The sequence below is a fragment of the Sceloporus occidentalis genome, unplaced genomic scaffold (assembly GCF_023333645.1).
Source record: "Sceloporus occidentalis isolate IW3139 unplaced genomic scaffold, rSceOcc1.0.p SCAF_28, whole genome shotgun sequence".
NCBI lineage: Eukaryota > Metazoa > Chordata > Lepidosauria > Squamata > Phrynosomatidae > Sceloporus > Sceloporus occidentalis.
Window position 1 is genome coordinate 5406946 of NW_028317008.1, and position 72089 is coordinate 5479034.

The 72089-nt window shown below is 38.5% G+C and overlaps 1 protein-coding gene across 1 annotated transcript; it reads right to left on the minus strand.

Moving 5' to 3' along the window:
• Positions 1-5727: 5727 nt before the first annotated feature.
• LOC149299728 (insulin-like growth factor 1) lies at positions 5728-52469 on the minus strand. The gene is made up of 4 exons (XM_089486075.1): positions 52407-52469; positions 50095-50251; positions 11527-11708; positions 5728-5787 (listed from the first exon to the last, which is right to left on the minus strand). Exons 1-4 carry the CDS (start codon positions 52467-52469, stop codon positions 5728-5730), a joined length of 462 nt encoding a protein of 153 aa, XP_089342201.1.
• Between the last annotated feature and the right edge of the window lie 19620 nt (positions 52470-72089).

The following is a 72089-nucleotide window of genomic DNA, read 5'->3' on the forward strand; positions in this document are numbered from 1 at the left end:
GGGTGTGTGTGTGCTTCACTGACCATGAGAACATGTGGCACCAGGATTCATCCATGGAGGCTCCACCTCGCAACTTTCAGGATTTTAAGGATCTGCTGCTAACGTCTTTTTCACTGGTTATGTATTTTCTGCAGGGGAATTTATTTGAACAATATGTAATATATACTAAATGTGCATTGAGTTCTTGACCAACATGAGCCAGAACAACTGTCTAACAAGTGATTATATGGATTTTTTAAATATCATTACTTTGTATCAATCACACATTGTAGCAATGGTTTTAGATGTCACATCTGTATAGTGACATCACATTGCTTTGGGTACACAGGCAAACGCGCTTAAATGGATTTAACATTAACAGAGCTCAAAGACTGACGTTTTTGTTAATAGGAAACTTTAACATCTGGATGTGTCCTAAAATTCAGGATGACTTAACCAAAAAAAGAAAGCTAGAAAAACAGGTCTAGAAAGGAAAAAAGGGATTATGTTCTTTCTAAATCATTCTAAATACAGTTCAAAATGTAGTTCAGGGTTATGCTTATTTTTTTTTAAAGCAAATGCTTTTGAAGGATGCAAATCTATATATTTTCATTCAATAACCTAATAACAAAATATTGCATGCTTAATCACGAAAAAGGAACAGCCTGATGTAATAGATAAAGTAGTCAAGCAGACTATTTTTGGTTGAACTTGGACCTTTCTGGAATTTTTCAGTTTGCTCTACATTTTCTTGGGGCTTTGCTTAACAAGATTTTTTTTTATGTATTTGATGTATTTTAAGATGCAGACTATTGTCTTTGTACCTCAATACGCCATTTATGTGCAGGTATATAATACCACTTTTTGAAGTATCCTTAATTATTTTGTCAATTACTTGTGATCTGTAATATCTAAGATGGTCATAATACCTCCTTAACATGCTTTTAGGCTCTCCTAACGAGCACAGGTTGATACAGAGGTAAACAATCTGTGTCTCTGTCTTGTTACTACTTGACCTGCAGAATAGTTGAGTAGGGTCTGTTGATCTCCAATACTTTTACAGAGAACATGTGAGGGATACTCATACCCGGTGACAGTTAGCTCTCATTTATATTGTCAGGCACCTCGTTTTACAGTGAGCATTAATTTACTACATTATTCTAGATTTATACCACCAAACACATTTCTGATTTTCCTAAATTGTTCGCACCATCACATGTAACTTAACACACATAAGTGGTTCATTTTTTTAGATGTGGTCTTTGCTGCAAAAGCATGGGATATTCTGCCCCCATGCTATTTTCCTTGCAAGTGATATGTTTGACTGAAGACATCCCCTGATGTGATATACTTACTGCCATTCAACTCCAGGCCTTGATGGGTAAACATTTGGGGGATTATAACAAGACCCATGTGCTTTAAATGTTTGCTTTACCCTTTAACTTAAAGAGCTGTATTTCACAAAAGGATTGTTTAGTTTAGAGGTGCATATGCACGCCTCCCAGGGAAGTGCGTTAGCACATTCCCAGTATGCTCTGACCTGGTGGAAGGGTTCACGATAAAACCAGATGAAAAGACTAACTTGCCAACAAGCAAAAACGCACTCTACAGAGTGTTTCAAAAAGAAACAGCTGTTTCTTTGTAGGCTTTGAAGGAAGGTCATATTGTTCTAAAAGACCATTTAAACAGTGCCAAGTCATGTCATAGTGTTCTGACAGTCAATAATGTCCGTGTAGTTGTATCATATTGTACTAACAAAATATATACTGGTACCTTATTGGATTTCACAAAGAAAGCCCTGGAGTGCAAGGGGAGGCTGGAAGAATATACCGATTTAGTGCTAAGGGGAAAAAACTGACATGACTGTTCCTTTAATTCAACTCTATTACATGACACTCATTACATTTGAGTCAAAACCCATAATGGTAAAAGCATAGCACATATGTTCTAAATTAAACGAATAGTGACATTTAACAACTGTGGGAGAGTTTAAGCCATTTTAAAATAGCAGTTAATGAGACCAACAGGTAAACCCTTAATTTCTATTATAAAAGTGAGCTTCAGAATACCCTTTAAGGCATGGTCTTCATGCTACTGTAATTTAATTCATATATTAATACAAGACTTGGCCCAACAAGTGTAAATTGTTGGTATAGTAGTACTATTACTACTACTACTACTACTACTACTACTAATTATTATTACAACAAACATGGTTATGACACAGTATATGAAGTTTCCAATAGAAGAATTACCTTACTAATAGAGTGAGAAAAGTACACAATAAATAAACTCAGAATCACATATGTATGTTTTTTTCCTTTATTTAACATTAGGGAGATTGAATGAACCGTACCGATCAACACTTCGAAATATAGGGCTGTGTCATTACACTCTAACAAGCATATATCTGTGTAAAAAACACACTTTACTGTACACCTGAGAGTTGAATGTTGCCATTAAGTGTCATCATAATGGTTACATGTAATAAGCAAAAAGTCATCACAACCTGCAGATTATACAGCAGGTGAGGTTGTCTGTATTACACTGGAGTTAATTATGACCCTGGTGATGGAGGTTAGCATCATTGTTTGGGAAAGATTAGAGTGACACCTTGACAGTCAAGTATTACAATTACAATAATCTCCAGTCTCTATAGCATTCCAATTTAATTGGCTTACTGAAATTTATAGATGAGTCTACATACTAAGTCAAACTCCAATGTTCACTCAGTAACCAAGTTAGCCATTAAAGAATGGGGAGTTCATCAGCTGTTTCTTTGTGAGCTTCAAGGATGTTAAAGTATAGTATGACACAGCATGAACTGCGTAAAAAACAACTTTCTTCAATTCTATCCTCAAGTAGCCCTAACAGTTTAAGTGTTATGTTTTCAGCGGAGGAGCTTTGAAAAACATGCTTTGGTTGAGGACTGATTTGGGAAAGATAAAGGAAGGTCATGTTGTTTAAAAGACAAGGTGAACAGTGCTTAGTCATGTCAAAGTGTTCTGACGGTTACTAACAATTATGTAGTTGTATCATAGCGTACAAAATATATTTGTTATCATTATGTGACAATGTAGAGACAGCATAGATTGTGTAAAGTCATATTGCAGTACAACTAATGACTTTTTTTGTCATTGTCAGTGTTATTTTGATGAAATTAAGAATGACATTGTCTTCTAGTGTCCAATGGGGAAACCTAAATTATCTGATGTGATGTCACAGTGTTTTAATAACCAACATAGATTGACACACATCCTAGTATAATTGGGGAATTATAGACATACACGTGCAATGTTCAGGCACTGAAAGGGTATTACAAAGAAGTCTCCTAGCATATATTTTTTCTATCAATTTGCTAACAAATTACACAATATTCCAAGTAAATCTTATAAAGTGCAGGAAGCTTGGTCAGCACTAAACAAAAAACATAATAAAATACCATTAACAAAGGCAATAGTGTCTGTTGTACAGCATTTGGCTTGGCAATAAGACATTATAGTCCAAAATTTCTTTTTAAAAAAAACCCCGCAGAACCTTACAGAGACTTGGTTCCATGCAGTGACAAATGATGACAATATTTTATTTTAAGATGGCCAAGCAATAAAGACATTAAAAAAAAACATTTATTAAGCAATCTATTTACACAAGAATTTTCAGTTCCTTTGCTTAAAAATATATTTTATATGTTTATTTTATCTTTTTAGTCAAGTAGTTCATTAAAACATTAGCACCACTTTACCACACCTGGTCAAAAAAACTGGTAAAAGCAAATCTGCTACATAATATGATACCCATTAGCTTTATATTACACTGATTATTTCTCATTCTACATCCAGATTTTGTCTGCATCCTGGTACAAAATTCTTAACTTGGAGCAATTGTTAGGAAAATTGATTTCCATGGACATTGCTCCATGTTTAGAGCTTTGCCTTTAGAAATATCACTTGATGTTTTCTTTATATATATACACACACACACACACATTACACACATACATACAGACTTTCAGATATCGATTTCCAAACATGTTCCCGAATGTACCTCCTGCCAAAGCATCCAAACCAGCAATCCAGATATACTATCTGCTACACCTTGAAGAACATTTCCTTAATTTATATAATTTCATTACTGTGGTATGTAGTCTTCAAATTACCGGTTTTCTTTTTCACAAAATGAAAGTCTAAGATGTTTAAGCATTGAGACTTTCTTTTTACTATTGTTGAGCTTTCTGCAAGTAGGATAAAAATGTGGATTTTCACTTACTTATTCCTTAATTAGAGTTCGTGACTTCTATCTTAAATAACATTGCAAGTTCTTGTTTTTTTCTAATTGTATTTTAAATTTTGAGTTATATCAAGAATTAAACCTTCGATGAACTATGCAAAATCTAAGCCTCAATCAAAAAGAGGATTATCAGTGAGATTAGTGAAGTTATGGAATGCGCTAAATTGTGATCAATAATCGTGATGGGATACGCAAGTGATATTTTTAACACGGAACTGGATGCATTTTGGCACAAAAAGCAACATAATTTATATTTTAGAATCAGGAAGGATCAGGAAAAACTAGGTGTGGCTTCATGGGAATTTTCCTTTAAATTATTCTAAGCAGGGGACTAGTGTTGGTTTAAATTTCTCATTTCTTTTTACCCAGACTCACTATATAATCACATTAATATTTGCCTTAGCAGATCTGTCATGTTTTTCATTCTTTGCACCTTCTTTTTTGTCACAGAAGACAAAAATGACATGAATAAAATATTTCTGGAAAGGTATGGACATTCAGCAATAGTAGGAATAAATTTGCAAATGCTACATTTAGTTATGAACGTTAAATTCAGCAGAGTATATGGAACAGTACCTTATCTTTATGCAATTTGGTTTTACCTCTATACGTTTGCTTTTACCTGTTTACTTTGACCAGATCAATACGCAAAGCTTACTACAAGATACCGTAGCACCATTGTACTAGTTAACAGCTGTAGAATATTATATGTGCATGTGTGATATGATCATTTTACATATAATTTTTATTTAAAAAAAAATGTATACTGATGGAAAATTAACTAGCTTTTTGTGCAGCCTAGAGGAATTAGTGACATTTTAGGAGCATACGTGTCACATATGTTTACACTTTCTTGAGTGCATTCTTCTGGGTAGAATGACATCATCATAATATTTTGTTAAAAAATAAATTGAACAACATGAAAAATAATTAAAATATTCTAAATGGATTTTATGGTTGTCTAAAAATGGAAAGCTATTTTTTCCCTTGTTTTGCTACTGAGAGACAAAACTGTGCAACATAAGAGGGGCAGGCAAAAAATGTTAATAGACACTGAAAAATAAACAGCCTGTTGCATTTATAGAAGTGCAATTCAGAGAAAATATCTTGGACAATTCTGGATCATACTTCCAGTATCCATAAAACATTGATTCATTTTAGTGCAATTGAAGCCATCAAAGGCCTTTAATTTCTGGACCTTCAGGGGACATAACTTCTAAAAACTGTTTGTGCACGATATGTAAAACATGTGAAAGATTAAGCAGGATTACATCAGACAAAGATTCTGTCTGGAAAAATCTAACATTGGAATGTGTATTTGCGTTGTTCACAGGAAGAATGCCCATGAGTTGAGATAAGTGTGAAGTCTTCCACTTTTTTTCTTTCATAGTTTATTCTTCACTTACAGTAACATATCCTGCAGATGGCACATTCATTTTTCAAGATTTTCAGTGGCAGGAATTACATCCTGAAGCTACGGTTTCCTGTATTTCCTCTACTTGCATTCTTCAAATGTATTTCCTGTTGAAAGGTAGAAAAAAAATGTTTTTTTGAACAACATTCCTTCATGATATGATCTTGCAACTACACTATATGAACAGAAGTATATGGACAACCCTCCTAATTATTGATTCACACCAATTTCTAAGAGGTCTAGAAGCACATGGGCATGCCATCTCAGCAGACAAGCATTGGCCACAAAGATTGGGTCCATGCTGAAGAGTGTGGCACACCTTTTTCGCTTTATTATTTAAATATATTATTTGCATTTTTGTGTGCCACTTGGTCTATATTGGTTTACCAGTTTGGAGAAGGATCTTTCCTGTTTCAGCATGACTATGCATAAAGCAAGGTCCATAGTTCAGTGTAGAGGAACTCTGGAGGCCTGTACAGAGCCCTGAGCTTAAACACGATTGCAAGACAGGCCTTCCTGTCCAACATCAGCGTCTGACCTCACAAATACTCCTTTGGCTTAAAAAATGGTACAAATCCCACCAGACATGCTCCAGAATCTTATGAAATCCTCCCCAGAAGAGTGGAGGAAGTTACAACCCATGGTTTTGATGTCCAACAAGCTCATATATATGTGATGATTAGGTGTCCACATACTCTTGTTTATAAAGTATATATATATTTTTTTCAAAGCACCTTACATGCATCTGTATTTTTACCCGCAAACAGTAGTAGGCAGCTTCATTCTTTGTGAAGAATTTGATAAAAGCAAAAATTACCAAAAGCCTTCTCAGACACTGTTTACCCCTGTTCACAATATAGCTTTATTAAGTATGCATCGTTTTCCACAAATGGTAATATTTTATTTTTAATTACAAGGTGCCAACGTAAAAATATCTAATTTAGCAGCTTTTATTGTTTATATACCACAAAGGGAAATATTTTACATGTGAATGACCTGTATTGTTTGTCAGAAGTAAATCTGCTTTGGCAAATTTTATTTTTTATTTGTAAAATTCATAACTTCTAAGTTGAAGAACAGTTAGCGTTCTCTGATAATCTTCAGAAAGCCTTTTGCCGTTACATTTTTTTTTAACACAAAAGGGTTTGTGGGTGAAGGGTTGGTCAGTTGTGCTTGGTGATCAATTGAAATATTAATCTAATGTAGGTCAGATTTCTTTCACTACTCAAACATTTATTCAGTCGGAGCTCAATATTTCTTAGATGGGTCACTGATCTTTGACTTACATGGCAAAATACATGCAATATATGAAATGCACACCAAGATGCTATACACAATACTTGCTTAACTGTTGATTTTTAAAACTATATTTCCATAATAAATTTTAACCTACCTGCCATGGAAAACTGCATTCTGTTGGCATCTATGGTACACATCTAATGACCCCCCCTCCTTTGTGGGAAGACTTCCTGTCTCCTGATTTCTGCACCAATTAGGAAATAAGTGGTAAAAGTTTTTTTTTAGTATACACACAGCCTATCAGGAAGAGGATGAGTAGAGTCAAAACCACATGAAACAGATCAGTGGAATCCTGTCAAATATCTTGACCATAAAAACTATTAGCACAATGAGTAGTGGATTTAGGGGATAGCTGCCAAAGGCCATAGCCAGGGTAGTGCCCCCAATCACCTCTAAAAGAAACATACACAGGGGTACTCTGTCTCCTCTGTTAGCCTTCTTTGTGAAGATAAAGACATCATATCCCTGTGGTACTCATTAGGTTATGCGTAAAAGATGCTACAGAGATCAGTGTCATAGATGTAAGTGGATTAATTTTAAGGGAGATCTTCTCTCCTTATCTGAGAATGAGAGAGAGAATGAATGAATTCATATGTGGATAAATTGTGTGAGTGAGTAAGAGAATGAATGAATTAATGTGTGGATGAATTGTGTGAATGAGTGAGAGAATGGTTGCTTCCTGACGGCGGCCAATAGAGTCGCTCGCATGGAGCTTTAACTCCTGGAACCTACCCAGTACAAGTTTCGCAGTGAGGAGTTAAAGGTCCGTATGAGCGACTCTATTGGTCGCTTGTAGGGACCATTAACTCCTGGAGCAGGGGAGACCAGTGGTCTGTCCAGGCCGAGTTTTCGCACCAGGAATTTAAAAGACCGTACAAGCGACTCTATTGGTCGCCAGCAGGGGGCTCGTCTGACATCAATCAATGAAGGAGCTCCCTGTGTGGATGTGTGGATGAATTGTGTGAATGAGTGAGAGAATGGTCGCTCCTTGACGGCGACCAATAGAGTCACTCGTACGGACCTTTAAAATCCTGGTGCCAAAGCTGCTGCTGTCCTATGCCCATGACTCTAACCATGAGAGGCACCACAAAAAGGGCACTTTAATATGAACAAAATAAGCACACCCAGAGACCAGTAGCTAAAGATGGCTGCTCTTATTGTATCTGTTGGTTTTTAATGCTCTGAAATATTCATATATATTTACTTGTGTTTGTAGGTTTATTATTAGCTTATAACAGCTGGCTTTAAATATCATTATTTGCAAAATTTACAGTTAGAGAAATGTACAGCTCTACTTCAGTTGTAGTATTTATGTTGCCATGTGCCATTACTACCCATCAGAATTACTGAAATCATGTTCTAGGCTCACCCTTGTTCTCATAAGCGAGGACATACATAGGGCGGGAGGGGCATGGGGGCCCTGGTGTTAAGCATGTACTGGACCCCAAGATTTCTGATGGCGGCCTTGCATATAGTCTATAATAGCATTATTAAATAAAAGGGGTTGGCAGAATCAAGGCGAGGCAATCATTCTTGAATGGTGTGAATTTTTGGTCTCCCATGACTCTAAACGTTTAGTAGGATTTTTCCACTGTATTTGCTAAAATACAACATAAAATAAATTACAATATTGTGCTAATATTTTTTTCTAAATGGCGAACATATTTTAAGAAATGATTTAAAATTTAGATCTCTACTTTTTAACTTGCTACTCAATATTTGTAATTTCTTGCAGTTGTGTAGAAATCAGGTTTTCCCAGAGAGGAGACGGTTAATTACAAGTGTATACTAGGTGACATGAAAATTAATTACAAAACTAATAGTGTTTATTTTTAGCTTTGAGCTGTATAAAAGGCTAGATGGCAAGTTTATGGGCAGGGTTCTCAACTCCTGATGTATCTGTATGTATTAATGTATATTTGTTATGTACTTATGTACACATGTATGTGTTAAGTGCCTCATTTAAATTGTACAGCAATGCATAATATGTTGGTGCTTAATAAATAAAATATAATAATAATAAATGATAATAATAACCCAAATTATATATTTACCTATACAAAAAATAAGAAAAGGGAATTCATACTGTATATCAAACTGTTTGTTCCAAAAAGGAATCTCAATTTACTTTAGCAAATGAATGGGACATCTCTGGATCAGCTGTGGTCATAAACAGATGCTCAATTTGCTGATATAGTAGCACCACTTATGACTGGGAAACGTATGTGTGTGCCTTTACAATATAGGTACACTTTACAATATTAGTGCTTTTGCTGTGGATTATTATTAATCAGCACAGTATAGACAGAATAATTGAGGATCATATTTACCAAGTTAAAAATAGACATAAATGAATCTCAGTCACCTTCACTATTGCTCACAGTTGTATCAGCAAAGTCTAAGGGGCCACTGGGCTAAAGGATGCTGATAACTCTGGTCTGTAGGAAGAGTTAAACGTTAACTAATCTCAGAGATACTATGTAAAATTATTGACGCAGGTAGAGTCTTAGTGAGGAATGGCGCTTTTTTTCTGTTTAGTTTGTATTCATACATATTATATAAATGTTTCTATATATTTTAATTTTCCTTTAAAAATTGGTTGCTTTCCCTATGAATTGGCTTTTCCTGCAAAAGGCTGATCTTGTCCAATAAATATAGCTTGCAGTATTCATGCCCCTGAAAAACTGTAAATATAAGTGATAATAGTCACAGATTTTATTAAAAAAAATATTTTATTCAATTATTTGCAATATCTTTGTTTTAATAATCCAACACTCCACATGGGTCCATAAAAAATGTCCTCCAATTAAGGTAACATAAATGTCCTAAATACTATACAGTTGCAATCAAAATTATTAAATCCCCATTGCAAATCAGGTTTATTGTAAAAATTGCTGCAAATACCTTCTTAAAATCCCACCGAGATTCTCTATGGAGATCAGGTCAGGTGACTGTGATGGCCACAGTAGAATCTTCCAGGACTTGTTCTAAAACCAAGCCTTGATGGAATTTGGGGTATGCTTGGGATCATTGTCCTTTTGGACAGCTTTCTCACAGATGGCATGAGGTTTTCTCCTAGGATTTCTTGATACTTCAATGAATCCATCTTGCCTTTCATATATATGTTCATTGCCAAATGCTGAAAGTGTGTAAATTTTGACAATAAACCTGATTTGCAATGTGGGTTTAATAATTTTAATTGCAACTGTATATATATCACTGCTTTCTCATTGTGTTCGGGCACGACACCTTCACTGTCAGTAACCCAATGCAAATGATCAATGCTTAGTTATTTACTAGATCCACTCTACTTTATCGAAGTCAAAACAAGCGAGCAACAAAATAGCTCTGTAAGAATCAAGTTGAATTTCTACAGATATCTAGGTCTATCTCATTAAAAAGGATTTAGTTTCTGAAAGTTTGGACAAAAATGAGGGTTAACTTTGTCTCCTATCAGATAAGCCAGAAGTTTAAAAGTTTACTGTTTTTGAGGGTTTCTTCTCTGCTTTGATGGATACTAATTTTGTATGAATTAAATACAGGAAATTAATTGTTATGCCAAGTCTGAAACTGATTATAAGACGACCCCCCAAATCTGAATATTAATTTAGGAAAAAAAAGAAAGCCTGAATATAAGACGACCCTATAGGAAAAAAGTTTTACCAGTAAATGTTAATTCATCTAAACTATTTTTTTTAATAAAAACTATGATTGAGAAAAATATTTTGGTTTTATTTCCTTCTATTTTCCAACCTGCCCCCCAGTTATGCACATCTGCCCCAGAAATGCCTTATGCCCCCCATTTAACACTCCCCCACCCCACCCCAAACTTACTGGTGCTTCTGACTTCCCTGTCATGTAGCCGGGGCAGCGTGTAGATCCCACGCACTTACGCTGCAGCCGGAAGGAGGCATTGCTAGCAGTGGGGGTTGTCGCGCAGACCTTCCCCGACTGTCAGAGATCAGAGTTCCACGCACCGGTGCGGCACCGGCACCGGTACGGGGAACTCTGATCTCTGACAGCCGGGGAAGGTCTGCGCGATGGACACAGACAACCCCCGCTGCTAGCCACACCTCCTTCCTGCTGCAGCGGAAGTTGTCTACGCGAATCGCGTAGACATCTACACGCTGCCCCAGCTACACACAGGGGACTCAGAAGTACCGGTAAGTGGGGCGGGGGGGAGACAGGAGGATCTGGGTCCCCTGCAGCTGCGGGGTATCTGGATCTTAGTCGTCTCATAGTCAGACCTATTTGAGGTCTGATTGTAAGACGACCCCGATTATAAGACGAGGGGTATTTTTCAGAGCATTTGCTCTGAAAAAAACCTCGTCTTATAATCGAGCAAATACGGTATTAATGTGATCATACTGAAATTTGTTGAAAGTTCATCTTTAAGGATGGCTAAAAAAAATTCTAATCCCTATATGTTGCATATTTTTATCTAAAAAACTCCACCTATGAATATAACAAATTGTAAAATGTAAGGCTCAGGAATGTGATGTTCAAGATTAACACCTCAAATATCGATATTCTGTGAGGTACATTACCTTCTGGGCTTTGGGCATATCAGTGTGACGTTGTGCACGCACAGAGCGGGCTGATTTAGCGGGCTTGGCAGGAGCACAGTACATTTCCAGCCTCCGCAAATCACAGCTTTGGAAACAGCATTCATCCACAATTCCTTTGTGATGTGAGCGACGACTGCTGGATCCATACCCTGTTGGCTTGCCTGTGGGAGAAAAAGGAGAAAAGAGGATATCGTAAAAATAAAAAAAAAAGTACACGGAAATTAATTACAGAACACGATCCCACTACCTTAGCAATATCTTTAATAGGAATTTAACGTGTTCTCATAATATTTAATTGAAAGGGATATTATGCTACATAGGAAAGAAGCAGAATGGTTGCTAATGTATCTAATTTTTTATTTATGTCTTATCCATTGATTAGCCCGGACCAAGTCTGTACTCACTTTATGGCTCTTTCATTTTTTGCTTATACTATTTACACATCCTATAGGTAAACTATGCCTTTATAGTTTACAGTTTTGTGCTTCCCTTTTTGGCTACTTTGATTTATAACCTCTTTTTCCTTAGATACCCTACATATATCATGTCCTATTTTTGCCTTATCCAAATCTGTATATATTTTGAATCATGCACCCATCTTTGGAAATAGATAAATCCTATAATTCTATTGTTGAGATTTAGAATAGTAAATTATATTGCTAAGAATTGTTTGGGTACTTACAATATTATTTGATCTTACTATATATTAAGGTGATGTGAACATTCACTACAGCACAGCACCCTTTGGAGATACCCTTTGGGTGCGCAATACAATGAACATATTCATTTAATGCTATCATACACATTGATTTGAGTTTATCATCATATATAGTCTGATTGCACATTTGATCTTGAAACTTCATTGATGAGAAATATTTTATGTACATACTGTGACAACCCCATGCTAAATACAATGGTGGTGTAAAATACCTTATTGTACTTGGTAATGATATTCATCTTTTAATATAAGGGCAATGTGCCTACATATATAATATTAACCTTTTGTGTGTCTTGATTGCTTATAATTGGTATGTCTTGTGTAAATATAATATGAGAATCTTCACTGCTTAAGATTATTATTGTGGATAACACAATAATATAATATTAATATAATAATATTCTATTTATAACACCTTTATTATTTTGCTTGGTTTTCTTCCCCATAAGGATGCATTGTATTTAAACCCTTGCTTTTTTGGCTTATTTGGGCCATCATTCTTTCTTTGAGGCTTTGAAACTTTATGAACACATGACCCTCACACATGTAAGCATCATCATGTGCAGATGTGTTTTGGCACCTTCACAAGAGGTCAAACTCTCTCCTTTTCTTACAGTTGCCTGCTTGACAAATTGCCCGAGGTCTGACTAGGCCCAAGTTCCGCTTGTGGCATACCACAGCATTTCATCCACCTCAAAATGGCATACCGGAGACGTCAATTTAGCCAAAGGATGCCCATACTACACATTTTCTATTATCTGATATAAAACTTGATTGTAAACATGCCTCACCGTTTTCCAATTTACATTATGCTTAGAGATACAGTATATATTTATTTAATCCGTTTGCCTTCAATCCAAAACAGTTTCCATGCTGCATTCATATGATTTTCGCAACCTTCAGTGTATTGCCTTTGGATCAAAGGGCTCAGTAATCCCAGGAATTTGTCATTGATGATACATGCCAAGTATTTTTTTTTTTTTTTAATTCTGTCTCTCGAAAGAGTTAAAAAAAATTTCTCAGCATAATGCATTATATTAGAGATTGCGTCACCAAGAAAGAAATAAATCCGTTTTATGTACATTGCAACACGGATTAGCAAAATGGATTAAGCATAATTTCAGTGCTCGCAGACCTTTCCATGTCTGTAACCACCAACCTTAATATATATCATTCATAGAATTAATGACATAATCAGGAAAAAACTAATACTAATTTCCACATTGTATCTTATTGCATTCATGATTATAGTAATGCAAACAGCAAATGGTATAATAAAAATACTGGTCTGTTTTATTCACCTACACCCTAGTAAGAATTGGTATCATCATCATCATCAATAGTCTCAACAGTTCCAGGATCAATGAATCTGTGCACAAATTGATCATTCTGATTGGCTGTCCCAGAATTGTTCATCTTTAATGGTGTTTTATTACCTTCCTCTTTACCTAACACTGTTGACACATTTTTCTAATGAAGTATTACAATTTCAATTTGTTGTCGCACAAGCAGCCAAAATAGCATTTGCCTAATAACAAATACAGACACTTTTTGTTTTTCAAATTTTAAAGATTCTAGCTTTAGCATGTTATTGGACACTGGACATTTATCTATTTTTTCCAGTGGCATAAAATGATGTAATATTACACTGAAACAGTTGGTTCAACTTGAGGTATTATCACCCAAGTAAGCTACTGTGTAAATTTCACAATATATTCTGGTCACAGTCCTGTGCAATTCACAATAGAGCTCTGTAACATTGACCCTGGGAGTTAATATATTATAACCCAATTTAAAAGGGTCTTCTTGCTTGGTGTATGTATAAAGCATGTCTCTCTAATCTATGCATGCATTTGGCCCCCCTTGTTCTGCCTGGTTGCTCACTTTGCATCTTATTTAAGGCTTGTCCCAAAAAATAATTAAAATATTATAAGAATAACATTTACTTACCATTGAAATTTTTACTTCCTATTAAATTACCAAACATAGGAACACATAAACTTACATGAGAGTTTCAGGGTGTGTGCATGTACCTAAAAAATACACATTAATGTACTTACAAAGTACTTTAATATACATTCTTCATTGCTGAAGCTGCATGGGGCACTGGGGTGTCCCTTTAATAGTTGTTTCCCTTGGTTATTTATACCTAGAGGCTATGGAGACCACACAACCAAATGTGTGGTTTATGTGAATTGTTCATTGCTCTGAGTAATATAAGATCCAAAATATAAATACAGGTCCTACAGAACTATATTACTTGCCAAATCCCAGTAGCTAAAATCAGTATAAACCTCACAAGTGCAGCATTCCATTGTAGCTCAGGTCAGATTCCACAGCTAGAAAGTGAGATCAACAGCCAAGAAAATTTTTACTGGCTACAAAAGTGCTTTGCATGTCAAAATTCAATTTCTAGGAAAACGGATAATGCATTTCAAGGTCTGAGATAACACGATCAGATAGCACGCTGCCATTGCCTCTTCTACATATTATATTAAGACTACATTTCAGTGTTTTAGTCTAACAGGGACCAGGCTCTAATACACTAAATGGTAATTTTAAAACTGGTATTGAGCATATCGAATTCAACAAATATAATGCAACAATATGGTGTACAGTGTACAGTGTAAAGCTACATTTGGTTTCGACCTTCCAATTGTTTAGCTAAGAATAAATATGCCACAAAACGCTTAATTATGTGTTTTCCCTCTTACTATTGAAATAGTTTAAAGTCTATTGAAATACTGCATATTTGATGAAGGGATGTTCCATTAATTATTTTTTAAATTTAAATATAATAATAAGTGGAACACCCCATCATCAAATATGCAGTATTTCAATATAATTTAACTTTGTATGCAGAGGAGTGGTACAAAAAAATCCTTAAAATATAGGCATCAATTAGTTTTAATTTCTCATTCTACAATTATCCTTACTCGCAGTGCTATAAATTTCCAGTAAGTCCTTTTGATCTTCTGTATCAACCCATACACACATCTCCCATCTTACAGGAAATATAAGCATGCATTTTACCTTGAATGCTTTTCTGTTTATAACTTTTGTTCTCATTTTACCAGTTCTCTGGCAATACATACATATACTATTGATTTGAAGGAGATTGATTTCACAGAAAATACCTGAAACAAGTGAACTAAGACGTTATGGATAGCTAACAATTTTATCAATAAATAATGATTAAAAACATTTTCTTCATGATCTTAAATAAATACATTTATGTTTTACTGCATACATTTCTAACAATCGCTAACAAATGTGTTAGTCGAACTTTCTTTTCAAGTTCAGTTGGGTTTTCTTGCCTCTGCTTAAGATAGTGGAAAGTATCTGATTATTTGCTTTCTATAAAATCTATCTTAACTGCTCCTTATCTACATGGTACCAGTCTGGAACTGTTTGCTTGGTAAGCTTGATTAACAAAAGGTCAAGAGGCAGTTAGACACCTTCATAGCCTGAGACAGCTGCTATTTAAAAAAGAGCAGACAGAAAGGCTTACAAACTAAACTGTATACATTCAGTTTACCTGCATGAATATATAGAACAAATAAACCATGTACACATCAAAATGACTTCTACGTCAACAGAAAAAAAATACTTAATGTAAGCTCCCAAGAGCAGGGCTGTCTTCTACTTTTGTATCAGCTTGTTGATTGTGATTTTAAATGTATCCTACCGACTCTGATTGTAAAGTGCTACTGAATCTCCTGGCACTATATAAATAAACGTAATGTATGTATTTTGGTAAGAGGAAGACAAAGGGAAGTACATAACTCTATGTTCCTTTAAAACATTATAACTTATACCATTAATAGTGTACGGTCAGAGACATAGCTTGGCTAGATAATGTCCTAGGCCTAACCCAGTGCAGTGACCAAGCCACCCCTTACTTCTATGGCTGCTGCCCTCTATACTGAATGCTATATTATCTTGGCCCGCTGCATGTACCACATGGTGTAAGTTCACTATGGAGCCTATGCTGACTAGACACAGTGCTCTATTGTGTAAATGGGCCGGATACGAGAGATTCCATAGTGCAGTGGTAGGCTGTGCAGTCCGTGCATTCACTTTGTTCTGTGGTGCGATGCAACAGTCTACCGTTTTGTACCACTGACTTAATATTTTAGCACTGGTTTTTATGACATAAACGACATATACATTAACTATATTACAGTTATTGGAAATCATTTTTACCTACAGTTGTGTGAAAAAGAAAGTACACCCTCTCTGAATTCTATGGTTTTACATATCAGTACATAATACCAACCATCTGTTGCTTAGCATGTTAAGTACAAATTAAGTAAAATCAACCTCAGATGAACAACAACACATGACATATTACACAGTGTCATGATTATTCAAGAAGAATAAAGCCAAAATGGAGAAGCCATGTGTGAATAACTATGTACACCCCTACTGCTTCCATAAGAATGTATATGCTAAGTAGCAGACAGGTGCTACTAATCAAATGCTCTTGATTAATTAATCATCAGCAACTGTGGCCACCACTATAAAAGCCAAACTTTTAGCAGTTTGCTGGTCTGGAGCACTCAGCTGGGAAGTGTTTTTAAGCAATTTCCAAACATTCTAAGGTAAGAAAGATAATTCAAAAGTGGAAACCATTCAAGACAGTTGCCAATCTTCCCAGGAGTGGATGTCCCAGCAAATTCACCACAAGTTCAGACCGTGCAATGCACAGAGAAATTGCAAGAAAAACAAGAGTTACATCTCAGGCTCTCAGTTAGCGTGTTAAATGTTAAGGTTCATGACAGTACAATTAGAAAAAGACTGAACAAGTATGGTTTGTTTGGAAGGGTTGCCAGGAGAAAGCCTATTCTTTCTAAAAAAAAAAAAAAGAGGATGACATCACGGCTTAGGTTTGCAAAGCTACATCTGAACAAACCACAAGACTTCTGAAACAATGTCCATTGGACAAACAAAATTAAAGTGGAGATGTTTGGCCATAATGCACAGCGCCACATTTGGCAAAAACAGAAGCATATCAGCACAAACACCTCAACTGTCAACATGGTGGTGAAGGGGTGATGATATGGCCTTGTTTTGCAGCCACAGGACCTGGTAACCTCGCAGTCACTGAGTCCACCATTAATTCCTCTGTATAACAAAGTTTTCTAGAGTCAAATGTGACACCATCTGTCCAACAGCTAAAGCCTGGGTCGTGTAACAGGACAATGAACACCAGCAAATCTACAACAGAATGGCTTATAAAGAAAAGAATCAAGGTGTTGCAATGGCCCATTCAAAGTCGAGACCTCAACCTGATTGAAATGTTGTGGCAGACCTTAGGAGAGCTATGTATTATCAAATGCCCGCAAACCTTAAAGAACTGAAACAATGTTGTAAAGAAGAGTGAGCAAAAATTCTTCCACAATGATGTGAGAGACTGATGAAGTCATAGAGAAAACTATTAATTCAAGTTATTTCTGCTAAAGGTGGTTCTATAAGCTATTGAATCACACATGGCTTCTCCATTTTGACTTTTGTTTTATAAATTATCACACAGTGTAATATGTCATGTGTTGTTGTTCATGTGATGGTTGTATTTACCTAATATTTATACCTGCTAAGGAATAGATGATCGTTATTATGTCCAGGTATGTAAAACCATGGAATTCAAAAAGGTGTAGTTTTTTCACACAACTGTCCACAACAATTAAAATCATGAAAGAGATGCTTTGGAAGAATGCAGACAATAAATTGTATTTATGCCCTAGCAGTACAAGAAAAACCCTAGATCTCTAGCCGATACAGCAAGACTCTCTGCATTCCTTCTCCAGTAGCAGGTTTTGCCATTTTCTTGTATAATACAGTCAGGATTATAGTTAAAACAGCAGGGTTTAGTTAATGAGAATACAATGTATCTTGGTTTTAGAGTCATAATGTTTCCTCTTTCCTCTAGAAAGCAGATTTAATTTGAATTTTACAACCATTGTCATTATTATGCCTTGTCAATTGTTAAATACATTAAGAGAAAAACTGAGCTGATGAGAAATACAGAATGCTGTTTATATGCATAACAGATTTGACACTGCATTTATTCTGATAGTTACAGCAGATATTTTATGCATGTCTGTCTGTCTTAGTCACTGGTAACATCAAACAAGACTTAAGTAATGCCATTGTCAAGTAAGAATAAGGCTATGTCTTCTGATAGTTTGAGGGGTTAATCAAATTCCATAATAAATTCCTATCAATAGGATTTATTGCCAGATACAGAGTATCCCTTAAGAGTGATGAGGTGATGGATCACTCCCACTACAGGAAGGAATTCATACTTTGTTGGGCAACCTGGATGACATCTGATTCTAAATGTCAGCATTCAAAAGAAAGCCTCCTTTAACAGAGAGTTTTTTTTATAGCATTTGAAGTCTAGGATTCTTTTGAACAGAGTAATACATGGGGTAGGATTATCCAAGTTAATCTGTTAGATAGCAATACAAATGTAATAAATGTTAAATGGTTGGTTATCCGCATGTGATAAGTCAATATTACATGCATTGATGTTAGTACAGGAACACGTACACCGCTACCGGCCCCTCTCCTCGTGTCCATCCCTCTCATACTCAAGGAGTTAGCTCAGGAATAAAAAGAGGAGACATGATTAGATGTGTGTATCTTTTCATACATGACTTATTATAAGACAGATGTTATGCATAATCTTTGATAATTAACCCTAAACATGGAAAACTACTAAAGAGCAAAGTGTCATACTTTGGTCAGGCCACTAGGGCACCATCATGAGATCCCTGCAACTTTTTTCTTTAGGAATATCCAATTTTCTACAAGCTATATATAACTGTAAGGTTGTACATATAAATATTTTCAGTTTACTGTCAAATTTAAAGTTGATATTAAAACAGTAATAGCAACTAAATCTGTGGAAATTACAGTTTAGTAGGGTATCACTTTAGCCAAATGGGAAAATATACCAATACAGAAATGCCAAATTTCATGTTTGTCATGGAGACAGATAACAAAACAAATCCATTTGCATGCTGTCAGCATACATTTGATAATGAAGTTCATGCCTGGATAAACAACGAATGTTGAGTGCTGGCATGTTGCAATTAGGAAAATGGATTATAGATATTATGTGACAGTGATCTGAATATGTAATTCTACTGCAAATGTACAGCTAGGAACATGGCTAGACATCTATTGGGAGGGTGGCTGCTGTATACCCTTAATACACATTTAATTCAAAGGATGGCAACGCTTAATAGTAGTTGCTAGAACATCTGTGGCAGTGATAGTGTTTGTCTGCTCAAGCAAGGAATGGCGGTTTCTTCTTACGTGTCAGTTCCCTAGGCCCAAAGTCATATAGACAGAAGTTGGGGCAGTTGAGTGGAAAACCCCAGGATACAACTCAGTCACTATGGTTTATTCATTAAGGAGACAGTCTGTTAGGAATTGGGGTTTTAACATACTTTAGTGAATAAACCCAATAGTTATACAGAAAATCTTGCATGTTTTCAAGAAACTTGCCTGAGAGACCCAACTGAGGTGAACCAGTAGATTACACAAATAGAAGAGCAGGTAAAGAAACATTTTTGCCAGTGATTGCACACATCATATTGCTTACTTATACTAGATCCTTTGAAGTTCTGACTCCCCAATGTGGTGCCCCATTAAAGGTATAGAAATAGAGTGAGAAAAGAGAGGACAAAAGCCGAGAAAGAGCCTGGAAAACATTCAAAATCTTGGTTTTGCCGCTGAAAGCAAGCAAACAATTTTGCAGATGCCAGACTCACTTTAAGAAAAGTGAGATTTAAGAGGCACAAGGAGCCAAAACATTTGACGTATCCTAGTAATAAAGTTTAACCACACAAGGAATAAAATCAGGTCAGTATTAGTCAGGGAGAGGTTTTTTTTTATATTTAATTGCAGGGACAGGCACTTTAAAGAGGTACTTTCCAGAGAACGCACACTTGTAGACTTTATCCTCAGCCCTCACTCATAACACACAAGAGTGAGGGCTGAGGATAAAGTCTACAAGTGTGCGTTCTCTGGAAAGTTCCCAATTTGTCCTTGGATTTCGGACAGCACGAAAATTTTAGAAAATAACTAAATCGAGGATTCAGAAATACATTGTGTTTACAGTTAAAGGAACATTCCTGCCAGAGTTACAAAAGGGCAATTCATCTGAATCTTTTGAGTTTATATTGAAAATGAAATATAAATTGTTCAGATAATCCTTGATGATGATTAAATTGTATAGCTTCTCCACAACAGATAGCCTTTTGGCATTCGTCCATAACATCTGCAGAAAATCTAAGGTTCGAGGCTTAGATTCCTGGCAATGGTGATGCATCTTTTTTTTCTGCTGCAGTAGACTTTAAAAAAAAAATTGATTTAACTGTATAATAATCTGTAATACTAGTACCACTATATTTTAGATTGCGGAATGTATTGCCATAAATTAGAATAATTTATCTGCACCTTAATTTCGCTAGAATGGGTGATAAATCGGCTCAGCCTAAGAGTGTGAGCTTGCAAGCAGATCCCTCTTTATCTAATGTATCACTTTGTGTCAGTCTGTCAGTTCTAGTTTTGTCATACTCCTTGAATATATGTATCATAAGAAGTGCTGCGCAAACTGTTGGGACTATATAAATAAAAGATAATGAAAATAATAATACAATTGATAAAGCATTATTAAAATAAGAGAAAGTGGAGTCCTTAGATCAAGTTAACGCTTTATTGCGTCAACACAGAAAAACATACCCAAGTTTTCAGGACCTCTGAGACCTGGACTGCCAGTCAGGCACACTGAGCAAATGCCTGGTGGCCAACAGCACCAAAGATTCGCCTGATCTGCTGCTCTACCTGGATATGCCCAACGGCACTGAACATAGCGTGCGGCTGCCCGTATGGAGCCGTCGGCCACAATGACATCATCAAGCAGCCGCTGGCTTTAAAGTGCCATGGCCTCACTGTCATCACCTGTCTGGCCCTGCCAATTGGTTGATGCCAGAGGAGGCCCCTGCAGGCGACCAATAGAGTCGCTCACACGGCCCTTTAACTCCTGATGGCGGAACTTTATGTAATCCTTCTCTGTGTATATTATAACAATAGTACCTGATAAAATACGTATCATTATAAGAGGCTTGTTCCTAAAATTAGAGAATATTATAACTGACAATGATAAGCATGTATCCCCACCCAGAAGATCCTTCTTATTTTTATCTGATTGAACTCTCTGTACACCAGTCTGGACATCACATGTTTGTATCCAGAAAGAGAAGTGCAATATGTATATACGTACTCAGGAAGTGTAGACTTGCTTAGGAATCCCCTTTCCATTACAAGGCAAATAATACAGTTGCTTATTCAGAAATCTGGGACTCTTGGCTAAAATACTGCCTAAAAAGGCAACATGTATGGATCTTAATGGGATCCATATTTCTAATAGAGTGGTCCATCTGTCAGTCTGCCTGCATACCTGGTTGTCAGTTTTGTCAATGCTGTTTTTAAAGTATTATACTGACAGATGTAGCAGTGACAAGCTCAATATTAACCATAACTTAAAAATATAGATCTGACTGACTGCTAATAGTGTCTGCTGCTATTTACTGACATGTTTGGTTCCATGGAAACCTTGGTGATTCTGTAAATAATCCTTTAATGAAATGTCTTATATAACCTGAAATTCAGCTGTACCCACTGCCAGTTGCCTTCGTATGATTTTACGGCTGCAGTGGTTTGGCTAAATTCACAGCTGTCTATATACTAGTCTAATTACTTTCCAATGAAATATATAAATGTTATAAATTTGATATGGGAACCAAAGTCCACGCATAAATCTTTTTTGCTGCCAGAGAACCCTGCACAGTAGTTTAGTTATGATCCTCTATCCAGAGAAGGGTAACACAATGACCCCATTTTTGGGATACATTTCCCTGATTGAGACTTCTGTACCTGGATATAATTTGTCTATTAAAACTTTCTTAAGCCTAAAGACCAAATACGTTTGAAAAGCAATCTATTATTTTGCTTTAAATGGTTTGAATATCATAAATGTTCCCCAAGTTTGGCGAGCCCTTTCTAATTTTTCAAGGCTATTTTGCTTACAAAGAAACTAAATCAGCATCTTTAACTGAATGACACTCTCATGCGATTTAAACCCCTCTTTGTACACTATTAAGCCACCTGTGCGGCCATATTGCAGAAATGTCCAGATGTTCTACCCAAGCTCTTTTGAAGAAGTACAAAAAAACGGGCAACGTTGAAGACTGTAGACAGTGGCGTACCTAGAGTATTTGGCACACCAGCGGGTCCTGTATGTGGCACCCCCCACACAAAAAAATATTTAATGTTGTCAAGAATAGTTATTTCACACATTTGTAAATTGTATGTCAACTGGAAAAAATCTGACACAATTATTAACTTAAATTAAATAAGTTTAAATAAATACCATTTACTGAATAGATATGGTACAACATAACTCCTATCATTATATACTGAGACAGATTTCGATGTAGTAGGCCTCTGCCCCTAAAACAGCCTGCCTGTGACACCTCTGCCCTTTTCGCAGCCTGAATGTGCCACCTCAAAGTGTTTGCAGGAAACAGTGAAGCATGGTGGTTGTTCCTTGCAGGTTTCTCTGCAAATGGAGGAGGGAATTTGGTCAGAATGAATGGCTTCCTCAATGCTGAGAGATACAGGCAGGTGCTCATACATTATGCAATATTATCAGGGAGGCATCTGATTGGCCCCACATTTACTCTGCAGCATGACAATGACCGCAAACATACAGCCAAAGTCATTAAGAACTATCTTCAGAACTATCTCAAATATCCACACAATCACACCTCCACAGCACACAATGTGAACAGCCTACCTACTACCCACCTGCCCTCTGGACCAGCCTACCCCTGATTAAGATGGTATTGCACAGTATATCACATTTGTATTTCATAACATTCAACATAAAACAGCTGTTAACGGATACAGCCTCTCTGCTGCAAAACTGTGGGAAGATTGCTCTACTGGGAAAACAGGCTCCCTGGTGCGCCACTGCTCAATGGTCCAGTTACAAGGGAAATATCTGGCTTCTCTGCACTGCCTCCATATTGTATAATGCCTAGTGCTGCACATCCTTCTGAGATGGAGCACTGGGATATCTTATATCCTGGCAGCAGAAGACAGTAGCTGTGTAGGACCAGGCTGGGCGCACTATTCTGGGTCAGGCTAAAATCCGCTCCCAACAATAATAAACCACTGTCTGCCAATAAACTATTGGCAATTATTTGTGTGTCTAATTCACAAAAAAGTTACTATGGCACATCATATGACATAATACCTATAGACTTACTTAAGGCATATGTTTTGCATTTTGAGGGTCAGAGGGCTGAGCAATGTTGTACTTGTTCCTTCAGTATATATAGAGAGTTAAACTGAGCCTCACCTCAGCCAGACATCTGTTCGCCAGTGTGCCAATTAATACTTAGATATTTTACTCCAATATTGTGAAGTTGAGGTATTAATGGTTATATTTCAGGAAAGGGTTGAAAATATACATATACATATGTAATATAAACATATTCAGAGGCACGCACACACATACATATTTGTAAAGGGTTTTATTGATAGTTTAATGCTTCCTCCTTTTGAAAGCTGGAAAGCATCAAGGCCTTAAAATGGCCCAGATTACATTTTATGTGCAATGAAATATTAAGATACTTACGCAATTCCCCAAAGAAATAAACAGCCATTGTAGCTTGTTTGACCTCTGTAGCTCTGCAAAAATGCATGTTCATCATAGTTCATGCTTGGCTTACTTTATGATTTGTTTTCCAACCATGGAGCACTCTTTAAAATGAAATATGAATTTATAGTCATAAAGCTGACAAGACTAATAATATTTGTAATGCTTAAAAACTGTGACAAGGATAAAGATGTGTGAAGAAATATTACACGTGCAAGGAAAGTCTCATGCCAAGCGCTGAAGAAGTACAATTTGTACACTGGGTCCACAGCTGAAAAAGTACAATACCACCAAAAGATTATCAGAAATAATGCAACCACGAGACAAAATAACACATTAAGTACTGCCACACCAATGGGAAAAATAACACCATTAGTCCAATAGTACCAAAACGCAATCTCTAACTTTACACCAACAGACAAAATAGCAAAAATGGTAGTAACAACAACAGATAAAATATACCAAAACAAATGAGTACAATCTCACAAACAGGCAAAGATCAATTGTTGAGCCTTGTCCAAATTGGTATGGTCAAGTCAACTGGTATATTTTAAGCCCAATTTGGCATTGAAAGGTGTAGTTAGAACTATCGCATGGAACGATTCCATGAATACAATCTACCCAACACTATTCTGTGCACTCACACAATGTACACAATATCAAACAATTATTTTTATTGAATTAAAGCAATAATGAAAGGGATCACTAAATAAAATACTTTAGAATCAGAAATGATCTTATATGATTTACCTGTATTTCACATTAAATTAAAAAATTAAATAAACATCTGCCCACAGCTAATCATAAACTTGCATAATAAGTAATATATGTGAAAACAGCTTTATTATTTGGATACACTTTTACTTGTACAAACCTGCTGGTGGCACAACTATCTCTAGCCATATGACTTTTAAGATTTATGCAAGAGGAGAACTTATCTAACAGAATGGAAGGGTTACTCAACACAGATAAAGAAATATAATATACATGGTGTCTGAACAGTTATCACTGAGGAAATTATGCCAACCATACAAGCTAATTCTTCACTCCAACACAGACCTAACTAGAAGGCAGTATATGACGTTGAGCATCATTTTACACCATTTTACATTTTACACAATATTGTCAACATGACCATACCAATGGTTGATTAAATGAGATTTTCCTAATGGACATTGCTTTTTTTACCTATACATTTTCTAATCTGCATCTAAAATTTTGAATTTAGCTGACATATTATTGGCTGAAACCCAAAACCACTCAAAATTCAATTTCCTTTCTCCACAATTTTGCTTCTGTGTTTCTCTGCAACTCTCACTAGGTGAGACTTTTGCAACTTATTGTAAAGCCAAACAGTAATGTCCTATAATGTTTAAAAACCTACCTCAACTTATGGCATTAAACGTCCTTAAGAAAGACACCAATCTAAAGAGGGTTAATGTTGGCAGATCTAATTTTGAATTGTTATTATTATGAATTCATTCAGTACCATCATATTTTGATGTACTCCACAAAAGGGCGTCACAGTACATTATTATAATTGCAAGCCAAGAACTGGACATGCTATAAATATGAAAAGTTTATGTTACTCCCACTGGCAATGGATGTAATTGGTACTTATACTATTAGTGTACGCAGTTCAAAGAGGTTTCAGAAGACAGGGTTATCATTGAAGCAATCACATTGGAAGCAATAACATCACAGTGGAAAGTAAATGATTTTTATCAGACCAATGTTGTTGGGTCAGCTCACAGACAACCAGTTTTCATGTTACAGAAAGTAGCAGTACAGAAACGTTTTTATCTGCTAAATCATAGTACCAAGGCATATCAAAATAGATTATACATATAAATAATACTATCATTTAATCAGGAGCAATAAAAAAAATCCAACAATTACTTACGTCAGAAAGGTTCACATAACAGGTGTACAATTTGGTTATAATAATAATTGGATTACTGCAGCTCTATAATTATTGAGAGGTGATGTTTCATGCACTAGTGCACTTTCCAGATGCATCATTGGACAAAAGTGTCTGCTACAATGTTGACAACCTGTATGTCTACAGGATTGTTGACAATAACATGAATTCCTATGCTGATGACATCAGTGTTTTCCTTCTTCTGACACTGCATTAATGTCAAAGTTACTTTGAATTTTGAAATGTTTGTCTTCTTAATTGCACAGGATATGATTGTATAGTTTTGAATATGAATTAGTTGCTAGGTCTAAAATGACACCATTATAACAGCCTTGATTTGTCGGTACCCATGTCTATGAAGTGTTTTGATTCATAAAAGAAGATAGAACCATAACACCACTACTTTTTCTTTATGTTTCATCTTTCTGGCTAACATCATTGATTTATTTTTAGGTTTTATTTTTGGTACTACCTCTAAATCTTTTATTTCCTTCGAGGCAAGTATTTTTGGGAAGAACAATAGCAAAGAACATTTCATAGGAGGAGAAATGTTAGGACAAGAGGTCATAGTCTAAAAGTAGCGAGTAAGGGACCTATACCTATATGGACAAGAGTATTGGGACACCTTACCATTACACCAACAGCGACTTTTACGACATTGGATTCTAAATACGTAGACATTTATATGTCCCTCCTTTACTACTATAACACCTACCACTGGAAAGGCTTTCCACAAGATTTTGGAGTGTTTCTGTGGGAATTTTCACCCATTCATCCAGTAGAGCATTTGTGAGGTCAGGCACTGGTGTTGGACGAGAAGGCCTGGCTCACAATCTCTGTTCCAGTTAATCCTAAAGGTGTTCAATGAGGCTCTGCTTCCAATATAAAAGTCCCTGTTGGTGTAATTGTCAGGTGTCCCAGTACTTTTGTCCATATAGTATAGGTGTAACAAAGTTTTACTTTATGGAGAGGGTGGTACAGAACAGCCTTCCAGGAGAAGTGGTATAGGTTAACAGTGAGAGAATGTAAACAAACATTGAATAGGCATATGGCTATCTGGACCAAAGAAAAAGTCTAAGGACCAATTAATGGCTGAGCAGGAATAATGAGTAGGCTACATTGGCCATTAAATTCTATGTCTATAAAAAAAGAGATCTGTAACTTAGGATGATGGAACTTTTCACAATTTTCCACTAGGTATAGATCCATAAAAAAAAGTCAGATGTTCCAATGTGAAGCTTACAATCACAGCTTGCCATGGAGAGGTGAACATATGACACATTTCTTTCCACGGGGTTAAGGAAGATTCATGTACTACCAATCTAAATAATAATTTATGAAAATACATGACTACTGTGACACAATTTTATCCAGGTATAGCAGTTATCTGTTGATTAAACGTGGGGGTCCTGGTACTTTATACTGCTTAGGTATACTGTAGTAAAATGCCAAAACAAGCTATAAAGTATATAACCATGCAAGTGAGTTTGGACTAATAAGTCTCTTGCACATATGGAATTTAGCTGTTTATTGAGTTAGTCACTGTGTTCACTAAGCCAAACTCTAAAGCATCTCAGTTTGGCACATAAGGTACAGTTAGAAAAGTCCACCGTTTTAGCATTCTAAAACTGTAGATTTTATTCTCATAACAGTGAGTTGTAGCTGTAATAAAGTGAAATGATTTAGAAATGGTGAGTGTAATAAACAGTCATTTAATAATACTTAAAATTTTAATTGGTATGAATGCAGCTCTGGCATGTACAACAACAAAAAACCTGCCTTGTTGGTGTATATGAGACCCTCTACAGATGTTGAAAGTGGAGAGCCTGGACCTCCCATACTTCACAACAAATCTTGGTTAGGTTAATCTGTGTGGAAGATGGCTACAACACCAATGCAGTTTTTCTGGTGACTTTGCTAGAAGCATTAGTATCTCATTTGTGTCCAAAGCAGCTTGCCTGTGCCATCTTTGTTCCAAAACAGCTTGTCTGTGCAATATTTTTCCCAAACAGCTTACCTGTGCCACCCTTGCCAGTTCCCCCCAAATAGCTAATTTGTGCCATCTGGGGGGGTCATCTGGTTATTTTGTAACATTTCTTCTGCAATGGGCCCCAAAGTTTCTAATGGCAGCCCTGAGTAAACATATTTTAAAGGTAAATTTGTGTTTTAACATGTAGAGAAAGAGAGAGAGAGGTGGAAAAACACCAGCACTACTGCTCTGTGTCTTGATGTTACATTCCTTCTGTCCTATTACTAATGGAAAGTATGGAATATGGCACAATGGGGATTTCCTGTCTCGCTGGAAAGATGGAAATACACCATCCACAAGCATAGTGATAAAAAAACAGTAGCTGGATTAAAAGAAGTAACAAAACCTGACAGTCTTAATACTTTCACTTGCATGGTGTTACTGAAGGTCTAAATACTTCCTTGATCACAAGACACTATAAAATGGATAGATACCCACCAATATCAAATCACAGTTAAACAAAGAGGAAGCTATTTCATGTCAATATCACATTACACTGTAAACCCTTAAGGGAATAAAATTCATTTTCAGTAGCTTTTAGCTAAATCCGTCTATGCTATGAGTCACTAATTCCCCAATGCCAAGCAAAATATATCTCTTGGAAAAAAGGATGGATAAAGAACTAAGATTCAAATATGCAGATCAAAATAACTTGCTTGTGAAGTTGCTGGTGATTAGGATAAAAAGTTTGGACATTCTTCACGAAAACATGGCTTAAGTGTTTTTATGCTCTACATAGGATTCCTCTTTCTGTCTGAACTTGATAACCAAGCTTTTTAACTTTAAAGAACCTCTAATCCAATTGCTAACCTTGGCTCTACACTATAGGCAACCTTGGCGGCTTGTTATGACATTGGATCCCAACTCAGGCAGAAGTTTATTTATTTATTTTTTGCTGGATATAAGTTTATCAATGTGTTATGCAGCCTACAAGAATGTGCATAATGGGTGCTTATGCACAGATTTAAAACAGGGAATAAGACTTTATTTTGTTTTTTGGTTAAGGGTTTCATTTTCAACTTTTCAACAAGGCAAGCTGTTTGGGCACTGACAAGCTGTTTGGGGGCACTGGGGTCTCATTAAAAATTTAATTTAAAATGCATTCTCCTTACCTGGTTTGCAACTTTTTGAACTACTTTGCTGCTGCCCTTGGAGCGCGGGCTGGAGCGCAGCCGGCCACGCAGTCAGTTACATAATGGGAAAGCTGGTATGTTGCAGGAACCCACTACCCCTGAAGACCCAGCAGAGGTGGAGCGGAGAAGGTTCCCTTCCAGAGACAGCCCCATAGCCAGGGGAGCGGACCGGCGATTGGAACAGCGAGCTAGTGGGCTTCCTTTTGCAGGTAAGTCCTCATAGCACGCCTGTCCGTATATTACGTGACTACGTTCTCAAACTGAAAGATCATACGAAGCCTGCTGGCCCACCACACATTAGTTCCGTGTACCCTATGGCAAGTCTAAGCATGAAGATAACATAATGTTATAGCCTGGGCCATTAACTAAAAACAATAAGGGCTGAGGTTCTCTGAACTCGATAGTTTTATCTTAAAGAAGAAGTTAGTTCAATATTAAAAGTTGAACTGAGTGCTTGAGAACCGTACCAAGATTTGGTTATTAAGCAGACTTTTTGGACTTGTGCTGGGCAGAGACCTCGAGCTGTTGGTGAACTGCATATTCCATGAAGTTTTGCCAGCTTGATGCTAATGAACTGTTCCTCTGCCTTGTCTTCTTGGGATTTGTAGTTAATAAAAACTGGACAGCTGTGTATTGTCCAACCTTGCTGTAGACTTAGATTAGGAAGTCAGAAATTTGACAATCTGAGTAATTTTTTTGCCAAGAAAACGTCTATTCCCCTGATATTGTTAAAACTACATGTCCTGATGTTTTATCAATTCAGAGTGGACTCATCTATAAATGTCTTTATATTCTTGCCAAACTAAATATTTTTTTATAGTGTTTCAAATAGTGTTCTTTTTTGACACAGCTGTGATTTTTGCGGTTACCACCGCAATGCACATTGCAGGTGGATTCCAAAGATGATCTTAACTTTAATATGACCCATCCTATTATGGAATGAATACTTTACAAGGGGGGAAAATAAATTTAAGTGGAAAGCCTTCCTACAATAGTATAACCTTTTTGCAATACACTAATTGTGTGTTTTAAGGTTCCAGTTACATTTCTAACTTTTTCATGTAGGATATTTTCACTCTAGAAAAAACAATATATTGGTTATTTCCAACAAACGTAGTCTCCCCAAGTGCCCCCCCCCCAGGACAGCCTTACAACAGTAATAGTTGCACCACCCTGATAGTGGCCATGTGCAGGTTTGCCAGAGAGTGTTGTGGGTAGGTGGTGAGGGTCTTTGAGGAATGGACACATCATCCTCCTATTTAAATGAAAGCAGCCAAAATCTGCTTCTGGACATACAAAATAATGTAACAGTTTCAGGAGACTTAATTCTAAATTTTGTGGTCTGTGCCTTGTAATGATCCCTGATAACTTTTGATCTGTAACAGTTAAGTAGCTTTTTATTAATCAGTCAGTTTAAACACTATTTAAAGTCTGTCATATTTTAATGGCTCAGTAGTTTTTAAGTATATTTAAAAGCATTTTTGCTTGTGCCATATCAGGCACACCTGTTGATGAATCTCTGTGTATTTTTTTTTTGTAAGCACACAATCTTAGAAAAACTATTTATTGGTTATTTTAAACAAATACAACGATTGCAGTATTTAACTAATGTAAAACATTGTTTATTTAAACGTAACTTACAATATATATGGTTCAAATAAGTTGAATCAGGTGGGCGTGGCTTGGCAGCACACAAGATGGACCCATAAGTCCCGAGCTCCGGCACATCAGGCCCCAAAATATGCTCCAGACTCGCTTATTCACTCACCATGGGCAAGCATACCAAGGCTCCCAACACCCCGAAGCCATCGGGTTCCAAGGAGAAGGGATCTCTTACCTCTGTCCGCTCCTTTTTCCAGTCCTCCTCGGATCAGGACTCCCGGGACACTTTTCAAAGGCCGCCATCTCCCTCGTTGAGCGTGGCGAGCGACTTAGCAGAGGATGTTTCCTCTGGTCTGGTCTCCTCGGCCCCTGCTCCTTGCTCCTGGAAAGAGAAGCTCGATTCATTGCCCACCAAGGCGGACATTGCGGATATCGAGGACAAAGCGACACAGGGGATTCAATCCAGCCTCGCGGATATTCAGACTCATATCCGCCATATTGGAGACCCCGTGGCGGCATTAGAAGACTACCAACCACGGATTCACAACGCTGTGGACTCCTTGACTTCTCAACTTCGCCTTCAAACTCACTTGGTGACTCACTTGTCGCGTAAACTTGAAGACCTGGACAACCGGGGATGCAGGAATAACATTCGGGTTTGCGGCCTGCCTGAGTCGGTGCCGCACTCGGACCTTCCCGCCACTCAATCGATTTTCAACACGGTCCTGAGCAGGCCACTAGACGATGTTATACGATTCGACCGTGCCCATAGGGACCTCCGCCAGCGGCCCCCGGACAATTTACCTCCACGCGACGTGATCTGTTGCTTCCAGGATTACCTCCTCAAAGAAGAGGTTTTACGGGCATTCCGGGATCGGCCTTCATTCACATGGGATTCCCACGTGCTTTTGGTCTACCAAGACCTATCCCCAGTCCTTACAGAACCGGCGCCTATTGCAACCAGTCACGCAAGCCCTCCGGGAGGCGCGCATCCCCTACCAGTGGGGATTTCCCTTCGCCTTAATCGTCCGCAGGGGCACGGACACTCATATCATCCTGCAACACAGCGATGTACCTGGCTTCACAGAAGCACTAGGCCTCCCTCGCTGCAAAGTTACCAACTGGGAACACACATTTACACCTCCCGCAAGCCTCTTGGATCCCTCTAAGATGTGGTCACCCAGGCATCGCAGCTACGTGACCTCGGATGGGACTAGGGACATTACCATCGCCGCGGTGCTGATTTTACAACACCTGGACTTCTCCCGTGCCACGTGCGTTATTACCGGATTGCAATGGTCGATGGTTGTTTACGCCCCTAATCATTGCCAGCCTCTTTTTCTCAGCCGCCTGCTGTCCAAACTTCGGGACTTCCAGGAAGGCCTCACTATTTTTGGCGGAGATCTCAACACGACACTGGACCCGCTCAGAGACTCCTCTGCCAGGTACTCTCATATCCCGTATACCCATATTAAAAAAGTTAGGAGAGCGTTACACTTAAATCAGCTGGTTGATGTTTGGAGGGCCCAACACCCAACTGTCAATGACTATACCTTTTACTCCCCACCGCATGACCGTTACACTAGAATTGACGTGTTTTTCCTGTCCCACCATCACCTTTTGCAGCTACACTCCTCCAGCATTGGCATTCAGTTGATTAGCGACCATGCACCCATACATATTTCCCTTAAGATGACGCAGCCCCAGCCCAGACGATGGAACTGGCGCCTTAACGACAATCTCTTTGACGATCCCGCTTCCCTTTCGGACCTATCGGACCATTTGAAAAACTACTTTGCGGAGAATATTTCAGACGACCTCCCCTTCCCCACTGTCTGGGAGGCCCACAAGACTGTAATAAGGGGGCACTTGATTTGGTTAGGCTCTACTATTAAAAAGTTGAAGATGGCCACAATGTTGTCGCTCACAAAGCAACTGTATCGTTTAGAACAATCCCACAAAGCGTCGTTAGACCCCTCCGTGCTGTCACAATTGCAGACTCTACGGACCCAATTGGCCTCCCTCCTGGATGAGCGGGCAAAACGTTCCTTTCTTTTGGCCAGGAAACGCTTCTATGAGCTCGGAGACAAACTGGGCAATCTTCTTGCCAAGGCGCTCTGAGCGCGTAAATGAACCATTTTTATCTCTAAGATTAGGGACTGTACCGGCTTGCTCGTGCATGACTCCCCAGGGATCGCTAAATGTTTCCACGCTTAATACAGGTCCCTCTACAACCTCCCTTCCCTGAATCTAATCCCAGATACTTAGATTCGGTCAAATCGTACATTACTAAACACCTTCCTGTGTTCCATTCATTGAACCGTGTTAGCCCAAGGTACTCAGTAAACCCAATAGCATTGTGGCTTTTTCCTGTTGGCTCTGACACCTGTTAGACATGCTAGGGTGCACATGACTTGGGCACTATATATTAACATACCGCAAAACATAAATAAATAATAACACAGGAGACATGAGGTCGTTGGAAAAATGAAGGCCACAGCGCTTTATTGCTGTGACAAGTGCAAGAAAATACATTCAAACAAGAGATAGGTTATGCATCAATAACATGTAAATAACCAATAACATTTTGTAGGGATATCCCGCCAAATTCCAAACGGAGACCGTTGGGTCGGAACACCCTACCCCTCAAATTCCCCCAGGGACTGAACCCGTGGAGAAATTAAATGAAACATGAATGTTGGTATAACAACCATTTTGTAAAATTCAGCATACCTATCTCAGAAATTCTGCCATACATATAACAGACAGATAAACAGGCAAAAATTTGTTTTTTTTTTCTGTTTTTTTTAGGGAGGGAGGGCGGGAAAATCTCAGGTTTATCTCACAGGATAAAAGTTTTCCTGAGAAGTGGCGGGAAAACGGTCCCTAAATAGCCACACAAAACCCCACCCACAAGAATGTGGGACCCCATAGGATGTCCCCTAGATGACCCCAGACTGGCCAGCAAGCTCATAGTTAATATAGGCCCAGTCATGCAGCCCTTCCTCTTAGTATCCAGGGCTTGTCTCAACAATAAAATGTTCGGTATAAAAATATTGTGCTCTTACAACCACTAAATTAGCTATCTTTCTGACTCTGAAACAGAGTGAAAGCATACAGATTAATTTCCTCATATCCATGTCCAGATGACTCCTCTCTAATACTCTTTTAGATGTTACAAACATTTTCACAACACTTGTCTGTTGCCATTTATTTCTGGGTTCCCACAGCAACAACTCTTTGAACTGAAAACGCAACTACACAGTCAAATGAAACTGATACTCCATCAATGTCAGCACACACGCAAGTGCCCACACACAGTATAAAGGTAATTTTTATTCTTACAAAATACACCCAAGTAATGAACATATTATGCTATCTAATTTAGTGTTATGCGTTAAAATTATTGCCTGTTCTGACAGTAATTAAGGGAAACAAAAGAAAACAGTACCTTGCCAAGAAATATACTTGTTAGGGAGAGAGAAAGCCATTACTACAAACATATGCCTGTCTCTTTACTACACTCTGTATTGTGCCTATGTACCTTTAGGCATCACGTCATTTGCGTCTCTATTCCCAATCACTGAACACCTTTAAAGGTTCCGTTTAGACAAAAAATTTATTGCACTCTATTTTATCTTGCACAGGTAAACCTTAGCAGATCTGATTTTTTTTTTCCTCACAATAAAAACATCTTTTAAGAAGGTTTTTTTCTGGTTTCTATGCCAGCAACCAAACCAGTGCATGCTTTTGTGTTACAAGATAATTATGGGTTCCCAGTAAAAAACTTTAAAACTACCCTTTTTCTCAGGCATTTGTTTAACCTACCTCTGTTGTGCCTACCTGTCCGGCCGGGGTCCCACGGTGTTCCTTGCGCACGTCCTCCTCATGTACTGACGTGCGCTCGGCACGCACACGAGGGGGCGTGCGTATCGAGCAGGCATGCCTCCCAGCCACTGACAGCCTTGATCGGGCTGCCGCAGCATATCAGCGGCAATCGGAGAGACGATCCGCCGCTACATGCTCGCGGCGCCCGACCAGTACCTCTTCTGCCTGTGTGGCGCTTCCGCGTCGCTCGCGGCGGCAACACAAGCAGAGAGGACTTTGTGGTTGAGCCGCCGCAGGCATGTCACCGGCGATCAAGTGTTCGATCGCCGCTGCATGTCCACGGTGGCTGTTACATTACCTCCCCTGCCTGTGTGGCGCTTCCGCGTCATTCGCGGAGGTAACACAGGCAGGAGGTTTTGTTGTTTGGTTGCCATCGCGACGACGCTATTATTGCACCGGTCGCGATGACGTCATCTTACCATTGGCTCTATTTAAACTTCCTGGTCCTATGTTTCATTGCCCGTTCAACAAGTTCATATATTTGTTCTCAGGGTGTTTGTTTCTCTTATGCCTTCTTATTGATTTTCACGTGTATCAGACCTCGGCTTTCGTTCTTCTGACCTTGATCCTCTGCTGCCCGTCCCGACCTCGGCTATTGTTCTTTGACTTCGCTCCTGTGCTGCCTGCCCCGATCCCGGCTTGTTTATCGGATATTCCCGCCATTCCTGCATTGTGGGGCCATCACCTGTGGTGCCTGATCCGGCGTAACAACCTCTGCATGTAACAGACATACAGTGCGTGGGATCTACAGGCTGCCCCGGCTACATGACAGGGAAGTCAGAAGCACCGGTAAGTTTGGGGGGGGTGTTAAATGGGGGGCATAAGGCATTTCTGGAGGCAGAGTGCTCTGTGAAATGCCTTTTAACCCCCTTAATGCCACTCTGCCTCCAGAAATGCCTTTTTAACCCTCTAAACGCCACTCTGCTTCCTGAATTCCTTAAACCTCCCTATATGCCACTCTTCCCCATAATATGCCTTTTAACCCTCTAAATGCCAGAGTGGCATATAGGGGTATAAAGCATTTCTGGAGGCAGAGTGGCACATAGGGGGTCAAAAGGCATATCATGGGGCACAGTGGCATATAGGGTTAAAAGGCATATCATCGGGCACAGTGGCATTTAGAGGGTTAAAAGGCATATCATGGGGCACAGTGGCATATAGGGGGTATAAGGCATTTCTGGGGCAGATGTGCATAACTGGGGGGAAGGTTGGAAAATAGAAGGAAATAAAACCAAAATATTTTTCTCAATCATAGCTTTTATTAAAAAAAAATAGTTTAGATGAATTAACATTTAATGGTAAAACTTTTTTCCTATAGGGTCGTCTTATATTCAGGCTTTTTCTTTTTTTCCTAAATTAATATTCAGATTTGGGGTGTCGTCTTATAATCAGGGTCGTCTTATAATTTGCTTTTTAAAAGATGGCTCTACTGTAACTCCTATCATCCCCAGTTTGCATGTTCCTGATATAGGCAATGATAAAACGTAATCCTTTAGTTTATGCTGGTTTTAGCTGTTAAGTGCTGCAAAGCAGGGTTTTTCTAGGAAAGAAATGCCTAGCTGTTACGCCAAGATAAATTAATTTAAGTCTAAAACACGTCAATTTTTTTAATAAAAAATTGAATATGAGAGGCATTTATATACTGCCAAATAGTTTTCCAACTCCATTGCTAGTAGCTTTATAATTACTATATTAAGTTTCTTGTTAATCCCTAAAAATATTACTGGAACTTAAAAGAAAAGATGGAGGGTCATATTTATTTAAGTTGGTATTAAGCAATATAAACATTCTTTTCTCTACCAATTTATAAGGGCTGCCCTAAGGGACTGTTTATGAGCCTCAATTTTATGTTTCAAAGACTAATTTTTCCTCTTTTTCATTAAACGTTTAAAAATTACATCTAGGCATATCTAATATATTGGTAACATAATGTTAATCAACCAATCAACACAATCATGAGTGATATGTTTTAGTTCTAAAAAATATGTAACACAAACTGTTTCAGATTACAGAGAGCAGTCAAAAGGGGTTTTTACCGGTCGTTGGGGTGCTAGAATTCTACTGCCTATCACATAAACGCCTAGAACTGGGGAAGTTCAAAATCAGTTCAGCACAGTTACTACACATAGTCATAATCAGTGGTAAGAGAACAGAGGATAGTAGCAACACTAACCATTGAGGAACTGGGAATATAGATATTTGTGGTCACAGACAGGGCAAGTCAATACACTAGAGGGCATACACATCAGCATAACATAAGGACTAGAAATACTTGTAGTTGTAGACAGTACAGTACTTTAAATCGAAAGAGGCATAGTGAATAGTAAGCAGAGGTGACGCTTAAATGACTCTTTTAATGGGTATCAATATAAAGGAACTGGGTCTATTTGACCCTCAGTAGGCCCAGGAGCCCAACCACATACACCAATCAGCCTGAACATTATGACCATCTGCCTAATACTGTTGCCAAAACAACCCGGACCTGTCGAGGCAAGGACTCCACTAGAACTCTAAAGGTGTGCTATGGTATCTGGCAACAAGACGTTAGCAGCAGATCCTTTAATTTCTGTAAGTTGCAAGGTGGGGTCTACATGAATCAAGCTAATATGTCTAGCACATCCCAAAGATGCTCAACTGGATTGAGATCTGAGGAATTTGGAGGCCAAGTCAAGACCTTGAACTTGTTTTTGTGTTACTCAAACCATTCCTGAACCATTTTTGTCTTGTGGCAAGACGCATTATCCTGCTGAAAGAGGCCAATACCATCAGGGAATACCGTGTCCATGAAAGGGTGTACATGGTCTGTAACAATGCTTGTGTAGGTGGTACGTGTCAAAGTGACATCCACATAAATGGCAGGACATCCCAAGCAGAAAATTGCCCAAAGCATCACAATGCCTCCACCGGCTTGCTTTTCTTCCCATAGTGCATCCTGGTGCCATGTGTTCTGCAGGTAAGTGATGGACACGGATCCAGCCATCTAAGTGATGTAAAAGAAAATGTGATTCATAAGACCAGGCCACCTTCTTCCATTGCTCTGTAGTCCAGTTCTTATGCTCGCGTGCCCAAACTGTGATGCACTGTGTGTTTTGACACCTTTCTATCAGAACCAGCAATTTGAGCTACAGAAGCTCGTCTGTTGGATTTGACCACATGGGCCATTCTTCACCCTCGACGTGCTTTAATGAGCCTTAGCCGCCCATGACCCTGTCGCTGGTTCATCACTTTTCCTTCCTTGGACCACTTATGATAGTTACTGACCACTGTAGACCAGGAATACCCCACAAGATCTGCAGTTTTGAAGATGTCAAAGTCGCTCACATCCTTACGCTTGCCCATTTGCTCTGCTTCTAACACATCAACTTTGAGGATGAATTGTTCATTTGCTTCCTAATATAATAATTGGTAGAAGGGTGAACTAAAAGAGGATGGAAACCACTGTTGTACTCCACAGATGTGCCATAAATATTGAAGGAGAAGAAGGTACAGTTTAGGAACCATAAACAGATTCAGAATGAGGAAGATGAGAACATATACAGTTAGGTCCAGAAATGTTTGGACACGGTCACAACTTTTGCTATTTCAGCTGTTTACCAAAATAAAAGTTACAGTTAAATACTGAATATGGACTCTAAAGTGCAGCTCTTTAATATCTTTTTCAAGGGACCAAAAACAATTGGACAATTGACTCAAAAGCTGTTTCATGGACAGGTGTGGGCTATTCCTTTGTTATTTCTTTATCAATAAAGCAGGTAAAAGGTCTGGAGGTGATTAGAGGTGTGGCATTTGCATTTGAAAGCTGTTGCTGTCAATGCAAGTGAAACAGGCCGTTCTTAGGCTGCAAAAAAAGAAAAAAAATAGCAGGAACATTAGGAGTGGCCAACTCAAAAGTTCTGAAAAAAGCACTGGTAAGCTCTGCAAAAAAAAGGCCTGAATGTCCACGGAAGACAATAGCGGTGGATGATCGTAGGATCCTTTTCATGGTAAAGAAAAACCCTTTTATAAACATTAAGCCATGGGAAGAACACTCTCAAGGACGTAGGCAAATCATTATCCAAGTCTACTATAAAGAGAAGGCTTCATGATGGCAAATACAGAAGGTTCAGCAAACCATTCATAAGCCTCAAGAATAGAAAAGACAGATCAGACTTTGCCAAAACAAACATCTGAAAAAGCCAGCCCAGTTCTGGAACAGCATTCTTTGGGCAGGTGAAATTAAGATCAACCTGTATCAGAATGATGGAAAGAAAAACGTATGGAGAAGGCTTGGAACAGCTTGTGATCTAAAGCATACCACATCATCTGTAAAACATTGTGGAGGCAGTGTGGTGGCATGGGCATGCACGGCTTCCAATGGCACTGGGTCACTTGTGTATATTGATGACGTGACAGAAGCAGCTGGATGAATTCTGAAGTGTATAGGGATATATTGTCTGCTCAGATTCAGTCTAATTCAGCGAACTTGATTGAATGGCACTTCCTTTTAAAGATGGAAACATACTGCAAAAGCAAGCCAGGAGTTTTTTAAGGCAAAGAAGTGGAATATTCTGCAATGGCAAAAATCCATCACCAGATCTCAACTCAATCAGACATAAATTTCACCTGCTGAAGACAAAACTTAAGGCAGAAAGACCCACAAACAAACTAAAAGAAAGCTGCAATAAAGGCCTGGCAAAGCATCACAAAGGAGACCCAGCGTTTGGCGATGTCCATGCATTACATACATCAAGCAGTCATTGCCTGCAAAGGATTCTTCACAAAGTATTAAAAATAAACATTTTATTTATGAATGTGTTGATCTGTTCATTTCATTTGAGCCCCTGAAATATGAGGACTGTGTATGAAAATGGTTACAATTCATTCTAAATGTTTTCATACAATATTTTTGTTCAATCCTTTATATTAAAGCTGAAAGTCTGCACTTCAATTGCATCTCGGTTGTTTCATTTCAAATCCATTGTGGTGGTGTAAAGAGCCAAAATGATGAAAATTATGTCAGTGTCCAAATATTTCCGGAGCTAACTGTATAAAGCTAAGCTTAAGGAGGGGGAAAAAAACAAATTTTTAGATGTGCCAAAGCATACACGGAAGAGAAAATTGCCAGGCTAACGAAAAATGTAAACAAGAAATATTTTGATTAAAGATGAATGAAGGGAGTTATATAATTGAGGATAAGGATCTAGTTGAGTGCATAAATAAATACTTTTGTTCAATTTTTGTTCAAGCGGAAGGTGAGGGGACATGAACTTAGAAGGGAAAACACACTTTTTTTGTGTGTACAGTGGAAAAAGTTCTACTTGAACTATCCAAAGTAAAATCAGACAATTCTATGGGAACAATGGGTTATATCCAAAGTTATTAAATGAGTTTTGGAATGTTCTGGCAACACCTTTTAATACCAGGCTTATTTAACCAGTCGCTATTGACAAAAGTAGTTCCAGAAGATTAGAAGTTTGCAATTGTAGCACAGATTCACTAAAAAGGTAGCTTGGAAGAGCTTGCCAAACTCAGACCAATAAGTCTTATTTGGGAAATTAATGAAAACTATGCAAAAGGAAAGGATTGCTAAGTAAATGGTTTGCAAGATCAGAAATAAATTTTTTTATATATTTTTTAGTTCTTAATGGTAAATTGTGTCTTTCTGCACATAATACAAATTTTTACAACATGGTAGACATTTCTGGTGGAACAAGCCAAGGGCAAGCTCTTTAGGTGAATTAGAAGAATGGTCAAGAATGTGTCAGATGCACTTAAATGTTAATAAATATAAATTATGCATTTGGGGCATAAAAATCCTAAAGCAGAATATAGTTTCTGAGCACTTAGAGGTAAGCAAGGTAAGCAGGGAATGCAATAAACCTTCGGAAAAGAGAAGCAGGATTCTGGGTTCTATAGCAGGATGCTGGGTTCCATAGCGAGAGGAATTAGTAACAGAAAGAGAGTGGTGATTCTACCACTTTACTGATCACCAGTCAGGCCTCATCTAGAGTTTTAAGAAAGTGAACACAGGGCCTGAATGACTGGGGCAAGCTGAAGTGAATGGCCTGTTAGAAACCATGTGGTGTTGTGGAAGCAGGGAATGGGTAACATTGTGGCATTTTTACTTGAGGTTAGCAGGAGCTTTAACATCTTCCCTCTCTCCCTCCCTGTTTTTCGGTTATTGTGGTGAATTTTTTAGAGACGGTTCGTCAATGGTGAGGCGGTGGTACACCTCAGTAAGTTGGTGTATTTTTTTTCCCTAGGGCAGGGTCACTTTGGAAATGTAATGTGATTATAGTCTAACATAAACATTTGATGACTTTCCTGCCACATAATTGACATGTCATGCATGGTAGCAAAGATATGGATCCACCAACTTCAACCTGTGTATCCTAGCAACCACTTCTAACACCTATGGAAAAAAGTGTATGTGGTGACTAAGTTCTATGATTTATAAAATTAGATTTATGCATTATGGGAACTGCAGTGAGCCTTTTCTATAAGAAGCACTTGGTAGCCCTACATAATGCTTAATTTATTCTTGAGATGTATTGAAAGTCACTGATCGAGCTATACATTAATCGAGGCCTGTTTGGCCTCTCTTGCCGATTATTATAGCCAGGGCTGGTGACCGGTAATGCATAGTGACGTCCGCAATTAGATTGGTAATCTCTCACTTTACTGAAGAAAGCCCAGTTCTCGTTATTTTTTTCAAAATCAGCAGCCATGTAACATTTATATATAACATCACTGATTGTATATGTCACATGTACCACATCTGATATCCCTACAGCTTTCATCAGTGCAGACTCTGCACGTTCCAGGAAAGAATGACATAGTGAAGAATTGTTTCAAACTTTTCCTGGAAAGTAATTTAGAGGAACTTAATTCTTGTTTCCTTAGTCCTTTGATATATGTCTTCTTGTCATGAATTACAACCTGTGTAAAGTGAATTGTAACACTGGGCTTTTAGTTATTCATGTCTGGTTCCAACATGTGTTGCTTAAATAATTGAAATATTAAGTCTTTTCCACTAAAACACATAGCATGCAGGTTGCTTCATGTGTATGATCTTAAATGTGAATGATTTTAATTAAAAGGCTGTGTGGTCTCTGTCAGCTGTATGATTTGGCCTGGTGACTGCAACTGCTAATCAATACTTGGACAGCAATTAATTATGTCAGAACAAGATAAAACTCCATAAGCAAAAACTCCTATCCAACTGCTCTGTAACTGCCAGACGTCAAGGTTTTTCTTATTATTATACATTTAGGGAAAGTAAAAAGTAGTCAGGCAGTGGTTGCCAAGTGCTTCTTTAGATGATGTTTGCCAATGAAAGAATAAACAACGAGTTTTAGCTAAATAAAAGTGACAGTGGTTTAACTGATCACTCCAGGCAATTGCCCTCTGTAGTATTTTCCACTAAATTTAACATCTACAAAGATGTTGAAAGTGGAAGAGATTTAATCTGATCCAAAAGCATCTGATGACAAGATATAAATGCAGCGGCAACTGAAAAATATCCCCTGAAAATAAATAATTTGTTTGATTTGTATTTCTCATGCAAAACACATACTCAGATTTTTGTACCGATACAAGCTTTATTGACTGTTGGTCTAAGCTTGTATCCTCTGAGTGATATAAACTGTCAGGAGTGATCTACTGACAGGCTAGACAGGCTACTGACCGACATTGCTACTGTGCAAATAAAAATCAGGTAGAACTCGAGTGTTATGTCCACAAAAAGTAACGTAAAAGGGACTGGACAATGTAAACAGTCTTTTCTTAAGCAGTAATGAACATGTGTCATTTCCAAACAACTCTATAGTCGGACTTGTTAACCTGCCAATTATCTAATCCTCTGCTTCTCAGCCTTTGGGCCAAGGAAACACTTGGTCCTTCTATATATACTTGGAGTCCTCGGTTAGGTAACCTGCACAATCTCACACTTATCAACCACTACCCTAGCATATGGCTGTTGGGTGGAGGGTCTTTTTTGTTGATACCAGTCATGGGCTGGGGTCTGCTATGTCACAAATATTTTACTCAAACGCTTACTAGCACATTTTATTGTATTTTTGGAGGGGGAGTTGTGTAATTATGATATGATATTAGACTGAAAATGTCTCAGTGGAGCTGGGTTCTTGAACACATGTTTTCCTGGGAGCTTTTGACCACCACCCTTCCTCGAAGACTTGAATGCTCCCCCCTCCTTTGGGGGAATCTGATGAAGAATATCCAGCCCTTTTTTAGGCTTTGACATGAAGAGAAGAAATGAACTGCGTATCCTCACCAGGGGAGTACAGTCCTAGTCAGGGATGATTTCCACGGTGACCTTTTCACTTTGGATCACAGAAAATGGGCAAAAGCACAAGATACCCCAAGCTTCATTGAATCATTTTAAAAATCATGTTCTCTAATCTATGTAATGAAAGTATTGGATATAGCATCTAGATTGGACCATAATAGTTTGGCACTGAGACCTTAGCTTGTCAGTGACCAGGTGGCCACGTGTGCCAGATTGCTTGTGACAGCCCCTAAATCCAATGAGCTGTCCCATTTCATGGACAGTGCTGGCTCAGGACCTAGGCATGTCTGCAGTGGCGTCGCTACAGGGGGGGGCAATTGCCCCCCCTAGGATATTCCTTGCCCCCCCTGTTGCCCCCCCGCTGAATTTGGAGCCACCCAGGACAGTCCCCTTGACTGCTAACGACGGCATGGTGCCGTCGCTAGCAGTCCCAGTCAGGTGCTAACGACGGCACCATCCCGTCGCTAGCACTATCTTACCCTGTGGACCCCCATCACCACCTACTCCGGCGATCTGCCCCTCACACTGAAGGGCATCACCGGGGCCACCCGATCTGGCCGGTGACGGCACGCGCAATGACGCGATGACGTCACCGCGCAACTTTATTAATAACTGACAATTGTAGGTTAAAGCGATATGGGGGCATGCTGCTTAGATGCCTGTATCTCAGGCATCTAAGCAGCTACAGACCCCCAACATATACAAAAAAATTATGTTAAAAAAAAGTAAAAAAAATGATATAAACATAAAGTAGTTAAACTTTAAAAAAAAAAAAATAAGTTTAAGTATTCTAGCTAAATGATCACTGTGGTAGCCAATGTTACCACAGCGATCATATAGCTATAAAAAGTCACATTCCCTTTTTAAAAATGGCCGATACTAATTTTTAATCCCATGATCCCTTTGATCATGGGGTTAAATTAAGCCAACGGTAGAGGGAGGCAATTTTTGAAATCCTGATGAACTGCAAATATTATTAAAATCAGCCATTTAGCCTGTGTGGTACGTGAGTAACCATCTCATCCCTGCAGCGCCTTGCATTTTTACTGCAAACCTTTTTTTTCCTGTAAAAGTGATTTTTTTTTTCTCCCTTTACCATAATTTCTTTGGGATTGTAAGGGGAAAGAATGGTGTGTGTGCTTCTGTGAGTGAATGTATGGAAAGTATGGTGTGTGCTTCTGCGAGTGAATGGAGATATGAAAGGCGTGTGAATGATCAGTAATTGGGGTTGAAGCCTTGACGTGGCATTACTGCTCATGTAGGAAGTTAAATTATGGCACAAAAAGTACACATTTGCAAGAACTACACCCCTTGGCGCATCTAACGAGGGGCTGTATGTGTTTCTAGTACAAACCTGGAGTGCGCTAGACACAAATGAACATGTCGCTATGGTTAGAAAAAACATATTTTCTAGCCAAAGCGACATATTCCATCATTATTTGTGCACTCAACTTTTGTCCTAGAAATACATGTAGCCCCTTATTTGAAGCTCCAAGGGGCGTAGTTTCTTTAAATGGATGAATTGTCTGAATGAGGGAGAGCATGAGTTAATGTGTGGATGATTTGTCTGAATGAGGGAGTGCATGAGTTAATGTGTTTGTGTGTATCATAGATGTATAATTGTGGAAGGGAAAAGATGGCACTAGCAGGATGTTTGAGCCTTGGGGACCGAGATGGCACAGCCCGGGTGTATATGGGACAAAGATGGCAAATCGTATGTGTGTTATCTGGGTGCTGGCCAGGTTCTATGTGGGCAATGTGGACGCCAGGGCTTGCTTTGGGGTGTGCAACCTGTGATCTATGCCTGTAATTTAGGGGGTTTTAAATATACCTTTAATGCTGTGTTTCTATGTGAATTCCAATTGATCTGTACCTGCAAAGCTGGATTTCTGTGTTATTCTGTAGATCCATATCTGCTATGCTATGTTTCCATACGTTATTTATGTATACCTGCAAATACAGGGTTTGTATGTCTTGTTCAGTTGATTAATACCTGCAATGCTGTTTCCATGTATTTATTTGATCTATACCTGCGATGCTACTTTTCATATATTATTATTGTATACCTGCAAATACAGGATTTGTATGTCTGATTCTGTTTATTTGATATATACCTTCAGTGCTGAGATCACAAGTGAATTGCAATTGATCTATACATTCAAAGCTGGGTTTGTGTGTTAATGTGTTGATCTATACCTGCTATCGGCAGCAGGGTCTAATATTTATATATATATATTTATATATATATCGGCAGCAGGGACTAATATTAATATATATCGGCAACTGGGGCTAATATTAATATATATGGGCAGCAGGGGCTAATATATATATATCAGCAGCAGGATCTAATATTAGGCCCTGAAATCATTTAGTGCAAAAGTTAAGGTATTGTGTTGTTTAAAGGATTTCAAGGATTAGTCGTACTAAATTGTGGCTTCAGGCTTCCCATGTTGAATGATCAAGTATTGTATTGTCCAATAACAAAAGTATCATTCCATAGCACATTACTTTTGGCAATATATATATATATGTTTTTTCAGTGGTATGATTTAATGGTGGAAATTATTAATGCCCCCCCAGTTTGACTGTGGTATCTTGTGTGCCCTCCCTATATACTGTTTCTAGAGTCGCCACTGCATGTCTGGAATAAAAAAAACTATAACACCAACTGACACTGGCATCCGCAAATCAGTGAAGATAACACTATAATGTGTGTTATAAGGGCAACCAGGACACTGCAAGCCGCTCCAAGACAGTGGGGAGGATCTCTAGGTCATGTCACCAAACTGTCCTGCATAAAAGCCCAGATTTTGCCACTCTAGCCCACTGCCCTCCTGAGCTCTACTTCTGTCTTACTTTTCTGCGCTACTGTGCATGTGCACAATTCTATGATGCGCAGTATGTATTCTCTGGAGTATTGGAGAGTTTGCAGAGTCTGCATGTGTTAGCATATGTTGTTAGCCTGTGTTAGTACATGGTGTTAGCATTAGTAAGTGTGTTAGCTTATGGAGTCAGCATGTGTGTGTGTTAGTGTATCGTGTCAGTGTATGTCAGCAGATGGTGTTATAGTGACAGGTGTGAGCGTAGGGTTAGTGGTGTGAGAGAGAGGAGGGAGATAGTGTGTATGTATTAATGTGTAAGTGTATGATGTAAGCTTTATTGGGTGTTAAAGTAAGTTTGCATGTTAGCATTAGCATGTCTTTTTGTTATGGGGAGAGAGAAATACTACACCTAGGCCCAACTAACCCTAGGCTCACCTCATGTCTGAGGCCCACTGCTGTTTTTTTAGAATAATGAAATGGTCCTGCTCTTGTGAGCTTACAGTGTAGTCGATTTTCAAAAAAGCAATTTGAATAAAAAGGCAAATGGTACAACATATTAGTTAATAAAAAGTGAATATGAAATAATATGAAAAGTTGCAAATATGCAGGTGTTTCATCAAGCACGATTTAGAAAAGTGAACCCTCTACGAGATCCTGTTTTGTGTGCTTCATAATTCAAGCAGGTCTGAATGCAACTGTTACATTTTGAAGTGCAAACATATTTCCATACATTTATGGTGAAAGAAACACTACCTTACATTTTTCCATTAGCAGATGTGCTTTAAAATAACTACATTCTCAGAAGCATTTTTATGACTTTTTTTAGGAAATACAACAGTAGCCATACAAGGTTACAACTATTTGGCTAGGGGGACAAGATTTAACTTGTTAATGCCAAATCAGTAAACTTGTCATAAAAAGCCAGCTCTTAACGCTGAATGATGAGAGTACCTGGGAACTTCCCAGGCTAGGCCACCGGAACTCTCCCTCTTCTGGTGGCATGGCTTTGTGTGACTGCAGAGTCAGGCAAATCAGGGGCCTGCCGTGTGGAGGCAAGCTAGGCCCAGACACCATTAAATTAACCATGAGCAGGGGAGGAGGGAGGGGAATAGGCATGGTCAAACACCACTCCTCAGTCTGGAGGAATTGGAAGGTGGCCCGGAGACTCCAAATCAAACACAGAGAGTTCCCAGGTATCATGATGAGTATATTTGGGGGTTGTGTCTACCAAGATAAAGAAGTATGTTGCTAACTCCACAATTTGCAGTTCCAAATCTTGGCACATTTAATGGTTGGCCGCAAAAAATATGCTACATCAATGGCCATCTAAAATTTGATAGATACAGCATATGTATATGTTATGAAACAAGGTTTGTGGAAACTGTTTTCCCCATTTAAAAGAAATTATTCACATACCTAAAGGGTATATTGTACAGACTGAACTAATTAATGTTTGTGACACAATTAACTAAAAGCTAAATATGATTACCTAAACTAAACTAAAGCTATTTAACTATTACCATACTGAATATACAAATGACTGATCATTAAAATAATTAGGTGCTGTGAGCTGGCTGATCAAAAAACTAAAGTGTTTTATCAAGCCTTTATCTTTCAATACGAACATCAGGTAATGAGAGATACTAGGAAAAACAGGCAGCTGCCTTTAAGGTGACCACAATTAGGCCATCTCTAGATATCTGACTTTCACATAATGAGCCATTTAGACCTTATCCATCAATCTTATAATCACAAAATAGTCTACCACACTTATAACTACAAAAAGAAAATGGCTAAGGCACCATTGCCCCAATACATGCTTTGCTGCTTACATATGCAGCTTTGCCAAGGAGGTGTAAAAGGTAAGATGACGCTTTCCCATGTATTTAAAGACTGAGAACCTTCTGATTGGCTAATGCTGATCAGCCTATTATTATATTTTAGCATACAGGACTGGCATGACTACTTGACTGGATATAGGACTTCACACACCTAGTAAGCATGTAACTGATTGACTTAATCACAGGTGGCACAAACCTGTATCGACTCACATAAAACAATTAATACATACTGTCCTCTATGTTGTGATGAAAACATAATAAATTATTCTTGTCTATCAATGTCTTTTTTATACATTGTAACCTCTTATTAAAAAGACATATTAACAACACTAATATTTATTTGTTATTATAGCGAGAGAATAACATTTGCCTTTAGATATGTTGATTGCAGATGGCTAATATTTTTACTTGGCATCGTTTGTAAAGAAGTTCTTGTTACTTTTGTATTTATTTTTCCCATGTTTTGCTAGAATCTGAAATGGACTTCAATCAGTTCTAGGATGTCCATAGTCAGGAGAAGTTCTGCCGACCCACAGGTCATTATTTAGTTGCATAAATAACAGGGAACATTTATGATATCCTCTCAGCGTTATGACCAACATGCAAATACACTTTAAACATGCAAGCCAAGAATTAATACATGCAACCCACTTTTGTTTTGGTAATTTATACAAAAACGTAAATACTTATACATTAACACTAAAACTATATTATAGTTGTAGTATACCAGGTCTAACTGAAAATAAATATTTTGAATTGGGCTGCACAGAAACCCCAGAAAGTTAAGGCATAAGGGTCCATGGTCACATGGCTTCATGTTCTGTGGGGCTAAAAAAAAGCATTAGATCAGGGCAGCCAGGGCCGGCCCTACCATGGAGCAGGAAGGGTAGATAATGACCCCTGGTGTCGGCAGGGGGGGCATTATGTCTTGGGCCGGCCCTGAAGGCAGCCCTGGCCTGGCCATTGGGCACATGTGCCTCCTGCGCGTTTCTATGTCCGTGAACCTGAACCAATGCATTGATGAGTGGCTGCATGTATAACATGCTGTCGTGTGTATCCAGCATGTAGCTACAATCATGTTATTTTTCAGCCACTGGCCTTAAAGTGCAAATGCCAATATTTATCCCCACTCTGCCCCTTAATCTGAGATATGTAAACTTGAATTTGTCACTAGGGCTGAGATCAGACAGAAGACAGAATAGGAGGTTAAATTGTAAGAAGTTTTTATAAAATATTGGTTAGTTTTAAAAGACTATTTAATCCAGCTTTTCATGCGGTGATGTATATTTAATACAAAATGGTATATGATGTTACATGCTTGTAAGGTGTATGGCAAATCAATTATAATCAAGATAGTTGTACAGCTAATGCAGCACTGTTTCTCCTTGTGTAACAATAGTACAGGTCATTATAACAATTAAGAACAGTCTCCAGATGTTTGGATAAAAAAACCTGTATGCTTTATTTCCAAATAAAGCCATTTCATGCTGTTCTAACCCACAGCCTCTTAAACATCTCTGACCACTAGTTTCCTATTTTTTCCCTATGAAACAGGATATATCCAGTGTCTTGTCTCTGATTAAATATACATATGAAATTGCACAAGTCTTAACATTGACATACAAGTAAATGTTCACACTTACACAAGCAATACTTGGCTTTTCCCAACTATAAATGTAGTTCTCCTTCTTAGAGTTACACGCATGTGTTCTGATAGGCCAGGAAATTTTAGACTTTTGTTGCCTTCCATGTTTGTACAAAATAATATTAAAGGTCATTTTAAAGACTAGGTATCAGCAAAAGTTGGAGAAGAGGGGGGGCATAAAACGCCTGGAAGTAAGAGCATTGTAAGATTGTGCATGGACAAAGGTAGGTGGTGCTACCATTAAGCCTGTCCGTCCTGCTAACACAATTATACTCAAGGGTCAGGGGTTTCCAACCCGTTACTCAAGGCGTACTAACAGGACATGATTTAGTAATTCTATTCAAATAGGGTGGTTTATAAAACATTGAGCTGCGTATTAATTTAACTGTGTGTCTTCCACTGCGAGGACACTCACAAGAATGCACAGTGCTAGTTACAGCAAGCTGTAGTGGTTGTGCTCTCAAGACATAGTGTACGTGAGCCAGGTGGCGACATCAGAGATCTCCCATGTGTCCAGCCAAATGACAGCACGCATCGGGGATCTTGATTGGCTAAGAGGGCGATCAGCCCCTAGTTTTGTAGCAGAGGAGCCACCATTCCCTACTCCCAGACTTGCCACCTCTGAGCCTGGTCACCTAGACCAGAATATGCCATTGAACATTAGTATGCCAAAGGAGTGTGTTGGGATGCCTAGAATCTGCTATGGGTTTTTTAATATTGTTTTTTGTCTACTGAACTTCCCACAAGTTGCAGAGAATGTTGGCTTTTATACAGCAACAGTCTTGACAAACTATGACATTTATGACTAGCCTAACTTCTCGGTTTGCTTCAGCTTCGGGAAATGTATATTTGTACAATAAAAGCTTAAGTTTATTGTGTGTCTGCCTAATGAGACAAATAATAAAATGGATGAGAACTTACTGAAATAAAAGCCCCGGTCTCCACATACAAATTGAAGAGCGTCCACTAACTCTGCTCCACAAAGTGTCTCAGGACCTGCAGCTACGGAATGGGTCAACGTAAGTAGACACAAAGCCACGTAGAAGAAATTAATATAGGACATTGTCTGCATATGAACCTGTCAAAGAAAACATATAGATTAGTATTATAAGAACTATAGTTCTTAAATGGCAAGAAACATTTAGCAGCTGGTTGATGATACATCATATCATTGTGATGCGGTCGGCAATAACTGGGTTGCATACAGATTCTCATTTTTAGCTACACAAATTGTAGTTATTAAGATTAAAAATATCACATCAAATTAAACTGGGTTACGTACACCTGTCAATTATATTGCCCCAAAATTTGACATAACGTTGTTTATCTCATAAATGTAAAGAAGTCAGGTATAAATTAACGGACAATATTTAACAAATACAAGCGCAGAATAAGTGATACATACAATGTGCACATAAATAGAAGTAATTAAATACTTCCTTGTAGGGTAGCATTACTATTTGAGAGAGACATTAAAATTTATGTTATTCAATTTTTAGTGGAAACTCGGCAATCAGATATAATTGCATGGCCAGCTGTAGTAGCCTGATTCCTTATAAGAAGTTGTGACATTTGCTGAAACAAATACTGCTTTAAGGCAATTATGTCCCTTTAAGAAATGTGATTTTTCCAGAAAAAAATGCTAATAAATAGATATTAGCAATAGTCTTTAAATCTTTATCTGTCATAATTATTTTATAAATGAATGCAATGTTTTGGAGGTTAATGTGCTCTCTGTATGGTCAGCCTTGTTCTTTTACATTGGAACTGAGCAAGATGAATGGATGGTTTCCTTCAGATTACTCAGCAGTAAATCAGCACTGCCATTATCAAAGGAATGTTAGGGTTGTATACATGGAACAATCATGGTGCTAAGTGGTGCTATCAACAGGAACACTGGTTGCTACAGCCACAGTTTACTAATTAGAACCAGTATTGCTTTTAATAGATAACTCTGTAATAATTTAAGATAAATAAAATCTTTGGGGGTTATAGTTTGATTCCTGCATGTACCCAATACCATGGTACAGCAAAGCTCCATCAAGTACTTATGGAGTTAAAAGAAGCCAACTGTTTCAGCACTCATGCAGCATTCCTAAGATATCTATCATGCTAAAACAGTAATTTCTACTTAACGCCATGCAATCCTGGCGAACAAATAAACTGTACAATATGAAAAAAATATTTCTTTATAATCATTACATTATGTCATTTTTGTGCTAGCTTAAAAAATAATGCAATTGGACGCATTGCTTGTTTTGCGGATTGGGCCTTGGGTATATACAGTTGATTGCTCCAAGCGCTCTAGGTAATTCCCACCACAACTTCACAAGGAAAAAAAAAAAACACATCAGCTTATGAAAAAACTTTTTCTTTGCTGGGAAAGGAAAGTTGAAGGAAAGCCAGTAGCTAGAAGGAAGGTCACTTAAATCAATCTAAGAAAATATCCCCCAAATAGTTTTTAAATACACATGATAAAACAATGGAAAGTAAAACCCTTGGAACCTATACAGAGTATAAACCCCTGGATCCTCAGAATGCATTTCTCACATTTTAACCCACATATTGATGATGCATTACAATTGTCAATGTATATATAAACCAGGGAAGTATGGCATAATAGCATTAAAAACAAATCTTTATTCTGCATGCTTTATAAAATATAACATGCCATTTTGGGAGCAAAATCACTATTTTTTGGTAAATGCTTTAGCTTGCAAAATCTTCAAAAACTGTTCAAAATAGTATTGCTATAATATTGAAAATCTGAGCAATAGCTTATAATATCATCTAAACATACTTAAGATCATAGTTTTAAAAAATTTACAAAACTCTCTAAATGCAAGTTTACTGAGATAATAATAGAAACTGAAATAAAAGTATTTGAGTGTAAGCAGAAGTGTTATTGAACAGGTGTAATGCAAACATATGTAAAAAAAAATGCATGCACATGTGAGAAATGCATTTCAAAAGTAAAAAATTGTGAAGTATTAGTAAGTGCTTTACAATGCAAAAAATCAGCAGTTCTACAATATATTGTACCCATTCATAGTTATCTAAAGATGACACCATTAAAAGCAGACTTTCCAAAAAATGCACATTCAGCATTTTATCAGACTGTCAGACCCAAAGCTATTTGACAGCTGAGAACAGAATAATGCATTTTACACATTAAATGCAAAACAAAACATTTGAAGTAACAAAATAATCAGAAGAATAAAATAAAAAGTTACCTTTAAGAAATCACAAAAGTAGCACTTAAATAATTGTGTTGAAAGATTGTTGTTGATTTCCATAGCTTCTTTAAGTACAGGGTCTGGAAATGAGATTGTCAGCTGATAATATGAACAAAAAGGGAATCCAGGAAGATGTTCAGAGCAATGCAACATTTCAATATTGTGGACTTCGCTCCATTGGGTAGGCACTATCTGCTCTGATTTTAGCAGTGACAGACAGATTTAGCAAACAGGAAAGAGATTTAGAGAAAATCCTCACATTTATCTACATTTACACAGACACTGTAGACAGGAAACAGCTGGGAGAACATTTGCTTTCTCTCTCTCTCCCTCTTCTGGCAAAGTTTTTCAATAAGGTCTGTTTTGGGCATTGAGACAGATATCATCATACCTTTGCATTTCAAGACTGAATCACTGCAGCATATTAATGTAAAAGAATGCATATTAGTGACAGTAACAAAAATGCTTGCAGCACTTTCTGGATAAAATGATTTTTCTCATATACCTTCTATATGAAAGAAGCATGCTGTAGGGTGTTAGGATCATAATGCATTGTCAGTGTCCTAACTTGAAACCAAAGGAGGAGGAAGAATATATGTATATATATATATATATATATATATATATATATATATATATATATATATATATATATATATATATATATACATATATATATATATATATATACATATATATATATATATATATACATATATATATATATATATGTGTGTGTGTAAAAATATACTGTATATATAAGGAGATTATTACTTTTATTTACATGGTGCTTCTTCCCAAATACATATATATATACCTATATACAGTGTATTATATAAATATACAAACACATATATATAAAGTGAGATTATGTAATTGTATATACCTTTTTCCACTTCCTTGTTTCTTAATAAATGCAAAAGTAATTAGCTGCCATGTTAAATTACATTACTTCCCATCAGCAGTGCATGCATTAGTATTATTATTATAAGAAAGGGTAAACCTCTGACGGATACAGGATTCAATTCCGTATTTGAAAGAAAATATGCATTGTATAAATAATACCAGCTGGCCAGCTACATGCTCTCACTGGTTGTGATGTCATCCAAATCCCTTAACTGAGTTAGTGGTATAAAACATTCTCCAACTCAGCTGTTTTTCTATTTATATTGCGCAGTAAACGGCTTTTCAATGTTTAACCATTGAGTTATATAATTTTATAGTTGAATTGTGGAAATGTTCCTGAAGTTTTAGAATTAGGGAATAAATGACTTTCTTTAAAGCTACTGTGTAGAGTGCAGCTGTGCCCCTTTTAAATGGCAGTCGCCTGGTGAAATGGTTTAAAGGGATATTGTATCTAAATTACAGTTTGTCTTGCAAGGCCATGCAACTTTAAAAATCTTACCTGTATGGAAGATTTTCTCTATTTCTTGCTACCTGAGATCTTAGTAGTTAATTTTTTTTTTTTGGCAATATTTCCTTAGTAGGAAGTTGTGATGAGAAAAACAATTCCAGGTAACTTAAGAGTGCAAAGGAATCCCCCAGCCCATTTTGAAAAAGGGTGGGAGCCTTTATTATCTTATTGAAATGGACTAGTTCTGTTGTAAGCGCTTGCTGTTAAATTTAGTGAGAACACTATTTATGCCATATAGTGATGGAAGCTAGACCATGCTATATTTTGCATTACAACATGGCATACCACAGTAAGTCAATGTTAAGACATTGTTTCATAAAGTGCCATCAAATTCCACAGCGCTGTACTATGGATAACAAATAGTACCGGTAAATAACATAATAATTCAACTTACAGAAACAAGAGGTAAGGAAGGTGCTAATCAAAAAGCCTACAACCTAGAAGGAGTTTGGGTGAATCAGACAACAGGTAAAAGTGTGACTGTTAGGGAAGCACCAGTACTAAAGAAGTGGGTCTCTAAAGAAAAGACTTCTTGATGGACATTGGCAGCATTTATTTTTTATTTTACATGTATATGTTTCCAATCTTGTTTACTCAGTTGTGCTGCCAGCCATGCATATTTTGTTTTATATTTTTCTTGGCATAAGATGACATAAGAATACATTGTCTTTTACACAAGGGGATAACACTATATGGATATTAGCCACTAGTTCAATATGAGCTCATGCACCAAGTGTTAACTTGAATGCTGCAAGCCATGGACAATTTCTTTTTTTTATGGAGTTAAAATGCATTATTTAGCTTGGATCACTGAATCTGAATTTATTTCTAAATTAACTTTAGAAATCTAATATGAAAAAATAATGGCAGAATTCAAACATAAGTGCAAATCTGAACAGCAAATGGGATAAATTTGATTAATCATAGCGTCCTTTTTTCTCTGTATGTGGGCCTGTTTCCTGCAGATGTAATGCAAAACTGCAGTAGGAAATTAAAGTCAGACTAAAACCAGACCTTCAAATGTAATATTAGATAGATGGATGATATGGTTTTCCTAATAATGAAATCATCAACTAGAGACTGGGCTTCTGGAATCCAGAGCATCAAGAAAAGAGGCATCATATTTAAAAATAAAGTGGATGATCGGTTATATGCAGACAACTAAGTCTGTTTGTAAAGAGGCCAAAGGTTTTCTCAATTATTGACCTTGTCCTTGGGTGAGCGTTATTGTACCTGTGCTGGAGGTAAGACAGAAAATGCATTGGTAATATTCATGTTAGCATCACGAACCAACTGGGTATTAATGTAATTATTGTTTTTATAGAACACACATATATATGTGTCAGGAACCAGGAGGCAGGGACGGCCTGAGTCCTTCCTTGTAGTGGAGGTGGATAAATATTGTCCATGGGGAAGCATGTAGTAAGGAGTAAAGATACTTCCCAGGTGTGAGAAATAAAGTCACAGAATCAAACAATGTTATAAATGTATACCCCAGTATAGTATAAAATATTGGTAAAAACAAGTATTAAAGAGAAACAGGCAGATTATTTTAGCACTGCTTTCTGTTTTTATGTCATCTCCTGCCTGATATTGGAACTGCACGTCCGCTGCACATACAATCCAGTGATACCACAACAATAACTAGACAAGGGTGAGAACCCCAGCTCGAGGCTGCATAGAAGCTGTTTTCTGCTTTTACATGATTGTTTGTTTTTCATATAATATTATAGGAGATGCCACTATACTTGTGAGTGTATTTTAAACAAGTTTATTAAGCATTATATATTTTTTTACTTTATATATAGTACTATTTGTATATATTTTTTTATTTTTTGATCAGCCTTTCTGATATATATATATATATATATATATATAGCTTGCGAGCAGGGCTCTCTCCACCAAATGTATCGGTTTGTCTTAGTCTGTCAATTCTTGTCTTGTCATATCCCTTGAATTTATGTATTGTATTAAGCGCTGCGTAAACTGTTGGCGCTATATAAATAAAAGATAATAATAATAATAATTATATATATATATATATATATATATATATACCGTATTTGTGTGATTTTAAGACGACCCTGATTATAAGACGACCCCCCAAAATCTAAATATTAATTTAGGAAAAAAACAAAAAGCCTGAATATAAGACTACCCTATAGGAAAAAAAGTTTTACTAGTAAATATTAATTCATGTAAACAATTTTTTCATATTTAATAAAAGCTATGATTGAGAAAAATATATATATTTTTTATTTCCTTTTATTTGCCAACCTGCCCACCCCAGTTATGCACATCTGCCCCCAGGGTTGCCACTCTGCCCCCAGAAATGCCTTATACCCCCTATTTGCCCCTCTGCCCCATGATGTGCCTTTAAACCCTCTATATGCCACTCTGCCCCATGATATGCCTTTTAACCCCCTATATGCCAGAGTGGCATATAGGGGGTTAAAAGGCATATCATGGGGCAGAGTGGCATATAGGGGGTAAAAGGCATTTCTGGAGGTATATATATATATAACTGCTAACAGCAATCACTCCAGTACATGCTGGAACCTGGGGATGATAGGAGTGTGAGTACAGCCTCCCTATGCCATGCTACCACCACCACCCTTACACATCCATGCTATCACACACTCATTCACAAACATTTAAATACTCATTCATTCCATTAATCACACATACTTGCTCAAACCCCCACCACCTTACCTGAAATGCAGATCTCTCACTCGAAGACTTCTGCAGGGGCCCGACTGTGCGAGCAACTTCTCTGGCCCCGCCCCCAGAGGAAGGAGGGAGGAGGCAGAGTTATGTGACACTCTTCTAGCTTCCTGTTCTCCTGCTGCTCGCGGCCAAAGCACCGGTAAGCAGCCTGGCCCCAGCGGACATTTTTTTGTGGTCTGATTAGAAGACGGCCTCGATTATAAGACGAGGGGTATTTTTCAGAGCATTTGCTCTGAAAAAAACCTCGTCTTATAATCGAGCAAATACGGTATATATAATCTGAAAGTAGTAAAGCCTGCGCTCACGGTCTTCAATAGTGCTTCATTTTTATTTGCAAGATGCTAAAATGTCAACGTTTCAGTCCACCTCGTGGACTTTCCTCCTAAAGAAGGCCAACATAATGTTGAAAGCAGTCATCACAGATGGTTGGCAACTACATCTCTATGAGCACCAGACTGAGATGGTATTATCATGGTCGCAGCCATATCTTAGACAGCTGGTTGTCCAACCTATAACAGATACTATTATTTACATTTTAAACATCCGTTGTGAAGTTGATTACTAGCAGGATTGAGATCCAAATGCCAGGTGTACCTCTATACCATAGTTAAGTTTTGTAGGTAGTTGAAAGATGGGGATGGGCTTTGTGCTGTTGGTGATTGATGAATATCTGTCCTGTACAGATATAATGTTATGTGAAAGAAATTATGCATTGTGTATTAAACAAAAAATGGAATATGTTCCCAATACAGTTAGCTTGGACTTTGAAACTAAGATCTTTTCCGTGAATTTTAGCTCCCCTCAGTGCCAATAACTTGTTTTCATGCACCAGCCCTTGTATATTTTTCTTAATTAGAGGAATATACCTTATGTCTGTATCCTGTCTCATATATTACCATTGTCTCTTTATTCTCTCTCTCACACTAAGACTTTATGGATATCTGTAATCTTTACTTTATATATATATTTTTATATTACTTTATAAATTCTGTGTACTGGTGCTATCTTTTCCCCACAGGGCAGTATTTTTGGGGATTCATTTATACTGCTTTAGGACTTCATTCTCATTTATATTTATTGCCATTAGAGTATCTCATTGCTCTTCATACTGTAATTGCTCTTATCTCTGCATTCTATCTCATTGCTCTATATTGCTGTCCACTCTTTACACTGTATACTGCGTCATTGCTCTCTATTACAGTGGAGGCTCTTGCATCTGGATTCCATCTCATAGATCTATATTACTTTCAGCTCTTATCTATGCATTTTATGTGACTGCTTTGTGTCCGCTTCAGTTAATCGTTATGTTACAGCTCACTGCATTATGTTAGTGTCAGCTTATATCTCAGTATGGCATGACTACTCAAACACATTTTCTTGTGGAATCCCATCTTACTATATATGACAAGTAGTATTGTCACTGTTTTTTCTCCGTTGTATCTGTGGCTTTTTAGTAGCTTATTGGGGTTCTCACATAACAAGTGAAAAGAAATTACATACGTACCAAATCTTCATGTCTGGGAATGTTTATTAGGAAACCATGAGTATTCCAAGTATTACTTGGAATTTTCAGTAAACCGATCGTTACAAACAGCTCTGTAAAATGTTTCATATAGAAAAAAAAACTGCAGGATACAGGGATCCTATGGGACTTCATGTTCAAGGGAAAAAAATTATAGGGCTCTTCCTTGGAAAGTATCAAAAGACAGGAAATCCAGTCACTGACAGTTTTGGTCTACTTCAGTAATGAGATCCTCATTTTATTTTTCAATACTGTGAAAAGGTATTTGCCCTTTCCTGATTTCTTCTATTTTTCCATATTTGTCACACTTTAATGTTTCAGATAATCAAACTAATTTTAATACGAAATGTAGTTTCGTGTTATGTTTATGTAAAAAATAGGACCATGTACGCTTGGATAGCTTTTTTCTTGCTATAATTGAAATCATGATTTAAAAACTGCATTTTGTATTATTGAATCGACCAATTAACCAAATGTAATTGATAATTGGGTTTAACGTTCACTAGACACACCCAGCATGATTACTGCCAGCCCTTTTGAGTCTAAGCATCAATGGTATAGAACCTGTCTTGCAAAGTGAGGTAGACTAAAAGCTATCAAAAAAGCAGTAGATGATGCTGTGATCTAAAGAAATTCAAGAGGTGACAAAGCCATTTGTAAGACTCTGGGACTCCAATGGACCATGGTGTGAGCTATTATCTACAAATGGGGAAAACTTGGAATAGTGGTGAAGCTTCCCAGGAGTGTACAGCCTACCAAAATTCCTCATATAAGAGAATTGTGAAATTTTCTTTTAGTAATAACCACCAGCAGTTTAAGCCCCCAGGTCAGGACATTCAGTGTCCAGGGGACAATATATTAACATAAAAATACAAAAAAAAGAAAACAGGCACACACAGGCACTCATGTTACTTACATTAAATATGACCTCATTCAACCTGTCAAGAAGTCATATTTGCCCTGGTGACATACATTATTTGTTCTTAAAAGTGGACATTTTGTGAAATACATTCAACATTTATTTAATGCAATACTGGGCATAAGCACAATGTTTATGTAGATTTGGTTAGGCCACAGTCCAAACTTTTCAGCCTCTGATCAAAGACTGCGTTTATAGTTTTCACAAACAAATTATCCTCCTCTAAACTCTTTCTAGTTCCTTGGAGATCATAGATTAAAACCGGTTACTATCACAGTAATCATTAGAGATTGGAACCATATTCATGTTTAAACACAGATGTTTTGTGTAACTTGTGTAATAACATCATGTAGTGTATTAGTTCATTGCAAAGTGACAGCCTACATGGTCTGTGGATGTGCTTTTTTTTATAATTTTGGCAAACCTTTACTTCATATAAGAGATGTGCCTATTTTCATACCTGGGAACTTCTGGGCTCCGGCTACCCGGAGCCTTCCCTTGCAGGAAGCGGCCAGGGCTGCACACTGACGTCAGCGGGTGGTCCCGTTGACGTTAATGGGAGTTCCCACTGACGTTAAAGGGCGTTCCCGCTGACATCGGCTATAAAAGATTAATCACATCTGTTAAATTATTGGTATTCAAAATATTAAAAGCCCAATAATTTGTATACTATTTGTAAAAACAGAATTCACACTTCTTGCTTTCTACAATTAAATTACCAATCTATCGAATGAGTCTTTAAAACATTTAGAAACATATACACAGTATATTTATCCTTTAAAACATTAAACATGCAGATGCAAAATTGGGTGATACATTTAAATTGTAAAGTTGTTTGAGCAGGTCCTCAATTGGTTGGTCTGATTCTTAGTACACACTGTTTAAGTATATATATAGTCTTATGGAGTTGCAGTGAACATTGCACAACTAGCCATTAGTTCCTGTTTAAGTTTACACAAAATGATTGTGCATGATTGTGCATGGACATGAAACTAGGCATCTGACATCATACAACATTATGAAGATGCACTGAATGTTCATTTTCAGTTGTGCTGCGTAGACATGTAGTCTTAATTAGTCATGCTTTCATTCCAGGAGATTATATTGCCGAAGAAGGGCATTGCCCAACATGCATGACCGATCTCTTGATTCATGACAAGTATATTATTGCTTTAAACTGATCTCACAGTGGAGTGTTCTTTAATTAACTTTTTTTTTCTGATAATACAAGCTAATAGGTCAGAATGTGACATTTTAACATCGTAGTGAGAAAAACTGGCTATTTCACAACTCAAAATGTTTAAATTTGCAAGTTGAGCTAAAATCATTTACTACTTTAATCTACAAAGAGGAAACATGAAGTATGTAATTAAAACATCCAGTGGGTATAAAGTTTCCAATTAAAGATCCTAAATTAAACCATAAATTATATGGATTAGTTGTTCTATGGCTAAGTTGAAAAAAGTGGTGACAGTAGACAGCTTTGAAGTGTGTCTCTCCCCATCTTTTAAGAAGCTCTGCCCCAATGCAGAAATGCAAAGAGGGAGTCAGGAATCAAGGCTGGATCGAGTTGTGGCTGAGGTTAGTAGGTGAGGGAGAAGGTAAAGAAGGGACTGTGAATATGCCTGTGATTTATGTGATATGTGTGTGTTAGCATGGATGTGTAAGTGTGTCAGAGCATGTATGTGTAAATATTGCTGTGTGAGCATGGCTATGTAAGTGTGTAAATGTGGCCATGGATATGTCTGAAAAAGTGTGTGTGAGCATGAATGTGTGTGAATAAGTGTGTGAGCATGGATGTGGAAGTGTTTGTGTGTGAGCATGGATATATATGAATAAGAATGTTAGCATGGATGTGTAATTGTTTGTGTGTGAACATGGATGTGTCTGTGTGAGATCATGGCTATATAAGTGTTTGTGTGAAAGCATGGCTGTGCATGTTTGTGTTGATGTGTGTGTACACGCTATGCAGCAGCTTTGGCGCCAGGTCGCAAGTGCACTTCATTGGTTGATGGTAGACGAGCCCCATGCTGGCGACCAATAGAGTCACTCGTACAGACTTTTAAAATCCTGGTGCTGCGACTTGGCCGAGGCCCGCTCCAAGAGTTAAAGGTTCGTACGAACGACCTATAGAGTTGCTTGTATGGACCTTTCACTTATGGAGTGGGCCCAGGTCAAGTTCCGCCGTCAGGAGTTAAAGGGCCATGCAGGCAACTCTATCGGTCGCCTACAGGGGCCTCCTCTGGCATCAACTTGGCCTGTCTGCCGGCTCCAAGAGTTAAAGGAGCTCTTGGAGCGAGGAGAATGGCCAAGTTCCCCGTCAGGAGTTAAAGGGCTGTGTAAGCGACTCTATTGGTCTCCTGCACTGCCCTTTAACTACTGACGGGGAACTTGGCCTGTGTCCCTGCTCCAAGAGTCTTTAACTCCTGACGGCAAACCTACAGATTTCTGCTCCCGTTATCTACGCAGCATCCGTAGGTTCACTGTCAGGAGTTAAAGGGCCGTAAGAACGACTTTATTGGTCACCGGCAGGGGCCTCCTCTAACATCAACCAATAGAGTCACTCGCACGCCCCTTTAACTCAAGGCGGCGAACCTACGGATTTCCCCTCCCGTTAACCCCTCAAATGCTGTGTAGATAAGTTAGGCTAGATGGGGAAGGGACCAGGGAGATTAGTAAAGGAAGACGAACATAAAGATTCTTCGTGTTGTGTGTCTTCGTCTTCGTATACGTTTTGCCGCTGCCATGTTCGTAGGTTCGGTATTCGGGCTGAACAACGAAAACGCACCCTTCGTGTTCATTTTCATGTTCGCCCGAATACGAATGCACAAGTCTAATTATTATGCATGTATGTGACCATGCATGTGTATGAGCAAGTGTGCGTGAGTAAGGATGTGTATGAGTAAGTGTGTGTGAGCTGAACTTCCCAACAGGTTATGTCCACGGAGATGCTACAGAAGAATAGAGATACTAGATTTAAGAAATAATGGCGAAGGGAGTAGAGAAGACAGAAGACGCGGAAGAAGATGCAGAAGTGGTAGGTGGAAATGATTGGCAGAAGCGGAAATGATCGGCAGAGAAGATAGGGAAACATTTAGAGAACATGAGAGAGTCATAGACCTATGAATTTCAGACGAAAATTCAGATCTTTTTGTTTTGTTTTTGTCCGATTAGTGGGGGGGGGGTCTGGTCTTATCTTCCTAGGAATTACAGAATTATTTAAATTTGCAAATTGTATGAATCTGAATACCCAAGTCTACTAATGATTTATGTTTATTATGATTATATGAGGAAAAAAATAATTTTGAAATTTTTGATCTTTGGGACATCTCAAATTACTTTTTAAAATTACATAAGTTTCAGCTTACTTTTTTGTATATTACCTATGATGACACATTGCCTGCAACATAATTATTCAATACTGAATTGAGGAACTTAAGAGTTAAGCAAATCTGAAACACATGTGCATTTTTGTTGCCAAGGAGATGTTTTTCAATATTTTTGTGGGATTTCATTCTAGTCTAAGCAGGCATTTGTTTAGCTACTTCAGTGTCGGAATTATTTTTGTACCTGTCATTCTACCAGGGCCAAACCTAGGGTCACTGATGCCTGGCCCATCTTTGCCTCAAATAACTTACAAATGCCATCTTTAGCCCCAAACAACTTACCAGTGCTATCTTTGTTCCCTAAACAACTTACCAGTGCCATATTTGTGCCCAAGCAGCTTGTCAGTGCCATATTTGTGCTTAAACAGTCCTTCAGTGCCATTTGCGTCAGCGAACAGCGCGTCGGTGACATCTTTGTGCCCCACTCAGCTTGTCGGTGCTATATTTTTGCCTCCAAACAGCTTGTCAGTGCCATCTGTGCACCCAATCAGCTTTCCAATATTATCTTTGTCTTCAAAAAGCTTACCAGTGCCATCTTTACTCCCAAACAGCTTGTCAGTAGCATATATGCCTCCAAACAGTTTGTCAGTGCCATATTTGTCTTCAAAAAGCTTGCCAGTGCCATCTTTACTCCCAAACAGCTTGACAGTGCCATCTTTGAACCACAAATAACAAATTATCACAGTTGTGCACACTTGTTGTAATGGGTTCACCAAGAGAGCTGTAGTCACTCCCAGAGATCACCCAGATGTATCCTCCTGTTGTCCACGAAATCACTTCCAGCACCAGTCAGCATGCACACATTGGAACCCTGCCATGTATACCCAATAAGTAGACACAACTACCTTCAATTGAGTACATCAAGAATGAACAGAATATAGCATATTTATAAACAGAAACATCAAGACAACAACCAGGTTTTAAACAACAGAACAAAAGGGCTCAATCACATCGGTACATAATTTAATTACATCAAGATTAACAAGATTTAACTACAACAATTATACAATTATTCTAGTCTTGATGTTCGAATAATTGGAATTTTAATAAAGACAGGAGGCGAATATTTGCTTAACACTTCCTTTACTTCTCACCATAGCAGCAAAGGATAAAAATAGTGAACCAATCACAAAACAGAAACAGTATAATATATAGCTGACAGGAATCCCTCTATCTTCCTCTTTCTGCAGCCACGAACACACGGAACAGGCATGTAAGAAAAGCCAACGGAAACATCCATCAATCCATGATGAAGAAATCGCATCCAATAATCCAAAGGAGGCGAAACTTAAACTGCAAAAAAGAAGAAAATTTGTGACAGCAAAACATATATGATACATATGATATGTATAAAACGTAATTCTAGAAAAAATTATAATGCAATCCAAAATATGGAAATATAAATAATTATATATACCATACTTGACATATTTACATAAAGATATATATATATATATATATATATATATATATATATATATATATATAACCTATGAAAATAAATAAATAACCCGAGGGAGGGAGGGAGGGAAATATTCGCCTCCTGTCTTTATTAAAATTCCAATTATTCGAACATCAAGACTAGAATAATTGTTTGCAACATATTTGCAATTTTAACGCCTGGACACCAATGACTGAACTGCCGAATCCACAGGCTTGAAATAAAACTCACGAAAAGTCGAAGCTCGTGACCAATCAGCCGCTCTGAGAATGTCTGTCAAAGAAACTCCTGAACTAAAAGCGGAAGAAGCTGCCGCTCCTCTAACTGAATGAGCACCAAAATGTCTAGCAATACCAGCCAAAGATAATAGACAACGGATCCATCTAGCTAAAGTAGAATTAGAAACTGGTCGAAAAGGTTTGGCGTAAAATAACAGGAGTTGGGAATTAGCCGACGGACGATGAATTGCCGTAAGGGCTAGGTAAGTGCGAAGACATCTCGCAACACAAATCTTAGGATCAGTTGCCAAATACGGGTAAGAAATGGATGAAGAAAACGTTTTAGTACGTTTCTTCAAATTAAATTCAACACATTCAGGAGAAAAAACAATGGAATCAGCATCCAAAGCACCAACATCAGCAACTCTACGAAAGGAGAGAAGGCATAAAAGCATGGTAAGTTTAGCTGATAATTGCCTCAAAGAAAGAGAATCATTATCCGGCCAATTGCGTAAGAAATTTAGAATTATCGAAACATCCCAAAAAGAGTCGTAACGAGGAGCAGGGGGGTCTACTTAAACGAATGCCTTTAAGTAAACGACATACTAGTGGATCCCTACCAATAGGTCCGTCTGAAGAACCAACATGAGAACCTGAAATTGCAGAACGAAACACATTAATAGAACAGTATGCCTTACCAGAAGAAAATAATTCAGCTAAAAAATTAAGTAATTCACAGGGGCTGTATGAGGATCAACTTGTTGTCCCATACACCAAGAGGACCAGGATTTCCAAGCCGCCCGATAGGATTTGTGAGTGCCAGGTGCCCATGAAGCTCGGAGTAAATCCTGAGCTTCCTGCGATAATCCTGAGCCTGATGAAGATTCCCTGACACCGTCCAAGCAACCAGCGATAATCGACCTTCTAAAAGAAGTGGATGAAATCGACCCTCCGAATCCATCAGAAGAGAGGGATACACAGGGAGTGCCAAGGGGTCCTGAATGGACAGCTCCAGAAGAGCTGGAAACCAAGGCTGGGATTGCCAGAGAGGAGTTACCAAAACAATTGTCACTTGCAAAGCAAGAATCCGTTGCATGACCCTGGGAATAAGAGCGAACGGAGGGAAGGCATAAGCTCCCATGACTGGCCAATCTTGAAGAAATGCATCCGTCGCTAGAGCTTCCGGATCCGGGAGCCAGCTGAAAAACTGTGCAATTTGGCAATTTGTCCTGGAAGCAAAAAGATCCAATGTCAACGGACTCCTGCGACTGTTGATACGTTGAAATTTTTTTCGATTTAGTGTCCAGTCGCTGGCGTCTCTCCAATGTCTGGAGAACCAATCCGCCATCTGATTCTCTATTCCCGGAACATATTCCGCTAGAAGAGAAATGTTGCGGTCGAAACAAAACTGATAAATGTCTCTGGTTAGATCTGCAAGATGCCTGGACTTGGTACCCCCCAAACGGTTGATATATCTGACCGCTGAAAAATTGTTCATTCTCAACAGAAGGCAGCAATTGGAACAATCCTTGGCTAGACTGCGAATAGCAAAAGAGCCTGCAATGAGTTCCAGGCAATTAATGTGAAGAGAACGTTCCTCTAGAGACCAAACGCCTCCCGTGGCCTCTAGAGAAGAAACTGCTCCCCATCCTATCATACTGGCATCTGATTCCAGGATGAAATCCGGGCGAGATCCGAAAATGGCCCTGCCGTTCCAAGCCTGCATGTGAGCAAGCCACCATTGCAGCTCCTGACGGACATCCACCGTGAGGCGTACTATTTGATCGTAAGATGGGTAACGTTTCAAATAACTGGCTTTGAGTCTTTGTAAAGCTCTGTAATAGAGAGGACCTGGGAAGATGACCTGAATGGAAGAAGAGAGAAGTCCCACTACTCTCGCCAATTTTCGCAGAGGGCACGACTGCATGCGTAATAAGCGTCGAATCTCTTTTTTGATAGCCGAAATCTTCGAAGCTGGGAGACGAAGTACTGCTTCCACGGAATCTATTTCGAAACCCAAAAATTTTATCGTCTGAGTTGGAGACAACTCTGACTTTGGAACGTTTACCAAAAAACCTAGATGATGAAAAGTATCCATCACAAAAGACGTCTGCTCTGCAAGAAGATCCGGATCCTGAGAAAATAGTAAGATGTCGTCCAGGTAAATGATTGACCTTATTCCTCTGGAGCGAAAGAAAGCCATGCCTGGACGAAGGAGCTTGGTAAAGCACCAAGGGGCTGAACTGAGACCGAAAGGGAGACAACGGAATTGCCAAAGCTGGAGACCCCAATAAAATTGAAGAAATTTTCGATAATCCGGATGAATGCGTATAGAGAGGTAAGCATCTTTGAGGTCCAGCCTCGTGAACCAATCGCCTTTCTTCATTAGATCCCGAAGGAGGTGAATACCTTCCATCTTGAAAGGATGGTACCTGACATATTTGTTTAGAGCACGTAAATTGATGACAGGACGAAGATCGCCTGTTTTTTTTTTTACCAAAAATATCGAACTTAAGAACACTGGGGATCCGTATGCCCTCTCTATTGCACCTTTCTCTAGAAGAGAAGATAACTCTTCGTCTATCAAATCTGCGGTCCTGGATGCCCTGAAAACTGGACGGTACAAACGCTGTACTGGTGGAACAACAAACTCTATACAATACCCCTGGACCGTATGGAGGATCCAAGGGTCGGAAGTAATTAATTCCCAATTGTGGGAAAAATTGGATATTCGACCAGCCACTTGTGGAAGGGAAGAAGGGTAAACATGAAGGGAACTTACCTGCATTGTAGCGACCTCTGGTAAAAGCTGAAGCTCCTCTGCCACGGAATACGCCTCGACCCGTGGAGGATCTGGAACGAATGGATCCCCGGAACGTAGATGGCATCTGGTTCGGATAAAACCGTGGGCCTGGTTGGCTATAACGGCTGGAGATCCGGCCCCTAAATCGTCCAGCCCTAATAAGAATTATCGAGAAAAAACAACCGAAATCGGAAAAAATCCGAAATACACAAAAAACATAAATACAGAAAACGGAAAAAACGAGAAATCCGAAGGAATAAAATCCATCATGTGAAAATAGGGAATTCAAACAAAAAATAATAAGAAATATAAGCAATATATATAGATACCTAGGCAGGGCCGGCCTTAGGGGTGTGCGACCTGTGCGACCGCACAGGGCGCCATGGTTGCAGGGGCGCCTGACCGGGACTTAGATTAAAGCATCAGTTTTTTTTTTGTGTTTTTTTTTTTAAACTTTATTTAACATCATTCATGTTAAATAAAGTTTAAAAAAAAAACGATGCTTAAATCTAAGTCCCGGTCAGGGGCGCCGAGCGGTTGCTCGTGAAGTTCTCGGCAACCGCTCGGCGCCCCTTACTCTCCGTGACTCCGTCGCTGTGCCGGCATCTCATGTTGAGCGCCGGACTATTCCGGCTCTCAACATGAAATGCCGGCACCGCAGCAGAGCGAGAAGACGGATGCCTCCCGCTCTCACCGCAGGACTCCGGCAACAAGGTAAGTGGGGGGGGGGTGTAGTTTGAAGGGGCAGAGGGGGGGTGTAGTTTGAAGGGGCAGAGGGGGGGTGTAGTTTGAAGGGGCAGAGGGAGGGGGGTGTAGTTTGAAGGGGCAGAGGGAGGGGGTGTAGTTTGAAGGGGCAGAGGGAGGGGGGTGTAGTTTGAAGGGGCAGAGGGAGGGGGGTGTAGTTTGAAGGGGCAGAGGGGGGTGTAGTTTGAAGGGGCAGAGGGGGGGTGTAGTTTGAATGGGCAGGGGGGGTAGTTTGAGGGGCGGTAGTTTGAAGGGGCATGGGGGGGTAGTTTGAAGGGGCAGAGAGGGCGGGTAGTTTGAAGGGGGGGCGCCAGAGGAGTAGTCCGCACAGGGCGCCACAACGCCTAAGGCCGGCTCTGTACCTAGGAAAGAAATATACAAAAAAATCATACCAAGTAATAAAAACAATACCAATATTGAAATAACAATATAGGCACACAAAGGCAATATAATGAAATGAGCTGACCTGAATCTGAGGTGAGCAGCAAAGAAAGAGGAAGATAGAGGGATTCCTGTCAGCTATATATTATACTGTTTCTGTTTTGCTGCTATGGTGAGAAGTAAAGGAAGTGTTAAGCAAATATGAGCCTCTTGTCTTGCCTTAAAATGTAAAAACTAACTAACTTAAGGTGCAGGGAAGCAATGGCTATGGAAGGGTGTGAGCAGAGTCTTTGTACATTTCAAATTGCATTTTTACAAGTGACCCCCCCCACACACACACACACTTCCCCCACAGGAGCCATGGCCCAAATGCCCAGGCTTAATGTGGGCAAGTTCACATGAGACTGTAAATCTCAGGGGGGGGCTGTTTCTGTTCCAGCAATGTAGTTTCGTCACACTTGTCAGCAGCATATTTGCCTCCAACAAGCTTATCAGTGCCATCTTTGCAATCAACAGCTTGTCAGTGCCAACCTTGTGCCCAAAGAGCTTGTTAGTGCCACAATTGGGCCCTGATTGTCAGTGACATTTTCTTGGGAGCCAGCAAACTCTTCGTGTTCGTCTTCATGTTAGTCTTCGTGTTTGTCTTCGAGTCGCTTGCACATCCCTTTAACTCCTGACTGGGAACTTGGCCTGTCTCCCCGCTCCAAGAGTTAAAGGTTTTTAACTCCTGCTGTCGAACCTACGGATTTCTGCTCCCGTTATCTACGTAGCATCACAGGGGTTCACCCTCAGGAGTTAAAGGGCCATAAGAACGACTTTACTGGTCACCGGCAGGGGCTTGTCAGTACCATGCAAACACCTTATCAGTGCCATCTTTGCCTCCAAAACAATTTCTCAATGCCATCTTTGTCCCTAAACAGCTTGTCAGCACCATGTCTGAGCCCCAAACCGCTTGTCAATACTAGCTTTGCCGCTAAACAGCTTGTCAGTGCCATCTTTGAACCACAAACAGCTTGCCTGTACAACAAGTGTGTCCAAATAGCTTGTCAGTTCCATTTTTGTCCCTAAATAGCTTGTCAGTGTCATCTTTGTGCCCAAACAGCTTGTCAGTGCCACATTTGTGCCCAAATAGATTCTCAGTGTCTCCTTTCCTCAAACAGCTTGTCAGTGCCACTTGTATACCCAGATTTTCAGTGCCATCCGTACAGCCAAACAGCTTGTCAATGCCATTTGTCACGGAGCTGACTGGGACAACACACTTTCCCCGGTTCCCCAGTTACTAGCCGAGACTCAGTGTAGGGTAAAACCAAACGAACACTGATTTAGTTCTCACACACAGGGCTGGATATATCCAGCAAAACACATTTAAATAAAATAAGATATTGGGACACAAACCGCTCTCTTAATCTCCCAGAGACAACAGGGGCAGTAATGGGATTAAAAATACAATAGGGGGGAGACTGATTTATACAACATTAAACTGAAGCAATGGTCACTCCCTGGTTGCAGATCCTGGCTGTCTGCTGGAGAGAATCCCCTCAGCCAGTGATGAGATGATACTGCTGGGGGTAGCCACAGAAGTCTTTACAAAGTCAGGGCCCATAGTCAATCGGGAGGAGGCTGGCAGTCAGGCCTCTCCAGTGGTCCCAGTGATGGAGGGTTCCATCACACCATTTTTGCCCCAAACAGATTGTCAGTGCCATCTTTGTCTCAGAACAGCTTGTCAGTGCCATCTTTGCCTCCAGTTTGTTGGCTCCATGTGTGTGTCCAAACAGCTGGTCAGCGCCATATTTGTGCCCAAACAGCTTGTCAGTGACATCTTTGCCCCCTACCACTACAGACAGAATTACACTGAGTGTGTCAGTGACATCCAACACTCCGATGTTAAAGAAGGTGCCGTAGCCCAAGGGACAGAGCCGTAGCTAGCTCCATTTATGCTCAAGGCAATAATAGAAAATTGTGCCCGCATCCCACTATATTAGTATAGTATAGTATCTCACAGCTCCGCTTCCATGTCCCGCATCTTCTTGTTCTCCATCTTCTTCTCCTCCTCAGTGAATAGATGCATTTGGGGGAGGGGATGATTAACTCCCAATAACTTTAATTTGTTATTAACAGAGGTTACCACACAATATACAGAGACTTCTAGAGAGGGTATCTGATATATGAGAAAGTAGAAAACCTACTAATCGGTAGAGGGAGGGATAGTTATGCCTTCCCCAACATTTAAGGTGATGGCTGTCAATAGGAGCAAGGGGGCAAATGTCTCCCTTGGCTGCTTTCATGTAAACATTTTGGGCCTCCACCTGAAGATGTATGTGTGATCTGTCTGCAATTGCACATTTAGAGTGTCTAGAGGAACAAGGACTTAAGGCATCATAGAGGCAGGGCAGGGCTGTGGAAAGGAAGACCCTTCCTTATACATACTGACACCTTGAAACGAGATGAGGGAATATGCCAGGATATTATGTCATATTTCAGCATTCTGCTTCAATATATCACAAATGTGCGAGCTGCATTTGAAGTCTGTCCTACAAAATAATATACCTCACACTTGGTGCCATGAAGCAACTAGCAACTTAATTTTGCTGAATAATATAACCCCATAAAAAGGATGATAACAGTTTTATAATTGGTTGAGCATACCCTTCATGTGGCTCTTTCTGTGCGCATACTGGTTCACCAACCCTCTTATTTCTGATTGTTTTTTTGTTTTTTAAAGGGAAATATTACAAAATTGGCATACTGAAATGCCATTAGTTGTAAATTATTATTAGCATAAATAACCTGAAACATAAGGAGTCACAACTCTTAAGGCATACCATGGTCGTAAGAATAAGGTTATGTTCTTGAGGCCAGGGTAGAATATATGTGTGTTTTAAATGTTGCAAAAATATGTCAGCACATCAATTTAAAATATATCTCTTATAAAATATGCATACTGTATTTGCTTTTCAAACTCATCAGGTATCAAATGTATAAGGTGGTCTTGTTATTTGTGTTTTACTATGATGTGTTCTAAAAGGAAGGCTTTATAATGTAAATGCTGCCTCCAGTAAGTTGCTTGAAATACTTGAATTTTGTCTTGCAGAATACTTTGAAGATTTATTTATATATATATATATAATGAGTGAATGTATGATTGTATATAATGAAACTGTGAAACTGCACTTGAAATGAGCTGCCTTAAATATGCTGTGAAATAATCTTTCTATTATAACTAACATTTTATAAAGCAATGGAGATGACAAGCAATGTTTTAGCTACTGTTATCAAATTTATATTGGAAAGCTTGCATCTTAACCCTTTCCAATGAATCTCAACCTCTATTACAAGACAAGTTTGAAACAAACCACATTGATTTCAAGAAACAAGAAAATAACTGAGGTTCAGCAGAATACTATGATTCAATGCCTAAATCAACAGCTAATATAGTATATTACTCATCTTAGTTCTTACTTATATTTCTTGTATTCTTCCAATGCAAACATGGCATGCTAATCTATCTGGCATGCTTTTATATGTTTTAGAAAGACACGTCAAGACTCGTTTTTCATGTAATGGGAACATGTGGTAGAAGGATCTGGCATGGATAAATTATCACATCTATCAAGACATCTAGAGGCTAATTTAAAACTGGAAACAAAGTATTTCTTTACCCCAATGCATTGACACAATGACTTATTTGATAATCAATTTACTTACCACTGGTAGCCCTTATCAATAGGTATATGTAACGTATGTTGTTGAGCATGGATCCACAGTGAAGATGGAAAGTACTAGCTAAGGCTTTCTCTTCACCTGGGGCAGTTTCTTTCCTAAAAGGTTGAGCTCTTGGGTACTCTGCTGCCATTGGGTAATAGTAATCTAAAACTAGGTAGGAGTGTTGGGTCAGGCAGTGTATTAGCGAAAGGCAAAACAAAGCCAGGGTCTAGTACATGGACAATCTGTGGACAAGAGACACCAAAATACATCAAGATAGTTAATTGTGCAGATGACAAAATACCGGCTAGGTAGAGCTAAAATGCCCAATAGCATGTGGCAATTGGCGCAGAATGCATATTGTGTAAAATGTGTGAAAGCAAAAAACATGCAGATTGCATTATGCATCATTTGTTTGACAAG

Bases quoted from the DNA above. Each gene is read 5' to 3' on its own strand.
- LOC149299728 (XM_089486075.1), bottom strand. From the start codon at position 52,469: ATGGAAATCAACAACAATCTTTCAACACAATTATTTAAGTGCTACTTT. The intron at 11,709-50,094 runs GTAAGTTCTCAT...TTTCTCCCACAG, and splicing joins AGACCGGGGCTTTTATTTCA to GCAAGCCAACAGGGTATGGA. The intron at 5,788-11,526 runs GTAATGTACCTC...ACCTTTCAACAG, and splicing joins ATATGCCCAAAGCCCAGAAG to GAAATACATTTGAAGAATGC.